The sequence below is a fragment of the Triticum urartu genome, chromosome 1A (assembly GCF_056163025.1).
Source record: "Triticum urartu cultivar PI428250 chromosome 1A, HENAU_Tu73, whole genome shotgun sequence".
In the NCBI taxonomy this organism is placed as follows: domain Eukaryota; kingdom Viridiplantae; phylum Streptophyta; class Magnoliopsida; order Poales; family Poaceae; genus Triticum; species Triticum urartu.
The window spans coordinates 585732094-585804182 of record NC_141873.1 but is presented as its reverse complement, the minus strand read 5'-3'; the positions used below and the strand labels follow the sequence as shown (position 1 = coordinate 585804182).

The 72089-nt window shown below is 45.4% G+C and overlaps 1 protein-coding gene across 1 annotated transcript; it reads left to right on the top strand.

Moving 5' to 3' along the window:
• Positions 1 to 39612: 39612 nt before the first annotated feature.
• Positions 39613 to 45516, top strand: LOC147993131 (uncharacterized). The gene is made up of 2 exons (XM_087542353.1): positions 39613 to 41203; positions 45058 to 45516. Exons 1-2 carry the CDS (start codon positions 40630 to 40632, stop codon positions 45195 to 45197), a joined length of 714 nt encoding a protein of 237 aa, XP_087398479.1. The 5' UTR covers positions 39613 to 40629; the 3' UTR covers positions 45198 to 45516.
• Positions 45517 to 72089: the final 26573 nt, after the last annotated feature.

Genomic DNA, 72089 nt, shown 5'->3' with positions numbered 1-72089 from the left:
GCACACTGAACTATCGAGTAGTCATCAGCTTTGCTCTGCCAGACGTTCATAACATCTGGTGTTGCTCCAGCAGCACGCCTGGCACCCAGCGGTGCATCCAGGACGTAATTCTTCTGAGCAGCAATGAGGATAATCCTCAAGTTACGGACCCAGTCCGTGTAATTGCTACCATCATCTTTCAACTTTGCTTTCTCAAGGAACGCATTAAAATTCAATGGAACAACAGCATGAGCCATCTATCTACAATCAACATAAACAAGCAAGATACTATCAGGGACTAAGTTCATGATAAATTTAAGTTCAATTAATCATATTACTAAAGAACTCCCACTTAGATAGACATCCCTCTAATCTTCTAAGTGATTACGTGATCCAAATCAACTAAACCATAACCGATCATCACGTGAGATGGAGTAGTTTTCAATGGTGAACATCGTTTATGTTGATCATATCTACTATATGATTCACGCTCGACCTTTCGGTCTCCGTGTTCCGAGGCCATATCTGCATATGCTAGGCTCGTCAAGTTTAACCTGAGTATTCTGCTTGTGCAAAATTGGCTTGCACCCGTTGTAGATGGACGTAGAGCTTATCACACCCGATCATCACGTGGTGTCTGGGCACGACGATCTTTGACAACGGTGCATACTCAGGGAGAACACTTCTTGATAATTTAGCGAGAGATCATCTTATAATGCTACCGTCAATCAAAGCAAGATAAGATGCATAAAAAGATAAACATCACATGCAATCAATATAAGTGATATGATATGGCCATCATCATCTTGTGCTTGTGATCTCCATCTCCGAAGCACCGTCTTGATCACCATCGTCACCGGCGCGACACCTTGATCTCCATTGTAGCATCGTTGTCGTCTCGCCAATCTTATGCTTCCACGACTATCACTACCGTTTAGTAATAAAGTAAAGCATTACATCGCGATTGCATTGCATACAATAAAGCGACAACCATATGGCTCCTGCCAGTTGCCGATAACCCGGTTACAAAACATGATCATCTCATACAATAAAATTCAGCATCATGCCTTGACCATATCACATCACAACATGCCCTGCAAAAACAAGTTAGACGTCCTCTACTTTGTTGTTGCAAGTTTTACGTGGCTGCTACGGGCTTAAGTAAGAACCAATCTCACCTACGCATCAAAACCACAACGATAGTTTGTCAAATAGACTCCGTTTTAACCTTCGCAAGGACCGGGCGTAGCCACACTCGGTTCAACTAAAGTTGGAGAGACAGTCGCCCGCAAGCCATCTATGTGCAAAGCACGTCGAGGGAACCGGTCTCGCGTAAGCGTACGCGTAAGGTTGGTCCGGGTCGTCTCGTCCAACAATACCGCCGAACCAAAGTATGACATGCTGGTAGGCAGTATGACATGTATCGTCCACAACTCACTTGTGTTCTACTCGTGCATATAACATCAACATAAATAACCTAGGCTCGGATGCCACTGTTGGGTTTCGTAGTAATTTCAAAAATTTCCTACGCACACGCAAGATCATGTGATGCATAGCAACGAGAGGGGAGAGTGTTGTCTACGTACCCAACGCAGACCGACTGCGGAAGCGCTGACACGACGTAGAGGAAGTAGTCGTACGTCTTCACGATCCAACCGATCAAGCACCGAAACTACGGCACCTCCGAGTTCGAGCACACGTTCAGCTCGATGACGATCCCCGGACTCCGTTCCAGCAAAGTGTCGGGGAAGAGTTCCGTCAGCACGACGGCGTGGTGACGATCTTGATGAACTACAGCAGCAGGGCTTCGCCTAAACTCCGCTATAGTATTATCGAGGAATATGGTGGCAGGGGGCACCGCACACGGCTAAGGAATAGATCACGCGGATCAACTTGTGTCTTTCTGGGGTGCCTCTGCCTCAGTATATAAAGGAGCCAAGGGGGAGGGGGGCGCCGGCCAAGGATGAGGGCGCAGGAGGAGTCCTACTCCTTCCGGGAGTAGGACTCCCCCCCAATCCTATTCCAACTAGGATTCCCAAGGGGGGAAAGAGAGAGAGGGGGGCCGGCCACCTTCTCCTAGTCCTAATAGGACTAGGGGAGGGGGAAGGTGCGCAGCCACCTTGGGCTGCCCCTTTCTCCCGGTAACCCGGTAAAATCCCGATTTCACCCGGAACACTTCCGATGTCCAAACATAGGCTTCCAATATATCAATCTTTACGTCTCGACCATTTCGAGACTCCTCTTCATGTCCGTGATCACATCCGGGACTCCGAACAACCTTCGGTACATCAAAATGCATAAACTCATAATATAACTGTCATTATAACGTTAAGCGTGCGGACCCTACGGGTTCGAGAACAATGTAGACATGACCGAGACACGTCTCCGGTCAATAACCAATAGCGGGACCTGGATGTCCATATTGGCTCCTACATATTCTACGAAGATCTTTATCGGTCAGACCGCATAACAACATACGTTGTTCTATTTGTCATCGGTATGTTACTTGCCTGAGATTCGATCATCGGTATCCAATACCTAGTTCAATCTCGTTACCGGCAAGTCTCTTTACTCGTTCTGTAATACAACATCTCACAACTAACATATTAGTTGTAATGCTTGCATGGCTTATGTGATGTGTATCACCGAGAGGGCCCAGAGATACCTCTCCGACAATCGGAGTGACAAATCCTAATCTCGAAATACGCCAACCCAACATCTACCTTTGGAGACACCTGTAATGCTCCTTTATAATCACCCAGTTACGTTGTGACATTTGGTAGCACCCAAAGTGTTCCTCCGGCAAACGGTAGTTGCATAATCTCATAGTCATAGGAACATGTATAAGTCATGAAGAAAGCAATAGCAACATACTAAACGATCGGGTGCTAAGCTAATGAAATGTGTCATGTCAATCAGATCATTCAATTAATGATGTGACCTCGTTAATCAAATAACAACTCATTGTTCATGGTCAGGAAACATAACCATCTTTGATTACCAAGCTAGTCAAGTAGAGGCATACTAGTGACACTTTGTTTGTCTATGTATTCACACATGTATTATGTTTCCGGTTAATACAATTCTAGCATGAATAATAAACATTTATCATGATTACAAGGAAATAAATAATAACTTTATTATTGCCTCTAGGGCATATTTCCTTCATGTTTATCCTACTGAACCCGGCGCAACTTTTCACTGCCGGCCGATTCCTGAAGGATATGCTAGGGTGATGGTGGATGAGATAACGGAGGGATTTGAGGACCTCCAGCTTGACCACCCTACCGGTGAAGGGGAGACTTGGCTGGGGTCTGCTCTGAAGACTCCATGCCTATGGCGGAAGGAGCTCATCAACCTTCCGAACTGGACGCCTCCGCCTCCTCCTCCTCCTCCGGCGAGTCAGGGCACTCCGACTCCTCCACCGACTCCTCCTCTGGTGAGTGACGATCAGGGCCCTCGGCCGGCTCCTTCTCCGGCGCGTGGCGGCACTCCGCCTCCTTCTCCGCCTGCGCCGACGCGCCCGAGCAGCCAGCCTCCTCCTTCTCCGCCTCGTCAGCAAGGGCGGAAGAGACCTGCCGCCGCTCCAGCTGCTCCGGCGCGTCGTAGTCCTTCTCCTCCGCCTCTTAAGCAAGTAAAGAAGACAACCGCTCCGTCTGCTCGGTCGGCGTCTAGCAGTACAACCAGAGGCGGGAGGACATACAGATTCGGTCCTTCTCTGAAGACTCCAGAGAAGTTACCATACGAGAGGACCCAGGAGGAGAACGCTGAGATCGCGCGAGAAGAAGTGAGGAAATTCTTTGAAGGGGTGAAAGCAAAGAAACATCCACCTCCGGAGGAGAAGGTAGATCGGGTGAAAGTGAAGCGCACTCTGGCTGCCCTGACAAAACCATCGAAGTCTGATCCGCCGAAAGGAAACTATGACCGCATTATTGGAAAGGAATTTGCCGAAGCAGAGCGGTCGGGAAGTACTGTCAGTGATCAAAGGCTGAAAGAACGACGAGCTGGGAAACAAATTGCCCAGCTCGGCGAACAAGCGAAGCAATCGTGCCCCCCGCTCAAGGTGCCTAGCCACAACGTCGCTAATGATCCGAGGATGGTGCCCGGTTATAGCAATCTTGCAGATTACCTGCCCGACGAAGTACATTATGAACCCATGGACATGCAGATACAAAGATACGAGTACGGGAAGCCTCTCGTCAAAGATGAAAGATCTCTATCAACGATGATGCGAAGATTGCATGATTGGTACTTGAAAATCTGTAGAGACTCTGGGGGAGGAGTACTTTGTATGTGAAAGTTCAAAAGGAGCATGACCTCATTGGAATTGATCTGTTGCCTGTTCCATTTGAGGAGTTCTATCAGTTTTTCAATCAATTGGCCCTCGATAAAACAACGGTCGCCTGCTACTGTCTGTAAGTAGTACTACTTCTGTCATTAAGTTTCTCTATATAGCTTAGCTCTTTCATTGCATGTATTTATAATCATCCTCACTATATTATGCAGATTGAAGATCGTCGAATTGAAGAAAAGACAAGTCGGTGATATTGGGTTCATTAACACATATCTCATAGATGCAACTCAGGTTAAATTTCATGCCGCAGAGACCGAGGCCAGCATGCTACAATCGTTGATAATAAATCAAAACAAAGATATAATACTCTTTCCTTACAACTTCAAGTGAGTGTTACTGTCTTGTGCGTATTCGGTTTCCCTTATATATTAGTCAAGGTTATAGTAATGTAATTGATGAGTTATGCATGCGTGTGCAGTTTCCACTATATTCTCCTACATATTAAGCTTCAGCAGGGACTAGTAACCGTCTTAGACTCAAGACGAAAAGATCCCAAGGACTATGCAGACATGACTCAAATACTCGAGAAGTAAGTTAAATCGATCATTATCCACCATATCAGCATCTTTGTTCATTTCCTGATATATCAAGTAATTGTTTTCTTTGTCCGGCAGGGTTTGGAGAAAATTCACCAGAAAAGCTCCGGGACTGCCGAAGGAGCTACAATTTAGACACCCGAAAGTAAGTACTTGCTATAGTAGCATTTTAAGCGCATCTACTAGTCATTCAAGCGCTAGTTTCATCAATACCATTTGGCATTATTGCTTATCAGTTTGATTAACCTCTATTTCTTGTAAAGTGGTTGTGGCAGGAACAAGGGAATGATTTCTGTGGATACTGAAGGAAATATGCCCTAGAGGCAATAATAAAGTTATTATTTATTTCCTTATTTCATGATAAATGTTTATTATTCGTGCTAGAATTGTATTAACCGGAAACATAATACATGTGTGAATACATAGACAAACAGAGTGTCACTAGTATGCCTCTACTTGACTAGCTCGTTAATCAACGATGGTTATGTTTCCTAACCATAGACAAAGAGTTGTTATTTGATTAACGAGGTCACATCATTAGTTGAATGATCTGATTGACATGACCCATTCCATTAGCTTAGCACCCGATCCTTTAGTATGTTGCTATTGATTCCTTCATGACTTATACATGTTCCTATGACTATGAGATTATGCAACTCCCGTTTGCCGGAGGAACACTTTGGGTGCTACCAAACGTCACAACGTAACTGGGTGATTATAAAGGAGCATTACAGGTGTCTCCAAAGGTAGATGTTGGGTTGGCGTATTTTGATATTAGGATTTGTCACTCCGATTGTCGGAGAGGTATCTCTGGGCCCTCTCGGTAATGCACGTCACATAAGCCTTGCAAGCATTGCAACTAATAAGTTAGTTGCGAGATGATGTATTACGGAACGAGTAAAGAGACTTGCCGGTAACGAGATTGAACTAGGTATTGGATACTGACGATCGAATCTCGGGCAAGTAACATGCCGATGACAAAGGGAACAATGTATGTTGTTATGCGGTCTGACCGATAAAGATCTTCGTAGAATATGTAGGAGCCAATATGGGCATCCAGGTCCCGCTATTGGTTATTGACCGGAGACATGTCTCGGTCATGTCTACATTGTTCTCGAATCGTAGGGTCCGCACGCTCAAGGTTTCGATGACAGTTATATTATGAGTTTATGAGTTTTGATGTACCGAAGGAGTTCGGAGTCCCAGATGAGATCGGGGACATGACGAGGAGTATCGAAATGGTCGAGACGTAAAAATCGATATATTGGACGACTATATTCGGACATCGGAAAGGTTCCGAGTGATCCGAGTATTTTTCGGAGTACCGGAGAGTTACGGGAATTCGCTGGGAGAAGTATTGGGCCTTGATGGGCTTTAGTGGGAAGAGGAGAAAAGGCCTGCTGCGCCCCCCCCCTCTAGTCCGAATTGGACTAGGGAAAAGGGGGCCGGCCACCTTTCCTACTCCTCCACTTCCTTCTCCCTTCCTCCCCTCTTGGTGGACTCCTACTAGGACTTGGAGTCCTAGTAGGGACTCCACATCCTGGCCGCGCCTAGCCTTGGCCGGCCTCCTCCTCCTCCATCCTTTATATACAGGGGCAGGGGGCACCCCATAGACACACAAGTTGATCCTCGTGATCGTTCCTTAGCCGTGTGCGGTGCCCCCCTCCACCATATTCCACCTCGGTCATATTGTTGCAGTGCTTAGGCGAAGCCTGCGACGGTAGAACATCAAGATCGTCACCACGCCGTCGTGCTGACGGAACTCCTCCCCGACGCTTTGCTGGATCGGAGCCCGGGGATCGTCATCGAGCTGTACGTGTGCTAAGAACTCGGAGGTGCCGGAGTAACGGTACTTGGATCGGTCGGATCGGGAAGACGTACGACTACTTCCTCTACGTTGCGTCAACGCTTCCGCAGTCGGTCTGCGTGGGTACGTAGACAACACTCTCCCCTCTCGTTGCTATGCATCACCATGATCTTGCGTGTGCGTAGGAAATTTTTGAAATTACCACGTTCCCCAACAGTGGTATCAGAGCCTTGTTTTTTATGGTTTGATGTTGTATGCACGAGTAGAACACAAGTGAGTTGTGGGCGATATAAGTCATACTGCCTACCAGCATGTCATACTTTGGTTCGGCGGTATTGTTGGATGAAGCGGCCCGGACCGACACTACGCGTACGCTTACGCGAGATCGGTTCTCCCGACGTGCTTTGCACAAAGGTGGCTAGCGGGTGACAGTTTCTCCAACTTTAGTTGAACCGAGTGTGGCTACGCCCGGTCCTTGCGAAGGTTAAAACGGAGTCTATTTGACAAACTATCGTTGTGGTTTTGATGCGTAGGTAAGATTGGTTCTTGCTTAAGCCCGTAGCAGCCATGTAAAACATGCAACAACAAAGTAGAGGACGTCTAACTTGTTTTTGCAGGGCATGTTGTGATGTGATATGGTCAAAACGTGATGAGATATAAGTTGTTGTATGAGATGATCATGTTTTGTTATCAGCAACTGGCAAAAGCCTTATAGTTGTCTCTATATTGCATAAGATGCAAGCGCCAAATAATTGCTTTACTTTATCGCTATGCGATAGCAATAGTTGCAAGAGCAATAGTTGGCGAGACGACCATGTGACGACACATTGATATAGATCAAGATGATGGAGATCATGGTGTCATGCCGGTGATGATAGAGATCATGACAGTACTTTGGAGATGGAGATCAAAGGCGCAAGATGATGATGGCCATATCATGTCACATATTTTGATTGCATATGATGTTTATCTTTTATACATCTTATTTTTCTTAGTTTGACGGTAGCATTTTAAGATGATCTCTCACTAATTATCAAGAAGTGTTCTCCCTGAGTATGCACCGTTGCCAAAGTTCGTCGTGCCCAGACACCACGTGATGATCGGGTGTGATAAGCTCCACGTCCATCTACAACGGGTGCAAGCCAGTTTTGCACACGCGGAATACTCAGGTTAAACTTGACGAGCCTAGCATATGCAGATATGGCCTCGGAACACGGAGACCGAAAGGTCGAGCGTGAATCATATAGTAGATATGATCAACATAGTGATGTTCACCAATGAAACTACTCCATCTCACGTGATGATCGGACATGGATTAGTTGATTTGGATCACGTGATCACTTAGAGGATTAGAGGGATGTCTATCTAAGTGGGAGTTCTTAAGTAATATGATTAATTGAACTTTAATTTATCATGAACTTAGTCCCGGTAGTATTAGCATATCTATGTTGTAGATCAATAGCTCGCGTTGTTTCTTTCATATGCTTATTTTGATATGTTCCTAGAGAAAATTGTGTTGAAAGATGTTAGTAGCAAAGATGCGGATTGGATCCGGGATCTGAGGTTTATCCTCATTGCTGCACAGAAGAATTATGTCCTTGATGCACCGCTAGGTGACAGACCTATTGCAGGAGCAGATGCAGACGTTATGAACATTTGGCTAGCTCAATATGATGACTACTTGATAGTTTAAGTGCACCATGCTTAACGGCTTAGAATCGGGACTTCAAAGACGTTGTGAATGTCATGGACCATATAAGATGTTCCAGGAGTTGAATTTAATATTTCAAGCAAATACCCGAGTTGAGAGATATGAAATCTCCAACAAGTTCTATAGCTAAAAGATGGAGGAGAATCGCTCAACTAGTGAGCATGTGCTCAGATTGTCTGGGTACTACAATCGCTTGAATCAAGTGGGAGTTAATCTTCCAGATAAGATAGTGATTGACAGAATTCTCTAGTCACCATCACCAAGTTAGTAGAACTTCGTGATGAACTATAATATGCAAGGGATAACGGAAACAACTCCCAAGCTCTTCGTGATGCTGAAATCAACGAAGGTAGAAATCAAGAAAAACATCAAGTGTTGATGGTTGACAAGATCACTAGTTTCAAGAAAAGGGCAGAGGGAAGAAGGGGAACTTCAAGAAGAACAGCAAGCAAGTTGCTGCTCAAGTGAAGAAGCCCAAGTCTGGTCCTAAGCCTGAGACTAAGTGTTTCTACTGCAAAGGGACTGGTCACTGGAAGCGGAACTACCTCAAGTGATTGGTAGATAAGAAGGATGGCAAAGTGAACATAAGTATATTTGATATACATGTTATTTATGTGTACTTTACTAGTGTTTATAGCAACCCCTCAGTGTTTGATACTAGTTCAGTTGCTAAGATTAGTAACTCGAAACGGGAGTTGCAGAATAAACAGAGACTAGTTAAGGGTGAAGTGACGATGTGTGTTGGAAGTGGTTCCAAGATTGATATGATCATCATCGCACACTCCCTATACTTTCGGAATTAGTGTTGAACCTGAATAAGTGTTATTTGGTGTTTGCGTTAAGCATGAATATGATTTGATCATGTTTATTGTGATACGGTTATTCATTTAAGTAAGAGAATAAATTGTTGTTCTGTTTACATGAATAAAACCTTATATGGTTACACACCCAATGGAAATAGTTCATTGGATCTCGATCGTAGTGATACACATAATCATAATATTGAAACCAAAAGATGCAAAGTTAATAATGATAGTGCAACTTATTTGTAGCACTGCTGTTTAGGTCATATTGGTGTAAAGCGCATGAAGAAACTCCATGCTAATGGGATTTTGGAATCACTTGATTATGAATCACTTGATGCTTGCGAACCATGCCTCTTGGGCAAGATGACTAAAACGCTGTTCTCCGGAACAATGAAGCAAGCAACAGATTTGTTGGAAATCATACATACTGATGTATGTGGTCCGATGAATATTAAGGCTTGCAGCAGGTATCATTATTTTCCGACCTTCACGGATGATTTGAGCAGATATGGGGATATCTACTTGATGAAACATAAGTCTGAAACATTTGAAAAGTTTAAAGAATTTCAGAGTGAAGTGGAAAATCATCGTGACAAGAAAATAAAAGTTTCTACGATATGATCGCAGAGGTAAAATATTTGAGTTACGAGTTTGGTCTTCAATTAAAACAATGTGGAATAGTTTCACAAACTCATGCCACATGGAACACCACAGCATAATGGTGTGTCCGAACGTCATAATCGTACTTTATTGGATATAGTGCAATCTATGATGTCTCTTACCGATCTACCACTATCGTTTTGGGGTTATGCATTAGAGACAGCTGCATTCACGTTAAATAGGGCACCATCTAAATCCCTTGAGACGACACCGTGTGAACTATGGTTTGGCAAGAAACCTAAGCTGTCGTTTCTTAAAGTTTGGGGTTGCGATGCTTATATGAAAAAGTTTCATCCTGATAAGCTCAAACTCAAATCGGAGAAGTGCGTCTTCATAGGATATCCAAAGGAAACTATTGGATACACCTTCTATCACAGATCCGAAGGCAAGACTTTTGTTGCTAAATTCGGAAACTTTCTGGAGAAGGAGTTTCTCTCGAAAGAAGTGAGTGGGAGGAAAGTAGAACTTGATGAGGCAACTGTACCTGCTCCCTTATTGGAAAGTAGTACATCACAGAAAACTGTTTCTGTGACACGTACACCAGTTAGTGAGGAAGCTAATGATGATGATCATGAAACTTCAGAACAAGATACTACTGAACCTCGTAGATCAACCAGAGTAAGATCCGCGCCAGAGTGGTACGGTAATCCTTTTCTGGAAGTCATGCTACTAGATCATGATGAACCTACGAACTATGAGGAAGAGATGATGAGCCCAGATTCCGCGAAATGGTTTGAGGCCATGAAATCTGAGATATGATCCATGTATGAGAAAAAAGTATGGACTTTGATGGATTTGCCCGATGATCGGCAAGCCATAGAAAATAAATGGATCTTCAAGAGGAAGACGGACGCTGATAGTAGTGTTACTATCTACAAAGCTAGAATTGTTGCAAAAGGTTTTCGACAAGTTCAAGGTGTTGACTACGATGAGAGTTTCTCACTCGTATCTATGCTTAAGTCTGTCCGAATCATGTTAACAATTGCCGCGTTTTATGAAATCTGGCAAATGGATAAACAAAACTGCATTCCTTAATGGATTTACTAAAGAAGAGTTGTATACGATGCAACTAGAAGGTTTTGTCGATCCTAAAGTTGTTAACTAAATATGCAAGCTCCAGCGATCCATCTATGGACTGGTGCAAGAATCTCGGAGTTGGAATATACGCTTTGATAAGTTGATCAAAGCATATAGTTTTATACAGACTTGCGGTGAAGCCTGTATTTACAAGAAAGTGAGTGGGAGCACTACAACATTTCTGATAAGTATATGTGAATGACATATTGTTGATCGGAAATAATGTAGAATTATTCTGCAAAGCATAAAGGAGTGTTTGAAATGAGTTTTTCAAAGAAAGACTTTGGTGAAGCTGCTTACATATTGAGCTTCAAGATCTATAGAGATAGATCAAGACGCTTGATAAGTTTTTTCAATGAGTACATACCTTGACAAGATTTTGAAGTAGTTCAAAATAGAGCAGTCAAAGAAAGAGTTCTTGCCTGTATTACAAGGTGTGAAGTTGAGTAAGACTCAAAGCCCGACCATGGCAGAAGATAGAAAGAGAATGAAAGTCATTCCCTATGCCTCAGTCATAGGTTCTATAAAGTATGCCATGCTGTATACCAGATCTATTGTATGCCCTACCACTGAGTTTGGCAAGGGAGTACGATAGTGATCTAGGAGTAGATCACTGGACAGCGGTCAAAATTATCCTTAGTGGAATAAGGATATGTTTCTCGATTATGGAAGTGAAAAAGGTTCGTCGTAAAGGGTTACGCCGATGCAAGTTTGACACTAATCTAGATGACTCTCAGTCTCGGTCTAGATACATATTGAAAGTGGGAGCAATTAGCTAGAGTAGCTTCATGCAGAGCATTTTTGACATAGAAATTTGCAAAATACATGCGGATCTGAATGTGGCAGACCCGTTGACTAAGATTCTCTCACAAGCAAAACATGATCACACCTTAGTACTCCTTGGGTGTTGATCACATAGCGATGTGAACTAGATTACTGAATCTAGTAAACCCTTTGGGTGTTGGTCACATGGCGATGTGAACTATGGGTGTTAATCACATGATGATGTGAACTATCGATGTTAATCACATGGTGATGTGATCTAGATTATTGACTCTAGTGCAAGTGGGAGACTGAAGGAAATATGCCCTAGAGGCAATGATAAAGTTATTATTTATTTCCTTATTTCATGATAAATGTTTATTATTCATGCTAGAATTGTATTAACCGGAAACATAATACATGTGTGAATACATAGACAAACAGAGTGTCACTAGTATGCCTCTACTTGACTAGCTCGTTAATCAAAGATGGTTACGTTTCCTAACCATAGACAAAGAGTTGTTATTTGATTAACGAGGTCACATCATTAGTTGAATGATCTGATTGACATGACCCATTCAATTAGCTTAGCGCCCGATCGTTTAGTATGTTGCTATTGCTTCCTTCATGACTTATACATGTTCCTATGACTATGAGATTATGCAACTCCCGTTTGCCGGAGGAACACTTTGGGTGCTACCAAACGTCACAACGTAACTGGGTGATTATAAAGGAGCATTACAGGTGTCTCCAAAGGTAGATGTTGGGTTGGCGTATTTCGATATTAGGATTTGTCACTCCGATTGTCGGAGAGGTATCTCTGGGCCCTCTCGGTAATGCACGTCACATAAGCCTTGCAAGCATTGCAACTAATAAGTTAGTTGCGAGATGATGTATTACGGAACGAGTAAAGAGACTTGCCGGTAACGAGATTGAACTAGGTATTGGATACCGACGATCGAATCTCGGGCAAGTAACATACCGATGACAAAGGGAACAACGTATGTTGTTATGCCGTCTGACCGATAAAGATCTTCGTAGAATATGTAGGAGCCAATATGGGCATCCAGGTCCCGCTATTGGTTATTGACCGGAGACGTGTCTCGGTCATGTCTACATTGTTCTCGAACCGTAGGGTCCGCACGCTTAAGGTTTCGATGACAGTTATATTATGAGTTTATGAGTTTTGATGTACCGAAGGAGTTCGGAGTCCCAGCTGAGATCGGGGACATGATGAGGAGTCTCGAAATGGTCGAGACGTAAAAATCGATATATTGGACGACTATATTCGGACATCGGAAAGGTTCCGAGTGATCCGAGTATTTTTCGGAGTACCGGAGAGTTACGGGAATTCGCTGGGAGAAGTATTGGGCCTTGATGGGCTTTAGTGGGAAGAGGAGAAAAGGCCTGCTGCGCCCCCCCTCCCCTCTAGTCCGAATTGGACTAGGGAAAAGGGGGCCGGCCACCTTTCCTACTCCTCCACTTCCTTCTCCCTTCCTCCCCTCTTGGTGGACTCCTACTAGGACTTGGAGTCCTAGTAGGGACTCCACATCCTGGCCGCGCCTAGCCTTGGCCGGCCTCCTCCTCCTCCATCCTTTATATACAGGGGCAGGGGGCACCCCATAGACACACAAGTTGATCCTCGTGATTGTTCCTTAGCCGTGTGCGGTGCCCCCCTCCACCATATTCCACCTCGGTCATATTGTTGCAGTGCTTAGGCGAAGCCCTGCGACGGTAGAACATCAAGATCGTCACCACGCCGTCGTGCTGACGGAACTCCTCCCCGACGCTTTGCTGGATCGGAGCCCGGGGATCGTCATCGAGCTGTACGTGTGCTAAGAACTCGGAGGTGCCGGAGTAACGGTACTTGGATCGGTCTGATCGGGAAGACGTACGACTACTTCCTCTATGTTGCATCAACGCTTCCGCAGTCGGTCTGCGTGGGTACGTAGACAACACTCTCCCCTCTCGTTGCTATGCATCACCATGATCTTGCGTGTGCGTAGGAAATTTTTGAAATTACCACGTTCCCCAACAGATACTGCGTTTGCGAGTCCATCCGCCACACGACCTGTGAGCGGGGCTACACTGACGAACAGTATGAAGTACGCAAATAACGACATTCACAATTTTATTTTATTACCATCATTTGTGTTGAGTTTCATTCATTCATATATATATGTATTGACCCCCTTCTTTAAATTAGATGTTTCGGAAGCGGGATGAACTCCTAGCACCAGCTCGCATGCGAGCAATTCAAGAGGAATTGGCGGCATTCTTTCTTGACCACGTGATCCCTGAAGACGGAGAATTCTATGTTGACCCTGAGTCCGTATGATTATATTTGTAAGAGATAATTATTGTATATATGTAGCCGGTAGTGTTAGATAGATATACGAGAACTTGTTGTTCGACCAATCTCTCAGAGAAATAGAGGTGGTCGATATCACTTCTCTCTGTATGCATATATGTTCATCACGATCTTCTGTTTCCTTCGTTTGCTTATTAGCTAGCCAGCGTGTCTAGTCCTCTCTATACGTATGTATAGTACGTAGCGTCCACCAAGCACGGACATAAGAGAGGACACTTCTCTCTATTAATTATAGCTAGCTAACACAATATATGAAACACCTAAATTAACCACCCAAAACCCCCAACCCCCCCCCCTTTCAAAAAAAACAAAAACCCCAGCCACAGAAATGCTGACGCGTGGATGCCTATTGGTCCCGGTTGGTGCCACCAACCGGGACCAAAGGGTCTCCTGACTGGGCTCTGCGCACTGCCCACGTGGAGGCCCATCAGTCCTGGTTCTGGAGTGAACCGGGACTAAAGGGTCGGAGCATTAGTACCGACACTTTAGTCCCGGTTCAGGAACCGGGACTAAAGGCCCTTACGAACCGGGACTATAGGCCCTTTTTCTACTAGTGTTCATTTGTTGGCTCGCTCCGAATCAAGCCTGGTTGAGTTTCTTATCGACGGCGGTCACCGAGTGCAACCTTAGCTTTGCTGGACTGCCCACTACCGCGCGTCCCCGGCAAAACAGCAGCATCACCATCAGTCGTACCTCTCAAGAATGAAAAAACTTTTGTTTGGAACGAAGGCTCAAGAAAGCCCGGCTTTGAATTAACAAATCCATCAACCGGCCAGGGATTACACAAGGACACCAATACAACCAACACGGAACAAAAAGAAAAAGCTACGGCCAATATAAAGTGTTGCCCAGCAGCTTACAAGCACCAAAGACTACAAGCCCTACACAAGAATCATAAATAAGCTCTAGCTTGTTGTCGACGGAGTCCTCCGAGTGAACTTGTCCCAGAAGAGCGAACAGAGAGGAACATCAGACGGCACCAGTGCCCAACGACAAAGGACCGCGCCCTCATCTACCCAGGAAGGTGGATACCGAAATCGTGCCACTGTTCTCCACATCCGGAGGGGACCGCTGCCCCTCGCCTTGGCTCGAAAGGCACCGGACCGCCAGAAGATGGAATTGCTCACCTAGAGCAAAGAACGGACACAGTTCCGGCCACCAAGGGAGATACTCAGCCCGACCTGTCGCTGCATGAAGGAAACCGAGGGTATCCACACTGACTCTCTGATACAAGAACGAAGAGGAAAACTGCACAAGGGAGCTATCACTGAACAAACATACATCGAAAAGAGATGGAGCACCACAATTGGAATTAGCTCAGGCCTGCAGAAATCAGCCATGTTCGTGTTACAGCATCGAGAAGTTGCTAGTGAGGACCCCTATCCCCTCCTTGCCCAAGGCAATGACGCCAATCAAGTAGAAGCTGACCGGCAACCGAACAAATCAAGGAATGCCGAGCTGCACTAATTCAGAAACAAAGCACCATGTTCCATCTCCCTTGTCGAAGACGCAGCCACCATGATGCCCCACTTCATGCTCTCACCTTGCCCAAGACGGCACTTTCAAGAAGGAGGCGACGCACGCCGCACCGTTGCCATCCAGTCTATGCAAGACAATGGATTTCTCCCGGAAAAGAGGCGGGAGGGAGAGGAACCGAACCTCGATGATGCCCCCGTGGAGGGGAACGGCACCGGCCGGTGTCGCCGCCGCCGTGGCCAAAGAACCAGCCCGGTCCATGTTCGCGACTCCTGGCAGTCCACCTTCACCGGCGCCCGCGACCCAAGGCCTCCGACGACCAGATCCGGCATGAAGCAGCGCTGCGGGGTGGGGGGGGGAGGCCGCCTTCAGATCTGGACGCGAGCCAGGAGGACGCACCACCCGCTCCGACCGGCGACAACTCCCGGCATCCCTCACCGCCCACGCGGCCGAGGAGACACAGGGGCAACACCTGCGACGCCGCTCGCTGTAGAAGACGGTGCCGCCTCACCACCTGAGGCCGCCGCCTTGGCGCCCGAAGCCCTCGGCGCGGGAGCAGCCCGATCCTCGCCACCGCCGTCCTTGGTGGCCACGCGGAGCTCGTCGGAGGCCTCCTTAGGCGGCGGCGAGGGGGAAGGAGGAGGGGTGGGAGGACTGGCGGCTAGGGTTTCGTCGCATCCTGAGTCGCCCCAAGCAGAGCGACGCGGGGGCTGGGGGGGGCTCTTTATTCAGAGTTGAGAAATTTATTCTCTACTAGCAGACATGGCACAAGCAGCTAACAAGAAACTGAATATGAAGCTCGTTGCAGTGGTTTACCAGAAGATAATACCATTGCATTACAAATTAGCAAGCTGGCCATGGAGAAACATCGGTTTCATGTGATGATTTGACACTGATTTACACTACATGAGAAATTGGGATTTGCAAAGCCAACTGCAAGTAAACAACAAGCAGAATCAGGTTATAGAACCACTTCTTTCTTTTCTGGAAAATGTATGCATTATATGTATGTAAAAAACTAACGGCAATGTTTCCCTGCCACCATCAAAGAGAAAGATAATTTAGGAACGTATAAACAATCATCTTGCAAAGTCAGTGACCATAATCCAATATATTTACGACACAACCTGGAAACATCTTGTATAGCCAGTGACTACACTATGACAACCAACCACCAATGTGACCTTGTTTCCCTCGAAAAAATAAATTTTCCACGTCAATTTATTTATAATAGAAAAAGTGACAACTTCCATGGTTCTAAAGCTCAAAGTACAAGAAACAAATAGAAAGAAGGGACAACTCCTTGGCGTACAGGTCTTGACTTATAGGTTTATGGCGTCGCCGGCGTACAGGTCGCCTCTTTGGGGCAGCACCCGAGGTGACACGGCCTCTAAGACACCACCTTTCTACGGACACACGTGAGGTAATGTCCTTGTTTAGGTGGAGCGCTGTATACTCAGCGTATTGCCGAGATGAGGCACCAACCACACCGCCCATGGGATGTGAGCGTGCGTTGGTTTTACACTGATGCGGTTCCACCAAAAATATACACCCGTGAGGTGTAGCCTTGCATACCCCAACGAGGCCGCTAGGTCGTCGAGAAGTCCAAACTGAGCAGGAACCATGCTACTTCAACTCAAACTATATCAACGCCGCTATGACTGATGAGACGCGACAGCGAGTCCAGGCGTGGCTAGCACAAAAGTCACGTCTTCAGTTGCGCGTGTACCAACGAGGAAATGGGCTCTCTCGCTGGCCACACACACTAACACCACCATCATGCATGGAGAACACGAAGCAAAGTCAATGAAACGACCACACAGCTTAATCAGGGGTATCTCGCATAGTAACCCACAGGAGTAATTAACTGGAAGCCTTTCGAGGTCCTGAAAACCAGGAGACCACACATCGCAATAGTCAGGCTCGCCGCGCTAGTAGGTCACGAAGCGCATATGCAAATAAATATTGTAATTTTTTTCTGGTGAGACATTAATAAAGTGCATGTTCACCTATATTTATTTGTGTATTTAGTACACTGGCACGCCCATAATATTTTATTTCTTCTGACGCATAGAGATATAATGATATAATAATCATGTTACTTTTATTATTTCTCGTATCAAACAAATATAGGGGTATTTTGTACTAGCTCACTGTATGTTGTGATATGTTCTAAACATGGCCTTTGGGAACTGTGCAATGGTTTTGTACTTTTCTTAGTAACCATTAGATCTTTTAAATTTGCTTGAATGTCTTAATGTTATTGTTTTTGCCAATTAACTCCTTACATGATAGTTTCATGATACATGGCATACATTTTAAACAAGCTTAACTTATACATAGGATAAATAACTGATTGACAATTTGGGTATATTAACATGTGTAAACCAAGGTAATGTTTTTGCATAAAAGATAAAACATACCAAGGTAATCTCCTGCTCTACTACTTCTTTTTTACATCAATCTCCTGCTCTTGTTTCTACTACAGGAAGTTGGCCATCAAAGTGTTGTTCTCTGATTCAAAACTTAACCATGTTTCCCAAGACAACTGCGAGCCCACCACATCATTTGCAGTGCAATGGGTAAGGAGAAAGTGCTGCTGTGTATCCATATACTGCCAAGCCATTATATAGTATTGCAAGAGCTACCAACTATGTTGCCTTTTGGAATATTGACAGACTGATAAATCTGAAACAAGAAGATGTCGTTCGGTTTATAAGCTGCTAAGTTTCCCTTATTAATGGTTATCGTACCTGGTAGAAATGGGTCGGGCATGTTCTGGATATAATGATAAAATAGGTTCTACGATGGAGAGCCGACATAGGTAACAGGACGAAGATATGTAGTAGGAAATAGCACAATACAGTTTAAATCGGCATTTGCGTCGTATTGTTCTCTAACGACGCATGGGTCATTTCATAAGATTTACCCTTTTCCCAGATGGAGCATAGTACTTATGAATTATATCTCCATAGCTCCAACTACATTCGCCTTGAACATTAGGAGACAATCATCTGCTAAAAGAAGGCGGTTTACCGGTGGGGCTGTAACTTACTGCTCTCCAGTGAGATCAGCTAGTATCGCACAACTATTTTTTTAGAAAAGGAGGACCCCCGGCCTTTGCATCTGGGCAATGCATGCGGCCATTTTATTAACATATTTGCTATTTCACATCTAGATATGAAATAGTTATCTCACATGTAAGTTATAAACCGTAGGATACATTGTTCAAGATTCGTGTTTTTGTAACGCGCGCTCGCGCAGCGGCGTGGTTGACATGAGATTCGTACCGGACAGTGAGTGTTTCCTGCAGCCATGTGCCTGGGCCATTTTGTCGTTTTCACCTTTTGTCTGTTAGTTTGACTAGTATTGTTCGCTGCAGCAGCTGCACTTGTGAGTGCCTTTGCCTTTTACTTTTTTTTCTCCGCATCTCTATCTTTGTGTATAGATACATTGTGTATACATTTCCTATGTTTTATTTTTTCACGGCCCTTGACCCCTCAGGCATGGGCTGCAGTCACAATTGTTTTTATTTTCTTTTTTGCTTCTTTTTTTCATTTATTTGTTTCAAATTTGTAAACTTTTAAAATTCATGTTTTTATTTTCTCTTTTTTACTTTTTATTTTTTGAAATTCAAGATTTTTTTCCATTGTTGTTTGTTGAGTGTCCACCACCCAATAGAGGGGGTTGCTTTTTTCTTTATTCGAGTTGCAAGTCTATATTTAACATGCAACTAGGGTCCGGCCTTCTTTTGTTACAGTTGTGATCCTACACTTGACTTGCGACTGAGCTTCGACATTTTTTTTGTATCAGTTGCAAGTTCATCATTGACTCGCAACTACGGCCTAATTTTTTTTTTTGTGTTAGTTGCAAGTCCATCGTCGACTCGCAACTTAGCCTCAATTTTTTTTGTACTAGTTGCAAGTCCACCCATTGACTCGCAACTGGGGCCCGAACTTTTTTTTCTCGGTTGCAAGTTCACCCGCGACTCCCAACTGAGCCCAACATTTTTTTATCCTAATTGCAAGTCCACCCTCCACTCGCAACTGGGGCGCGATATTTTTTTCTCACTTGCAAGTCCACCCTTGACTCGCAGCTGGGCTCCGCCCTTTTATTTTGTCCCAGTTGCAAGCCCATTATCGACTCGCAACTGAAGCTAATATTTTGTGTCCTAGTTGCATGTCCACCCTTGACTCGCAACTGAGCCCAACATGTTTTTTCTTAGTTGCAAGTTCACCCTCGACTTGCAACTGGGGCGCGATCTTTTTTTGTCCCAGTCGCAAGTCCACCCTTTACTCGCAGCTTGGCCCCGCCCTTTTTTTGTCCCAGCTACATGTCCACCCTCAACTCGCAACTGGGCCCAACTGTTTGTCCTAGTTGCAATTCCACCCTTGACTTGCAACTGAGGCGCGATCTTTTTTTGCTCCAGTTGCAAGTCCATCCTTGACTCGCAGCTGGGTCTCAACCTCTTTTTGTCCCAGTTGCAAGTCCATTATCGACTCGCAACTGGCGCCCAATCTTTCTTTTTTCAGTTGCAAGTCCACACTCGACTCACAACTGGGGCCCGACCTTTTTTTGTCCCAATTGCAATCCCACCCACAGCCCACAACTAAAGACCGACCTTGTTTTTGTCTCAGTTGCAAGTTCATCATCAACTCGCAACTCCATCATTACTTTTTGTGTCTCAATTGTAAGTCAACTCTCGACTCATAATTTGGAGTCCGACCTTTTTTTGTCTGAGCAGCGACATAATGAGCGCGTTACTTTTCATGTGTGACTAACAAAAAAAACAACAAGAAAATTTGTTCTTGAAGAAATTGTTCGAATACCAAAATGTGTTCATATTTTTCAAAAAATGATCGGAATTACAAAGTTTATTCACATTTGAAAAACACCTTTTGTAATTTTAAAATTGTTTGTTTTTCAAAAATATTCGGCATTCAAAATTATTTATAATTTGCAAAGATGGTTTCAGAAAATATCAAGAATGTCTTCTAATCTCGCTATGTACTATGTCCTTATTGAAGTTTCCCGCTTCCTAATCAACACTAGTTATTCGTTGTAGTGGTAGGAGCCGGTGTTCCCTACACTGCTGGCATTGTGAGTTCGATATGTGGGACAGGCAGTGTTATTTTTTTCACGCTCAAGTCAGCCGGCCCAGTCGCATGACAACGGCTGTGCAACTCCCTAGATAAAAAAAGAAGAAGAAGAGAACGACATGGTGTGCTGGACATGCCCTGATTTGTGCTTATGTCACAATTTAGATGTGAGATACTATCTCACATCTAGATGAGATATAGTCACACCCTTCTATTAATTATTCTCACAAGATCTTACAAAGTCATACAACAGTAAGACTAAAGCCACCGTCTAATCAACAACTGTCGCTACTCCTATCCAATTGATGAAGGGGCGCTGATAGCCTGAGCCTAATACCAAATAGACATCGCAGCCAAACCTAAACATCTAAGACCTGAGGTCCCAATCAGGACGCCTGCCGGGTATGGGGCACCTACTAGTCCGGCGCACTCCTCAACCAGGACGCCTGCCGGGTATGAGGCCGCCGCAACCACCTGCCACAAATCCATCTTCAGAGTTGTACTGTTGCATCTACCATGCCAGGTCTCTCTGCCATCGACGCCACCACGACGCCAGCCAGCGTCGTCCTCCTACGCGAGTCCATCCTCGCACATCGAACTCCGAGTCTGCACTGCGCCACGCCGTCGAGATCCGTCGCCATCAATGTGTAGGATGAAGCACCCCTCCACCAAAGATGTCGCCTGTTGGTCCCGCGAAGCTGAGTGCACCTCCAAGAATGCCGCCCCCAAGGGGGTAATGACACATGCTTGCCACCAACATCCGATTAGCTAATCTAGGGTTTCCCGCGGAGGTATTGAGTGGAGTTGGGAGCTTCACCTCGATGATGCCTTCATGAAGGAAACAATGATAGGGGCATCGTCATCATCGGCTCCGGCCATCGACCGTAAACTAGGTTTTCACCCAGATCCGTCCCAAGAAATCCACCTGACAACATGTGCACCGTCTCGGCCGCCTTCAAAGCCCCAGATCCAGCCGCCTAGATCCGGCGACCAACCGCAACAAGAGTGCCAACATAGGAGCCCTGGCGCACCGGCCACTGCCTGAGTGTGCCACCACTGGAGCCTAGGAGGAGGGCTCCCACCCTGCCTCGCCAAGCCGAAACAGCCGCCGAGATGGATCCCGCGCGCTCGTCACCGTCTTTGATCCGAACCAATCCATAGTAGATCGCCGTCACAGATCCGCCTTGGACAGGGACTGCACCACGCCATGCCGCCGCGGGAGAAACGTGCAACTAATAAACTTAAAAAATGCCGAAATGTGCTGCTCTTCATTGAGATCAAGTCAGTTCTCATTGCTTCAATATAGCCCAACTGCCAGCTAAACAAAACAACAAACAACCTATGTACTCCTACTGTCAAGAAATACTTGTCGGAGAGAAGGAGAATGACACAAGCCGGCCCATATAAGTCATGTCACAACCTGAGATGAGTCGTCAAACGCATCCCAAAAAACGATTGACCCACAAAATGAAAAACATGAACAATAAAATACATTTAACTCTGCATGCCTAACATCAGTCAGCCCTAGGCAAGCCCGACCTCGAAGTTTCATAAAAAAATACATGAGGAATATTTTTTATTGCAATTGTCTTCTCCTAAATGCTGAAAGATGGTGGACTGTGTGCTGGGTTTGTGGTTCGTGAATGGCAGGTATGGTTTTCTCCTTCGATGTCTTAGTCGTAAGGGGGTGCCAGATCTGGAGTTCGATGATGTGTTCGGGGTCTGATTTCGTCAGATCTGCTTCGGTCTGATTTGTTCAACGGTAATGGTTTCGTCTTTGGGGAGCCAAGTTGAAGGTCTGCAAAGCTGCATATCAACGGTGGAGCCACGTCGAGCTCGGGTGTGGAGGTGATCCGTTAATTTTTTTTCCTTTGGTGACTGCTGAGGTGGTGCCAGAGGCAGGTGACGGACGTCGGTGTCAAGCTCAAAGTTTTCTTCAATCTTGTTTATAATTTTATTTCTTGGCTGGTGTTCCTTTGTGCAAAGACTAGTATTCTGCTATCTTTTCGGTTTTGCCAGGTCGATATGTACGTGACATGTACTACGATCCTTATGATTTGAATGTCAGTGCGTTCCTACATGCCATAATGCATATAAAAAACAAATGACTAAGATGGTCTTCAAGGTTGAAACTCATTTATCCTAATACGCACGGGCGTATTCAGACATCAAACGGGATAACGGGCTCCCTAAAATTCAACCCGCATGGACAGTCTCCCCCCCCCCCACAACACACACAAATCCAGATCATATGTGGGGGGCAAATCAGGTTGTGTGGACAATTTGCCATATAATCTCCAACACGCGGACCCAACACAAAAACCCCACCCATGATGCACCATTCCCTTTTCTTGCTGGACAATCATCTCCCCGCCCGGTTTCCCGTTGTAGCATGCATGCATGTGTACGTTGCAGATAGAATCCCTTCTCTCATGAGTAGTAATAAGCCGCATCAATCTCCTATCCTTCTTTGGCTTCATGGATGAAATAACGGAGCGGTAGTAGGGACGCTCTGCTATGGAGATTGGGAAGAGAGAGGAGTAATGGCCAGTAGGTGGTAATAAGTGGCTGGGGGTAGAGGCGGCAGTGGTCGGCTGGGGGTCCTGGTAGCAATTAGAGCAAGTACAATAGGTCTACTCAGCCGGCTATAAGCATTACCACGTCACCAAAAATCACTGCTGGAGGAGAGAGAGGGAAAGAAAAAGGAGGGAGCGGGCGCTCCAGCTACAACCCGCTGCATCGCGAGAAACAAGAAAAGCAACAACATGCAGCGGTGTGAGCACGCGTTCCTTTCCCTTCCACCAATCAAGATTGTATACCTGCCTCTCTTTACATGCAGACATTAAATAGTACTAGCTAGCATACAGCCAAACTATTGTATTAGTAGGCTTTTATACATGCTTTATATGATGTGGCAATGACATATAGCCAGCAGCAGGCTTTGTTATTAACCATGCTCTTAGCGAGAGATCGGAGAATAAGGAAGAGAGAAAGAGAGAGTTAATTTCAGGTGCAAGACTTTGAATACAGGTGCAAGGAAACTGCAAGAATCTTTTCCCAATGGTTCTCTGATTTCACAAGAGTACAAGGTCTAAAGTTAGGGTTTAGGGTTTAGGGCCAACAACCATTGCCAGTAACCCATAGGTAACATGCAACAAGCTATGTAATGTATGCCCACACTAAGTAATACGGTTTCACTTCAAAAATATAATAACATTACACCACGTCACACAAGAGTGAGTTGCAAAAAACATCGACATTGAAGGCTAGAGTTGCAGAAACCACACTTCAACAATTTTGTGCCAAAAACCACTAATTCTGATGCATTTTTTTGCAAAAAACACTCTAGTTGGCGGCTTTGGCCCATTTGGCGACGATTGTGATAGGTGGGTCCCATATTCGCTGACGTTGCATACGGTTCAGCATAGATTGTCACAGCCCTAGAATAATGCTTGTAATTAGTGGCATTGCATCCATGCATCATGTCTAAATTTATTTGAATTTGAAATAGGGAATGTTGAAACTCTAGAACTAAATGAATTCAACTAGGTTCAAATAAACAATATTTTCAATAAACCCAAAATGCCCTTTGAAAATGTTCATGATTTTTGATAAAGGTGAAAACCTCTACCAAAAATGATGTTTTTAGGCCATTTTGGATTTTTGAATAACCCATATTGTATTTGAATTGGGGCATTTAAATACTAGTAATATTTTTAAATGCTCCAACAATTCTGAAAATAGTTAAGGGCCTCTGTAATAATTCATTTAATGCCCAAAATTATTTTCAGGATTTATTAAAATGATTTGGGCTATAAACTAAATCAAAACGAAATAACATAAATACAAAACAGAGAGAGAGAGAGAGAAAGGAAACTATCCTCGCAGCAGCCCACTTACCTGTTTCGGCCCAGCCAGCAGACAGCCCAGCACAACCGCTAGGAGCTTCTTCAAGCTCCTGCCAGTAGGAGCTGCTGCGTGCCCGCATCACAGCCGGCCATGGCCATGTCTCCCCGCCACCTCCTGCTTCCTCTCCCCCGTCCTCGACCGAGCGCCTGGAGACGCCCGAGCCCCCTGGTTCTCTCCCCTCCTCTGGTTCTCTCCCCCTCGCTGTTCCCCAACCCACCGAACCGCGCAGCCGCCACCGACGAGCTCCACCACGGCCACAACCACTCCCTCGCTGCATCTCCGCATCCCCGAGCTCCGCCATGACCCTGTGGAGCAACACAACCGACACACGTGACAAGAAGAGGCCCTAGTCGACCGGAGCATCGTCGCCTTCACCTCCGGTGCCCAGAGATCGACTCCGTCGATTCGCCTCGTCCAGAGCGTCCCCGAGGCCGCTGACCTGCCCTGCCGCATCCCTGTGAGCTCCTGCTCCTTCCCCCTTGATCATGCCCTCTGTTTCTGTGCCCTAGCTGCCTCTCCCACCATGGCCGCACGCTTCTCGCCGCCGACCATGAGGTCGCCGTGGCTAGAGCTCACGCGCGACGCGTCCGAGAACACTCCTGAGCTCAGCATACTCCCAGGAACCCGTGGATCCCCTCAGCTGCTCTCGCTGTGACCCATAGCACCGCGTCCATCAAACCCGTGCTTCGGCCGCCGCCAAACCTCAAAGCCGGCGTAGTTTCCGGCCACACTAGCTCCAACCAGTGACACTGCTAGATGCGGCGCACCCCCACGAGTCGGACAAGCCCAGCCGCGCGTGAAACCATCGCCGGACGGCGATTTCCGCAGATCTCCGCCGCCATTTTCGGTCACCGGCGGCTAAACGCCGGCGAGCTGACGTGGCTAAGTCATTAGCCGCTAACAGCCCCACTAATTAACCCTAGAGGCACTGACAGCCGGGCCCACCGTATAACAAAACATGGTTTAGTATTTGTTTAGATTAAACTAACCCCGCTGGTCCCACAGGTCAGTTTGACCTGGCCACGTCACCTGTTGACCTGACCCACCTGTCAGTGACAATAAACAACACTGGGTCACTGACCAGTGGACCCCACTGGTCAGGTTTGACCAAGAGCGGCCCAGTTGAACTACTGACACCAGGCTTACGTCATGCTGACCTCATAATCATTTTCTGGCGATTTTATATTTCAGAAATGAATTATAAAATCCAGAAAATTGTTTAAACTTCTAAAAATCATAGAAAATAAACCGTAACTCCAAATGAAATAATTTATATATGAAAAATGATCAGAAAAATCCAATCTTTCCATCTGTACCATTTTCATGCATGTTAACCTCATTGTTTAGGATGAAACATGATTAGGACAAATTTGAAAATAGACTTGGGAGTTGGAATTTGATCTAGCTTTGAATTCCGCTTCAATCATAATGACTTTCTATTGCATTAGCCAAATCAAAGCATATTGCCATGTCATGACCATGCATCATGTTGTTGCATTGCATTGATTGTGTTCTTTCTCTGTTTGCCGGTATTTGTCCCCTCTCGACAGACGTGTTCCGACGATGAGTTCGATGACACCGATGAAGAATTATACTATCTTCAGAAGTGCCAGGCAAGCAAAACCCCCTTGTTCATTCCGATACAATCCCACTCTCTCGCTCTTGCTCTCTTTTACTGCATTAGGACAACAATGTTTCAGCTGTTACCTGCTACGGTAGTTGAACCCCTTTCCTCTGCATGACCTGTCATTGCCATAGTAAATAGATGAAACCCACTAGCATGAGTAGGAGTTGTTTGAGCCCTGATGTGCCTACTCATTCATGCTTGTTTGTCATGCCTGCTATTGCTTAGAGTTGAGTCAGGTCTGATTCATCGGGGATGGATTGGAAACTGGTGAACATGTCCTACTGTTGAGAGCTAAGTGTGTGAACACGATTTGGTAAAGGTAGTAGTGAGAGGCCATGTAGTAGTACATGGTGGGTTATCTCATTACAGCCGTCCTCAGGAACTGAGTTCTGTGTTTGTGATCCATGAACAATTACTACCACACATTGGGTTCCGGTAACTCGACCCCTCTCGGCTTATTAACCAACTCGATCTCTTTCCAGGAGTTGCAACTAGTTTCTGGTGTTTGTAGGTAGTGTTAGTAGTCTACCAAGTGGCACCCGGTACAGGTGGGCTTGGGACAGACTAGGCACCGTGGCCGGGTAGACCAAGCGCCGCCCGTTTGGTGGGCTTGGAACCCGGTACACATCATTTGGGGCCGTGAGCGACACCCCGGCCGGATCTCCTTGCGTATGGAACCCGAATAGGCGATAAACCTGGACTAGAGACTTGTGTGGTTAGTCAGGTCGTGGCCGACTCCCTCGCCAGGCTTCCGCTTGAATGTTGCCGAGATACACGACGTGTACATGGTGGTAAGTGGCGAGAGTGTGCGTGAAGAAATACACCCCTGAAGGGTTAACATCATCTACTCGAATAGCCGTGTCCGCGGTAATGGACTTCTGGGTTGCCTATAACAGTTCATAGACAAGTGAAAGTGGATACTCTAAAATGCGCAAGATAAGCGTGAGTGCTATGGATGGCCTTCTCGTAGGGAGACGGGAGCGGATCCATAGTGGTGTATTGGTATGGTGAATATGTGGACTCGTGTGCGCCACCTCAAAAGAGTTACTTGCAGTCGTAGTTCAGGATAGCCACTGAGTCAAAGCTGGCTTGCTGCAATTAAACTCCACCACCCCTTTGTTGATACCGATGCATATGTAGATAGTTCTGATGTAAGTCTTGCTGGGTACATTTGTACTCAGATTTGCTTATTTTATGCTTTGCAGGGAAATTTCAGTCTCGCTAGTAGTTCCGCGTGGACTTCGACGTTTAGCTTGTTACCTCAGCTACGATCTTGTGCCCTCGGCAGGATCTGGTAGATAGTTAGGCTTCTCAGCCTTTTTCATTTGTAGATGTCTGTACTCAGACATGTTAAGCTTCCGCATGTGCTTTGACTTGTATGCTCTGAATGTGAGGTCATGAGACCCATGTTTTTAATATCTGGCTCTTCGGAGCATAATGAATAAATACTTTGAGTCGCAGAGTTATGTTGTGATGCCATGTTGTATTTACACATATCGACCATATTGTGTGTATGATTGAAATGCTTGGTATGTGTGGGATCCGACAATCTAGTTGTTTATCCTTGGCAGCCTCTCTTATGGGGAAATGTAGTCTAGTGCTTCCATGAGCCATAGTAGTCCGCTACAGCCCGGTTCACCGGAGTCCTGCTAGCCCAGCACTACTGCTCAGGACACTTGACTGGCCGGCATGTGTTTCACTTTGTTCCTGTGTCTGTCCCTTCGGGGAAATGTCATGCGGTGACATCCGGAGTCCTGCCTAGCCTGCTGCAGCCCGGGTTACCGCAGTCCTGTTAGCCCAATGCTACAGCCCGGATTCGCATGCTGCTGACCAACATGCTCGAAGTTGATTCATGTATGCCTGTCCCCATGGGTTAGTGCCGCTTTGGGTTCACGACTAGCCATGTTGGCCCGGGTTCTCTGCCATATGGATGCTAGCGACACTATCATATACGTGAGCCAAAAGGAGCAAACGGTCCCGGTTCATGGTAAGGCGACACCCGTGGGAATACCGTGCGTGAGGCCGCAAAGTGATATGAGGTGTTACCGGCTAGATCGATGTGACTTGGAATCGGGGTCCTGACAGCTTTGGTATCAGAGCCTGACTGCCTGTAGGATTACCAAGCCAAACTGGTTGAAGTCGTGTCTAGAAATGCTTTAGTTATATAAGGGAATTGATTGTGGAAGGGAACGTAGGGCCCTTTTTACTCCTTTACCCCATGTCCTTCTGATCTGAGTCATCCTCTTCTCTTCTACGGGGATTAAGAACTAGGCCTTCTCATCTATCTATCAGGATGACGTGTTACTAATCCATAGACTCATAGGATTGATAGTTTTAAGCCCCAGTTCAGTTTCCACTACTTCTGTATGTTGATAGTTGGTCTCGGAACCTTGATATTGTGATGTTGAGTGGTTATGCCACCATTTTTTTGCAGGATGTCTCAAATCTTTTGAGCATTTACAGCCGTTATGCTGTCCGAGTCATCCCAGGTCCCTAAATAGTCTGATGCATTTGCAAATCCTTTCTTTTCGTTCCCGATGTCCTTTTGGTCAGAATAAGCACACTAATCAGTGAGTTGAGTTACTCTGTTCCCTCGACATATATGTTGGAGCTATTATTATGACCCTAGGTCTCTTAGAGGATCACCTAGTAATCTAGCCATGTTTTGTGTTCCCAGTGTGATGATTCTGGCCACCATTCTCGAAAGCATCCCGTGATGCCATTTAGTAGTAGGTATTCTACTCCTGGGTTTTCGAACCTGAGATTCACCCTACCTACCTCATGTTGATAGTGTTGCTAGTTCCTTTAGGATATTAGTAACCTTTGCATTAGTCCTCGAGGTCCGTGGTATTTCCTTCTTCCAAATACTATGAACCACTTATGGCAGAAGTTTGTTGGATCAAAAGATCACAACAGGAGGACTCTCGATGAGTTCCCCATTCTATATTGTGACTCTGCCAATCCTACCTCTCTGCATGGGTTATCCGGAAGAAACCTGTTGAACTTGATTCGACATACTAATCTATGCATCCACAACTCAGAAAGTTATATGTTCCTTTGAGTTGTCCCTCTTTAGTTGTTTTCTAACCCTCGTCTATCAATTGATAGTCAGGAGTAGTTGTGCATTCGTGTTATCGATGCTTAATATTCTCGTGGTCCGTCGAGCCGTTCTATATCAGAATGACTAGGAGAAACAAACTCCAGTACCTCATCCATATCTAGTATTGGGTCAAAGCAGTTGTATTCCGCAGATCAAAATGCCAATCCAGCTTTTGATTCTGTTCTACCCTGAAGTATTGCCCTCTTTATGTCAGGAATATTATAGGAATTACACAACCTCCTATGAACTCTTGATACAGTGATACTTCTCGCCATCATCGTTCATTGCTCGGTCTCCATGCTATTGTAACCGGAATACGACGAGTGAATCGTGATGTGTGAAATAAATACTCCTAGCAACCCTTTGCTTGGTAGTTAATGGACATTAATATCATTCTTAGCGTGCTGGTTATTGAATCATCACCCTAAGGTTGATCGTGCTACCTAGTCCTTATTTCCTGGTGCATTCTTCGATCAATGAGTTAGGATTTTGCCAAACCCTTGCTCTATTGATCATATCGACTTGCCCTGAAAAGCAAGATTGTTCTCGAGCTTAGTAACATATCGGTGGTTCGTGATGTTCCGAATATCTTCTCGGAAGTATTACCTGGTTGTCACCTGACCGCTATGTTGAGTTCGTGATCATGTTGGTTTTCCTCCAACCACCCATTCTCCAAGAATCTGTGTTGGATACCCCTGAGCTAGTTGGTTAAGCTTAACAACAACTTGGAGAGTTGGAAGATAAAAGCTTGTCCGACCACGCTCATCCCTAAGGGATATCGTTTTGTGTGTGTGTGTGTGTGTTGAACAAAGATGATATCTCCATCGATTGGTCCTCGTGATCAGTTGTTGGATCTATTGCCTTGTCAAAACTATGACTTGAGTATGGGCTATCGTCGAGTCAAATCAGAACCAACGATGTTCGTAATGTTGTCTTACTCGTGGTTGATCCCTCGAGCATATACCGTTACATATTTTGGTCTCGCCAATGCTATCACCGTGTTCACATGATGGTGGAAGTCCAGTGATATGGAAATTCCGATGAGTTGCTATTGAGGCCATCAGTAGCATCTTGTCTCCCCCATGATTCATGTTAAACATTAAGCTAGTGTTGGAAACTTTGTAAACAATGTCTTCATGTTCCGTTCATGAAGCATATGCTTGGATGAAAGTAGCGACTTCCTCTAAGTTCACGTGCAATCGATGCAAGTTGCCGCCGTGAATTCGAGAAATCTTGTTTTCGCTTCATCTGGAATCATCCCAAGTCAGTCATGCTTGTGCGAAGTATTCTATGGTCTGATAGACTGATCATCTTCATTCCATATGTATTCCCTAGCACACCAAGCCACTGATTGATTTGTTCGAGAAAAAGGAGTTGCTGTGCGAATACTAGTTCATGCACAAGATTCCAATATCCTCGAAGATGGTTCCCCACCTGAACTCGGTAGTGTTTTATTATAAGACTACTACGTGATCATGCTTGTCTGGGACAGTGTGTTCACATGTATGTAGAAGAACCAGCTCATGTTTTGGAGCTTGCTATCGTAGTCCATTTCCCGAGAATCTCGCAACGTCATCTCGTCGGTTTGTGTTGCAAATTTTCCTCTCCAGACATGCTGTCTGAAATATCCCGTTACCAACCAGATCAGAATCTCGGGCAGATATGATGGTTGGGTCATTCCCAGTATTTGCATTTTATTCCTAGCTTGCACCCGTCATTGTGTCAGTCTGCCATGGGTCCCTTCCATTTCCGATGATAAGCGGAAATCATCCATCGGGTTGTCTTCAACAAGGTAGTCCACATCATCCATTCGAACTCCGCCAAACATTCGAACTCCAGTATTTATTCAATAGGCTCCGAGGAGCGAGATATTACAAACATGGGTCTCATGACCCAACATTTAGAGCATACAAGTCAAAGCACATGCGGAAGCTTAACATGTCTGAGTACAGACATCTACAAATGAAAAAGGCTGAGAAGCCTGACTAACTACCAGATCCTGCCGAGGGCACAAGATCGTAGCTGAGGTATCAAGCTAAATGTCGAAGTCCACACGGAACTACTAGCGAGACTGACGTCTCTCTACAAAACATAAAATAGGCAAACGTGAGTACAAATGTACCCAGCAAGACTTACATCAGAACTAGCTACATATGCATCAGTATCAACAAAGGGGGTGGTGGAGTTTAACTACAGCAAGCTAGCTTTGACTCGGTGGCTATCCTGAACTACGACTACAAGTAACTCTTTTGAGGTGGCGCACACGAGTCCACATATTCACCATATCAATACACCACTATGGATCCGCTCCCGTCTCCCTACGATAAGGCCATCCATAGCACTCACACTTATCTTGTGAGTTTTAGAGTATCCACTTTCACTTGTCTATGAACTGTTATAGGCAACCCAGAAGTCCTTTACCGCGGGCACGGCTATTCGAATAGATCATTTATAACCCTGCAGGGGTGTACTTCTTCACACATGTTTCCACCACTTAGCGTCTGCACACGACATGTGCTCGGCAGACTTCAAGCGAAAGCCGACGTGGGTGTAGACCACGACCTAACTAACCACACAAGTCTCTATTCCAGGTTTATCGCCTATTCGGGTTCCATCCGTAAGGAGATCCGGCCGGGGTGTCCTCAACGGCCCCAAACGATGTGTGCAGGGTTCCCAAGACACCAAACGGGCGAATCGGTACGCCGGGCCATGTTCCTACCACAACACAGCCCACCCCTATGGTCAGCGTTGCGTGCGGCCCCAGCAACTACAAACACCAGAAACTACTTGCAACTCCTGGACAGAGGACGAGAGGGGTCAGTAAGTCGAGCTGGGTCATATTTCAGGGCCCAAAGTGTGGTAGTAACTGTTTCATGGATCACAAACACAGAACTCAGTTCCTGAGGACGGCTTCAATGAGACAACCCACCATGTACTCCTACATGGCCTCTCACCACTACCTTTACCAAATCGTGTTTACACACTTAGCTCACACACGGTAGGACATGTTTACACACCTCCAATTCATCCCCGATGAATCGGACCTGACTCAACTCTAAGCAGTAGCAGGCATGACAAACAAGCATGAATGAGTAGGCACATCAGGGCTCAATCAACTCCTACTCATGCTAGTGGGTTTCATCTATTTACTGTGGCAATGACAGGTCATGCAGAGGAAATGGGTTCAACTACCGCAGCATGGAACAAATGAATCGTTGTTGTCCTAATGCAGTAAAGTAGAGCAGCAGCGAGAGAGTGGGATTGTATCAGAATGAACAAGGGGGTTTTGCTTGCCTGGCACTTCTGAAGATAGTATATCTCTTCATCGGTGTCATCGAACTCATCGTCGGAACCACGTCTACTGAGAGGGGACAAATACCGGCAACAGAGAAGAAACACAATCAATGCAATGCAACAATATGATGCATGATCATGACATGGCAATATGCTGTGGTTTGAGCTAACGCAACTAGTAACTAGATTAAATGAAGTTGGTTCGAACCAAAGATTCAAATTCAACTACATATGTGATTATTCAAATGCCATTTATTTTATTTGTCCTAAACAGAAGATGTAAGTTGTTCTAACATGCATGAGAAAGGTACAGATGGATAGATTAGATTTTTCTGATCATTTTTCATATATAATTTGTTTGATTTGGAGTTACGGTTGAAGTACTATGCATTTTTGAAGTTTTGGTTATTTTCTGCAATTTTTTGAATTATTTTAAATCCAGAAAATCAATACTGCGTCAGCATGACATCATGCTGGCATCACCAGGTCAACGGCGCCAGCCCAGGTCAAACCTGACCAGTGGGTTCCACCTGTCAGCGACACAGTGGGGCCCGGCTGTCAGTGCCTCTAGGGTTAATTAGTGGGGCTGTTAGCGGCTAATGACTTAGCCACGTCAGCCCGCCGGCGTTTAGCCACCGGTGACCGAAAACGGCGGCGGAGATCTGCGGAAATCGCCGTCCGGCGATGGTTTGACGCGCGGCTGGGCTTGTCCGACTCGTGGGGGTGCACCGCATCTAGTAGTGTCACTGGTTGGAGCTAGTGTGGCCGGAAACTATGCCAGCGTCGAGGTTTGGCGGCGGCCGAAGCACGGGTTTGATGGCCGCGGTGCTATGGGTCACAGCGAGAGCAGCCGAGGGGATCCACGGGTTCTTGGGAGCATGCTGAGCTCAGGAGTGTTCTCGGACGCGTCGCACGTGAGCTCTAGCCACGGTGACCTCATAATCATTTTCTGGCGATTTTATATTTCAGAAATGAATTATAAAATCCAGAAATTTGTTTAAACTTCTAAAAATCATAGAAAATAAACCGTAACTCCAAATGAAATAATTTATATATGAAAAATGACCAGAAAAATCCAGTCTTTCCATGTGTACCATTTTCATGCATGTTTGAGCAAGTTAACCTCACTATTTAGGATGAAACATGATTAGGACAAATTTGAAAATAGACTTGGAGTTGGAATTAGATCTAGCTTTGAATTCCGCTTCAATCATAATGACTTTCTGTTGCATTATCCAAATCGAAGCATATTGCCATGTCATGATCATGCATCATGTTATTGCATTGCATTGATTGTGTTCTTTCTATGTTTGCCGGTATTTGTCCCCTCTCGATAGACGTGTTCCGACGATGAGTTCGATGACACCGATGAAGAGTTATACTATCTTCAGAAGTGCTAGGCAAGCAAAACCCCCTTGTTCATTCCGATACAATCCCACTCTCTCGCTCCTGCTCTCTTTTACTGCATTAGGACAACAACGATTCAATGTTACATGCTGCGACAGCTGATCCCCTTTCCTCTGCATGACCTGTCATTGCCACAGTAAATAGATGAAACCCACTAGCATGAGTAGGAGTTGTTTGAGCCATGATGTGCCTACTCATTCATGCTTTTTGTCATGCCTGCTACTGCTTAGAGTTGAGTCGGGTCTGATTCATTGGGAATGAATTGGAATGTGGTGAACATGTCCTACTGTTGAGAGCTAAGTGTGTGAACACGATTTGGTAAAGGTAGCGGTGAGAGGCCATGTAGGAGTACATGGTGGGTTGTCTCATTGAAACCGTCCTCAGGAACTGAGTTCTGTGTTTGTCATCCATGAACAGTTACTACCACACATTGGGCTCCGGACGCTCCAAGCTTTCTTGACTTATTAATCAACTTGATCTTTGTCCAGGAGTTGCAACTAGTTTCTGGTGTTTGTAGGTAGTGTTAGTAGTCTACCAAGTGGCACCCGGTACAGGTGGGCTTGGGACAGACTAGCCACAGTGGCACGGTGTACCAAGTGGCACCCGGTTGGTGGGCTTGGGAACCCTGCTCACATCGTTTGGGGCCGTGAGCGACACCCCGGCCGGATCTCCTTGCGGATGGAACCCGAATAGGCGATAAACCTAGACTAAAGACTTGTGTGGTTAGTCAGGTCGTGGCCGACTCCCTCGCCAGGCTTCCGCTTGAAGTTTGCCGAGATACACGACATGTACATGGTGGTAAGTGGCGAGAGCGTGTGTGAAGAAGTACACCCCTGCAGGGTTAACATCATCTATTCGAATAGCCGTGTCCGCAGTAAGGGACTTCTGGGTTGCCTATAATAGTTCATAGACAAGTGAAAGTGGATACTCCAAAATGCGCAAGATAAGCGTGAGTGCTATGGATGGCCTTCTCGTAGGGAGACGGGAGCGGATCCATAGTGGTGTATTGGTATGGCGAATATGTGGACTCGTGTGCGCACCTCAAAAGAGTTGCTTGCAGTCGTAGTTCAGGTGAGGCACAGAGTCAAAGCTGGCTTGCTGCAGTTAAACTCCACCACCCCCCTTGTTGATACCTGATGCATATGTAGCTAGTTCTGATGTAAGTCTTGTTGGGTACATTTATACTCACGTTTGCCTATTTTATGTTTTTGCAGAGAGATGCCAGGCTCGCTAGTAGTTCCGCGTGGACTTCGATGTTTAGCTTGTTACCTCAGCTACGATCTTGTGCCCTCGGCAGGATCTGGTAGATAGTCAGGTTTCTCAGCCTTTTTCATTTGTAGATGTCTGTACTCAGACATGTTAAGTTTCCGCATGTGCTTTGACTTGTATGCTCTGAATGTTGGGTCATGAGACCCATGTTTGTAATATCTCGCTCCTCGGAGCCTAATAAGTAAATACTCTGAGTCGTAGAGTCTTGTTGTGATGCCATGTTGTATTTGCACATATCGAGCATATTTTGTGTATGATTAAAATGTTTGGTATGTGTGGGATCCGACAACCTAGTTGTTTATCCTTGGTAGCCTCTCTTATGGGGAAATGTAGTCTTGTGCTTCCATGAGCCATAGTAGTCCGCTACATCCCAGTTCACCGGAGTCCTGCTAGCCCAGCACTACTGCTTAGGACACTTGATTGGCCGGTATGTGTTTCACTTCGTTCCTGTGTCTGTCCCTTCGGGGAAATGTCACGCCGTGACATCCGGAGTCCTGCCTAGCCTGCTACAGCCCGGGTTACCAGAGTCCTGTTATCCCAGTGCTACAGCCCGGATTCACACGCTGCTGACCGACATACTCGAAGTTGATTCATGTATGCCTGTCTCCATGGGTTAGTGCCGCTTTGGGTTCACGACTAGCCATGTCGGCCCCGGTTCTCTGTCATATGGATACTAGCGACACTATCATATACGTGAGCCAAAAGGCGCAAACGGTCCCGGGCCATGGTAAGGCGACACCCGTGGGAATACCGTGCGTGAGGCCGCAAAGTGATATGTGGTATTACAGGCTAGATCGGTGTGACTTAGAATCGGGGTCCTGACAGCTTTGGTAGATGTTAGACAATGGTTAGTTATGAATTTACACAACGGTCCTTCATTCATAATAAAAAACACAATCAGCCCCCAGCTCACCCATCTCGCTAGGGAGGCACCCGAACGCCCGCCGCCCCCGCACGCACTCCCCGCTGGCCCCGCACGCACTCCCCACGGGCACTCATCTTGCGGCATGGCCGTGGCAGAGATAGTACGAGAAAGATGGCTGGTGGCGGAGACAGTATGCGCCAGCCGAAAAGGGAGCTCGCCTGATCCATCGGCGGAGACAGTGCTCACTAGCGGCATAGCCATGGCGGAGCTTGGTGCAGGTGGAAAGCAGCCCGAGCCGTCGACCACCTCCATCTTCCCCAACCAGCGCCGCTCCACCCTGCCTTCTTTCGCCGCGGACGAGCTGCAGGACGAGGCGATGGCCAGAGCAACGGGTTGCCACAGCTCGTTTTCCTAGCTGGATTCTTCCGGATCCAGTGAGTGAGAGGGAGAGGAGGCCAGAGCTAGAACTGCGCCTTGCTGGCCTCCCAGGCAGGCATGTCCTCGCCAATGTCGGGCCGGAGAAGTGGAGGCCACCGCGCCCGCCAGATGTGGCCGGATCCGATGCAACGGTGGCGGTCGATGTGGCGAGGGAACCACGGCGGCGCACGGATGATAGGGGAGTGGCGGCAGCCCGGGGAGGGCAGGGGCTGTGGCATGCGCAGGCCTACCGACGGCGGGGCTTGCCGGGGCGGCGAGGCGCTCAGCACGTACGGCGGCACGAGGGGAGGAGAGTTTGTGCTTTTTTATCTCTTTGACCCAGGGGAGTTGGCTGTTTGTTTCCTAAAGGAGTTTTTCGCAAGAAAAATACGTCTAACGCCATCTAGTCCAAACCGTTACGCCACGTCAATAAAAGTGGGCTCCACATGTCATAATCATCCTTAAAACGGCCAAAGCTACCAACTAGTGTTTTTTTCTTCAAAACATTAGCCTCAGAATTAGTGGTTTTTGGCTTAAATATGTAGAAGTGTGGTTTCTGCAACCGTAACCTTCAATGTCGATGTTTTCTGTAATTCACTCTTCACACAAAGTCATCAAAGATAGCATGGTGCTAGCTAACCAAACTCTGCAGTTGTCATAATTCAACTGAGCCATCTTTGGTTCTCAGTCTTTGAATGTTGTCTTCATTGATTTCTGGCCCTAACCCTAACATCCTGCCGGCGCCAGTGATACCAAGCAGGAAAGCACCACCATAAACGTAAAGTGTCACCTTGCAAGCCAAATCTAACACACCCCGAGCCCTTTGTGAGTACACCTGCAAGCGGCTGCAAGTAGAGGGGTAGGTCAAATGAGATCATATATATGTATATATCAACTTCTGTCAAACAAACAAACAGGACATTAAAGAAGGAGATCAAGTGATTTTGTATCCTACATAAGGTCAAATGGTCTTTTTTGAGTGGCTTGTGCTGAAAGATGCTGCTCGTTAGCCTTAGACAATGCATCATACAGCTCGTCCTCCTTCTGCAGAATCTGGCGTCTAGAGTATGCACGAGCATGCTGGATTGGTACACATGCATAGATAACGATCAATATACTTAATTTGCATAGTCGATCATTAAGTAAGTACTGATTGTAATTGGTAAATAGTTAAGAAGGATCATGTCCAGTCTGTCAATAAAGTGAGGTTCAAAATATACAGAATGCATCCCCATAGTTACTGTATATAGATGGAGCTAATGTATAATGTATGTTTGGTTTGGTTTTTAAGTAAGGGCCTTGTTCAGTGGATTATCTGAAATCAGTTTATATGGCTGGATCGATTTCGATAGTAGATTGATCGACTAACAGTGTCCGTGATTCGTAAATAATGCTTAGTAAATAAATAACTGACCTGTATACGAAGTGCATCAATTGCGTTCAAGATATCAAAACCACAGCAACATCTATCTTATTCGTTTAATGGTTTGCTAAAGGGATGAGTAAAACGACATGCTCAAATCAACCAGGAAAATAAGTTTCTTAATGATATGATTTGCAGGCAGTCATGTGTTACAAACAGCAGTATGTAAAGATGTACAGATTCAGGTCAGATTAAACAAGTACGACCATGATAAGTAAGTAAGTTTCCTCTTGTTTCTGGCTAATACAAGAGGCATATGCAAGTTGCTTTTCCGATTGCACAGAATTCAATACCTCGCTCGAGAGCTGGCGGGAGCGCATGAACCTGCTTGGCATGACTGCCGCCTGCGTTCGCTGGAGCAGAGAACCACCGAGCCATCGTGGCTCCTCCATGACCGCAGCGTGTGTCCGCTGGAGCAGCGAGCCACCGAGCCTTCTCGCCGCTCATCGAAGCGCCGCCGCCATGGATCTTCGCTGGCCTTGCTTGATTTCACCAGCAGCTAGATTGATTCACGAGAACGGTGTATGTGTGTTGGGATTCGCCTACAAGATCAATCACGTCAAGGAACCACGAACACACGCACTAGATTTCTCTCCTTTTTTTTCTCTCAAGATTTTATAATCTCACGCAAGGTTGTGTATGTACATATACATGAACAACCGACAAAACAACCTAATCCTACTCTTACTACTAAGACGTAGCAGACTCGAACTCGCACGCATATGCTATACCACCTAAGCTAGCTAAGGACGTACCAGTTCTATTGACTTGTAGATTATTTCCAAACCGTGTACAACTACCACCTAAGATGACACCTAGTGACCTGTTGGGTGGTGAAAAGAGGAGATGCAAGGATGGCACACGCGTCGTGCTCACGCGACACACAGGGCGACGCGCCCGACGAGAGATGGCGCGTATCCTACGCCGCCGATCTGCAGAAGCGCTCGCTCACATTCTATGACGGCGAGCTGATTCTCCGGCGAGATGCTCTCCGTCTCATCCTGATTGATGACCGTGGAGTCACGGTAGATGCGCGATTTCTTCGCGCAGGGGAGTACATAAACATTGGCGACACCATCTCGCTGCCATGCCATTTTGCGAGGATTCGGGAGTGATTTCCGGCGACGTGCGCGTCCCCAGCGGGCGCTACGCATGGCACGTCTCGAGGTGCGGTGCACGGGAGGCGTACGGAGATCCAGGCTGGTGCGGACTGGGTTGGGGCGGCCCCGTGGACGCGTGGGAGCTTCTCCATGGCCGCCTGACCGCCATGCGGGGCCCAGCACCGAACCGGGCGTGGAGCCTTCTAGAGCGGGGGAGGCGAGGGGAGCCGCTTCACTTTCCCCACCTACCTCCACTACGCGAGACGCGCATCTCGCTCCTCTCTTCAAGCATCTATGGGAGCGTTCTAGGGTTTGCTTCCCCAATCCATCCCCTCCTGATTCCTTCGGCTGGTGGCGGGGCAAGGCCGGCGGCGACGACCGCTCCTTCGCCCAAGTTGTTGCGGCGGAGCGGGCGGGGGGTGCGCCGCGCGCCACGATGGGAGATCGTGGGGGGGGGGATCTGGAGGATGGCACGACAACACAGCGCGGGGAGGGTTCGGCGGTGGGCGAAAGGCTCCGCTGCCAAACCAGTCTCGACACATTGTATGGCAGCGGCCAGATCCGCCGCCGGCGACGTCGGGAGACTCGAGATCTGGTGGTGGTGAAGTTGGGGACAGATGGGAAGCTGCTGCACGTGCCATGAGCGGCGCGACCAAGGAGAAGACGGCGGGCACCAAGGAGCCGCCTCCGCCTCCAGCACCTGGGCAGGCGGCGACCAAGAGCAACGCCGAGATCTGCATCAACTGCTCCCTCCCAGGTCATTTCGCTCCTCGTTGCCCTACTATCCACTGCGAAAAATGCAACAAATTAGGTCATATGGCTCAGCTTTGCCAAGTTCTGAGGCCTTGGGAATGCATTCCATTCATGTGTGGTTTTCAGTCGCCTGGTCAGGGATTCTTCTATATACCTGATATGTGTGCCGCTAAGCATAGTGTTGAGAAAACTAATAATGTGGTGATTACTATAGTTGAGGGTGATGCTACTGTGAAAGATATTGAGCAGGAATTCAATGCTATATTTGCCAAAAAACCTGGGAAAAAGAAATGGCGCTGTACGGCCCGCTCTATTGGCCCTGCTCAATATGTGATGTGATTCCCTAATGCTAGTGAAGTAGAGAGAGCATGCTGTTATGGGAAACGCTTGCCTCTGAAAGAGGGGAATATTGTTGTCTGTATTACTCCTTGGACTGCCTCGATTGGAGCTAAAGGCATCATGGAAAAAGCATGGGTTAGGGTGCGCAACATTCCCATAGAAGAAAGATGCACTCAACATATAGCTTATGCTGGGGCTCTAGTGGGAATTACATTAGAAGTTGAAGAATCGACTGTTCATAAACTTGAATATGCTAGAATACTTCTTGGTTGTAGAGATGTTGAGAAAATTCCTCCTTCAGCTGAAGGGATGCTGGGAGAACAATATTATGACTTCTTCTATGAAGTTGAAAAAGTTGTGACTATGGGTGCTGAGAAAAGCCAATCTTATACTGCTGTGGATAGCAGTGCATCTCCTTCCTTTCTCAAGAAAGCGAGGATGGACTCATATCCTGCTTCTTCCATGGGGCAGGGGAAACAAGTGCATCCATGGCTGGTAATTTCTCCTCTCAGAATTATGATAAGGGGATGCAGAGGCTTCCTGCAGTAGCTGAGAGTGAAGAAGAAGAGGAAAGTGAAGAAGGTAACAACACTGAACTGCTGATTAAGACTATGGCCAGAGAACATGCAGCTGAAAAAATGTCTTATTGTGGCTCTCAATCTGGTAAAATATCGTGTGAGAATGTCTTTGAGGATCTGGATGTCGAAGAGATGACTGAATCTCCCAGTAATGAGATCAGTATACATAAAGGTGCTTGGGGGATGATTACTCCTGTTCCACCCTCACCTTTGTTTGTCTGTCATGATGTGAATACTTATGGGAATGCATTTCCTCCCTTGTCAGACTATGTGGTTTGGCCTTCCCTGCCTCATATTGTGCCTCTTGAGGAGGGATCCATGGAAGGATGTGAAAACTGTAGTGTCTATATAGTTGAATCTCCCTCTGGATCACCAATTCATGACAGCATGAGTCAAGACGAGGATGTCCCACGCAGACAGAAGCAGAAGCTTGAGAAGGTGGGAGATGTGGCTGCCAACAGAATGAGGAAGCGTAATTTGGAAGGTATGAATATGCCCAATTCAAAAAATTAATTCTCTGCTTTATCTGATTCTGCCATTATATTGCGTGCATCTTTGATGGGAGTGCAAATCCCCGATGATGACTTTGCTACTGTTGATATCTTGCGTGATTTAGAACTCTCTAGAAATTTGTTGCATGACAAAAATATTGATACTAATTCACAAAAAATAATCGTCAATGATGGGTTGGGTAATGATGTGCCCCTCTCTTTAACATGGGATGATGATAGCAGAGATATTGAGGAACCATTTATCCTGGTTCAATCTAAAAAAAGAAAAAGAAAAATCAACGCAGGAAATCCATGGTGGTTTTATCTCCTAATAAGTCCAGTAGACCTGTGACTAGAAGTCAACAGAAAAATGGGGTGGGTAGGGCTGCTATGGAACCTGGCAGACCTACCAGAGTGAGAGATAAACCCGAATGATATAAATGAAAGGGTTTTTTTTGGAATTGTAGGGGGTGGGTAAAAAGGGTATATCCACCTGCCTCATTGACATGATAAATGCCAATGAATTAGATTTTATTGGGCTTCAGGAGACTATGAAGAAGTCTTATAATCCTGCCTTTTTTAGACAAATTGACCCGAATCATAAATTTCATTGGGAATGGAATCCTTCTAGGGGGAAATCTGGTGGCATTCTTTGTGGTCTTAATAAGGAAAAAATTGATATCCTTATGACCAAGTGTGGTAAATGCACCCTACAATTGAACTTGTTCGATAAGAACAAAAATTGTAGATGGGCCTTGATGACTGTATATGGTGCTGCACATGATGAGCAGAAACCTGAGTTCATTGCTGAACTGTCATCCATGTGTCATAGCATTAATATTCCTTATCTAGTCGGGGAAGATTTTAACATCATTCGACATAGTGGGGAGAAAAACAAAAAAACATCTATGTCCCACTTCTCGGTGGTGTTTAGTTCTGTTATACACTTGCTTGGGTTGAGAGAGATTCATATGACTGGTGGTTGTTATACCTGGTCCAATAAACAAGAAAACCCAACTTTGGAAAAACTGGATAGAGTTCTCATGTCTCTTGATTGGGAGGATTTATACCCTCTCGCTTCTGTTCATAAACTGGTCAAGGAAATATCAGATCACAATCCTTTGTTGGTGGATAGTGGGAGAGCTTCCTCAAGAACACCAGGTAACATGTGTTTTAAGTTTGATAATGCCTGGCTCAATAATCCAGACTTCCTTCCTCTGGTTGCTGAGATTTGGTCTAAGCTCGAACTGCAGGAGCTTGAAAAACTGGAGGAGGCTGATGGTTTATGCGGGGAAGCATACACTAGGAAGTTGGAAATTCTAGTAGAGCTTAATAAGATGTATGTTGAAGAAGAACTTCAGTGGCATCAATTTTCTAATGAGATTCCATAAAGTAGCTAATGGTCGTCGTAGGAAAAACTCCATGATCTCCCTGCAGTGTGGGTCCACTATTATTGAAGGTACTAAAAACCTACTTGCCCATGCTACTGAGTACTATAAAGCCTTGTTTGGACCAGCTCCTGGAAATATTTGTCAGATAGATGCAAATTTGTTGTCTCAGGAAGAGATGATTACCCCTGATGATAATGAGGACTTGACTCGACCTTTCTCTTTGGAAGAGATCAAAAAAGATTTATTTGACATGAAATCTAACCGTGCCCCTGGCCCAAACGATATTCCTGTTGAATTTTATCAACACTGCTGGGAGGTAGTAGCCCGTGATCTCCTATGCCTGTTTGAGTGGTTTCATGAAGGCAAGTTAGATGTGCAACGACTTAACTATGGCATCATAACTTTGTTTCCTAAGTCGACTGATGCTAACAGAATCCAGTAGTATAGGCCCATTTGTCTATTACGTTGCCCATACAAACTACTCACCAAAGCCATGGATATTAGAGCTAGCAAATATGCTCATAAGTTGTTTAGTATTCAACAGAATGCTTTTATTAAGGGGAGACACATAGTAGATGGAATCCTATCACTACATGAGGTTCTGCATTATACTCACTTCAAAAAGCAAGTGGGAGTGGTTCTTAAACTTGATTTCGAGAAAGCATATGACAAAGTCAATTGGGACTTTTTGCTTGATTGTCATAGGAAGCGTGGGTTTAGTTCTAAGTGGTGCGGATGGGTCTCTCAAATCCTAATAAATGGCATGGTTAGTGTCAGGATCAATAATGAGGTGGGACCATACATTCAAAGCGCTAAGGGGGTGAGACAGGGGGATCCTCACTCCCCTTTCTTGTTTAATACTGCGGCTGATTGCCTAACCAAAATGGTACTCGCAGCTCAAAAGAATGGTATCATTAAAGGGTTAGCTGCTGATCTTATTGAGAATGGTGTTGGCATCCTGCAATACGCGGATGACACGGTGCTTTGTTTTGAACATGATGTTGACAAAGCTGTAAATATCAAACTCTTGCTTTATCTCTTCGAACTTATGTCTGGGCTTAAGATCAATTTTGAGAAGAGTGAGATATTTAGTATCGGGGGGGGGGGGGGGGGATAATGATACTGATTTGGTTTATGCCAACATGTTTGGTTGTCAAGTGGGCATACTTCCTATGAAATATCTGGGAGTCCCTGTTACTTATTCTGCCCTCAAGAACGCGGATCTAGATTTCCTTGACGGTAAAATGATCAAAAAGCTTGATGCCTGGGTAGCTTATGCGGCATCTTCTGGAGCCAGACTGACTTTGTTAGGGTCCAATTTGGATGGAATTCCCTCTTTCCTTATGTCAATGTTCCTCTTCAATAAAACTTTTATTGAGAAGTTGGATAAACATCGCAGACGTTTCTTTTGGAGGAGAAAAAAAATAAGAAACGTGGGTACCATATGGTTAAGTGGACGAGGATTTGTCGACCGAAAAAAATTGGGGGGATAGGGATTAAAGATCTTCATAAACAAAATATTGCCCTGCTCGTTAAGTGGTGGTGGAAATTAGAAACGAGTGATGGGCTATGGCAGCGTATAGTAAGAGCTAGATACTTCAAGAGCAAAACCGTGGCTAACATTCGGAGCCGCTTTTTGGACTCCCCCTGCTGGAAAGCGATTATGAAGGTCAAGGATTCATATATGGCGGGTAGAAAAATTAAGATCGAAAGTGGAAACCTTGCTAGGGTCTGGTATGACCCTTGGGTTGAGAATATTGCGTTGAAAGACCGCTTTCCTGATCTATTTAGTATATGTCAGGAACAGGAATGCACTGTTGCATCCTGGGCGGCAAGCAATTATGATCTTGGCTTTAGACGTAGACTGGTTGGGGTGTTGGGCGAGCAGTGGGCTTGGATGGTTATGGAAGCTAAAACACTGTCGTTGAACGATTCCCCAGATAAGATTCTATGGGCCTTTGGCAGTAAAGGGAAATTTACTACTAAATCCTTATATGAATGGTTGGAAAGGAATTTATCAGGTCCTAACTATAAGATGGTGTGGAAAGGACCTATCCCGCTGAAAATTAAAATCTTCCTTTGGCAGCTGTTTCAGAGTGCAGTTCTTACTCGTGATAACATGCGTATTAGGAACTGGCCTAGAAATCCCATGTGCTCCTTCTGTACTGACGTTGAAACAACAAATCATTTGTTCTTTACCTGCTCGCTTGCTCGTTCGGTGTGGGGAGTGTTGGGCATGACGGCTGGGGCATCCTGTTGTCCTCATTCTCTTTGGCAAAGCTTCGCTTGGCTTTATAAGTTTTTTCCGGGCGGGAAACATTTCTACATGATGATTATTGATGCAATATTCTATGGGGTTTGGACCCTCCGCAATAAAGTTACATTTGATAATCATGTTGTTCGTTCTCCTCTGGAGGCTGTTTTCACTGCCTGCTCGTTTATGTTGTATTGGGCAGGTTTGCTAAAGGAAGAAGAAAAGGTGAAGCTCCAAGCTGGACTGAAGAGGTTGGCTCACGCGGCTGCTGCGCTGGCGGACAGATCTCTTCCTCGAGGCAGGCCCCTCTTAGGAGACAGAGATGGGATCCAGATTGGTTAGATGTGTTCAGCGCTCGGTCCTTTTGCTTGCCGTTTCCCACTGGGGTTTGATGCCCGCTGGATTTATATCTCCTGATAGTGGTTCGTTTAGTCGCAGAAGTTTACCAACGTGTCTCATCCTGGGACTTTTGTTTTTCGTTGGGCTGTGGCTTGTGAGTGTCATCAGGTTTTCGCCCCATGGCGGATGGTCCGTTTCAGGATCATCCTGCGGTGGGTTTCCTGATGATGCGCCAACTCGCTCCCCCCCTTTCAGTCTCATTAGTGCTCAAGGCTTTATCTTTCATTCTGTTAGATGTAGTGGTTTGACTCTAAAAACTTGGATACAGACTGATGTATTTCCGTTGATTGCGAAATTAATGGAAAGGGATTAAGAGCCCGGTTGGAAAAAACTACCACCTAACCTTAGGTAATTATACTTTCCACCGTGACAATAGGGCAGCGAAGATACCTTCGGATATGCTTTTTTTTCTGGAAGAACGGGGCAGTTGGCACTTGGCACTTGGCACTGGGCATACATCGATCCGAAATCTAAAACATCAATCAAGAAAAAAAAGGTAATATGTTTCGCTTCATTACCACAAGAACAACAGTCGCTGGACATGGTGGTTGCGTGGGCGAAGTCGACATCGGCTGCTCCTGGCCTCCGCCCCACGCTGGACTCGCAACATAGCCACATAGGTACCACCGGCTTCACGCAGTCGATGTGGGACGCCGAAGTATCGCTCAGGCCAGAGGCTGAGACGGACCGGCGAAACGGAGGACGCGGCGACGACCCCCACTGCGACGGCTCACAACCACGTCGCGGCCGTGCTGTTCCTGCACCCACTCAGCAGAGGCACACATCAAGACCCATCAAAAAGGAAAAGAAAAACTCAATTTGGCAAAGGGAGAGCGGCGCAGTCCGGCGCTGCGACCTTATCATGTGCGCTCGCCTTCACCTTGGCCAATGCTGCCTGGTCCTCGGGGAAGACGATCGCCCATCGGGGTGTCCAGTGTGGTGGCCTCTTCGCTTGTATCATCAATTCATCAGCAGCAGTGACTCGGCCATGCAGGCTTCTCATCGAGGCACATGATGGAGAAGAGACTTTCTGGACGGCGAGGGAGGAGGCGATGTACCGGGGTGAGAAGTGTCGCTAGATGACGAAGGTACTTCACCGGCTGGGTGGTAACATACTGCTATCTACTGAGGTCGACTAATATTGCCCAAATAATAAACGGAAAAATGCAGAAACGTACTGCTCTCCATTGAGATCAAATCACCTCTCTTTGTTTCAATACGGCCCAACTGCCAGCTAAACAAAATATCTTTTTTTAGGAACATTGGCAGGGGCTCTGCCTTTTCATTAAGTTAGGGGCGAGGGATGCAAATACAATGAGGGCAAAAGAAGAAACAGGGGAGTCCGTTTGCTAGGCATTGACGGCTGTACAGGGAGAATAAGGACTACATCTTTACATCTCTCGCGCCTCCAGAAGGAGGCTAGTGCTCTTTCTAATAGATCGAGAAGTCTGCAGCGCCGAAACCGTATGCTGCTGGAAGATACAGCCATTGCGTGCCTTCCAAATGTGCCAAGCAGTATAGGCCGCAGAGCCCATATCCATGCGACACAGATTGCTCCACCAGCCTAGAATCGAGGTCTTGGATATGGCAGCTCTAGGTGCAGGCTGAAAGTTACTGGCAGAGCGCATCCATATCTCTTTGGCGAAGGGACACAACAAGAACAGGTGAGTGGCGCATTCCAGCGATTGATCACAAAGCGGGCAGGCAGAATGGTTTGGCCAACCCCTGGCACTGAGCCGATCAGAGGTCCACAGTCTATTTTGCAGCAGCAACCAAATGAAGAATCTGACCTTGGGCTCGATCTTGAGTCACCAGACTTGATTCAAAACGGGAATTTGGATACGGCCGAGGAATTGCACTGCATAGGCGGAGGAGGCGGAGTACTGACCGTCTGCCATAAGATTCCAACATATGCCATCCGCGCGGTCCGAGAGCTGAATGTTGGAGAGCAGGTTCCATAGGGAGAGAAATTGGAGTAGCAGCTCAGTTGAGTTGATTCGATGGAGGCCTCTGATCCATCTGCCATTGTGCAGGGCGTCTTTGACCAAGAGGTTTTTCCTGAAGGCCAACCTGTAGAGCTCGGGGAAGGAGTCTTTTGCCGCGGAGCCCATCAACCACCGGTCAGACCAAAATTTTGTGGCGGCGCCGTCAGCCAGCGTGATCGTGGTGCAGGCCGAGAAGAGCTGAAGATCGTCATGGCCACAGGGGGTCTCCGATCCACACCAAGGGCGATTGGGAGAAGTCCTGGCAAACCAAGGCCACCGCAGTCGGAGGGAGCGACTGTAGGCTTTCAGGTCTTTAGGAGCGCAGATTCGTTTTCAGTTCACCAAGCACTTTCCCCCATGGCATTCATCATCCCCACTCCAGAAGAAATTCCTCCTTAGTTTATCCAGCTTCTTGATGAACCAACAATCCGGAGCAAAGATGGTGAGGAGGTATGTTGCCAGAGCAGTCAGAACAGTGTTCACCAGGATCAGCCTACCCGACCGATCCATCAACTTCCCTTTCCAGGGAGCCAACCTGGTGGCAGCTTTGTCGAGGACAGGTTGCAACTCAACTCTTCGCGGCTTGCGCACACTTAGCGGGAGTCCGAGGTATTTGCAAGGGAAAGGTTCGATAGATCCCCAAAAATCTCGCAGGGTGTCAATCAAGTCAATGTTGTTACAGTGAACTGGGTAGGCAACGCATTTAGCAGGGTTGCATTTCAGACCAGAGGCTTCACCGAAGAGGAAGAGAATGCCTTGGAGAGCAGAGATTTCTGCCTGCACCGAGTTGATGAAGACAGCGGCGTCATCCACATATAGGCTTGTCCTGAGCCTAGCATTTGGCACAGGAAGCAGGGACAAGACAGCAGCCTCCGTAGCAAGAGAGAGAAGCCGATGAAGGGGCTCCATGGCAAGAATGAACAGCATCGGAGAGAGCGGATCCCCTTGCCTAAGCCCTTGCTTGTGGGTGAAAGGCGAGCCCGGACACCCATTCAGCATCACCCGGGAGGTAGATGACGCAAGAAGGATAGAAATTAAGTCTCGCCAACGCTGCCCAAAGCCGAAAGCAGTTAGCACCTCCAGAAGGTAGCCCCAGTGAATGGAGTCAAAAGCTTTACCAATGTCCAACTTCAAGAAAAGGAGATCGAGCTTGCGGCAGTGGGCTCTTCTGATGACATTCTGAACATAAAGGAAATTGTCCTGGATCGTTAAGGAAATATGCCCTAGAGGCAATAATAAAGTTATTATTTATTTCCTTGTAATCATGATAAATGTTTATTATTCATGCTAGAATTGTATTAACCGGAAACATAATAAATGTGTGAATACATAGACAAACAAAGTGTCACTAGTATGCCTCTACTTGACTAGCTCGGTAATCAAAGATGGTTATGTTTCCTGACCATGAACAATGAGTTGTTATTTGATTAACGAGGTCACATCATTAGTTGAATGATCTGATTGACATGACCCATTTCATTAGCTTAGCACCCGATCGTTTAGTATGTTGCTATTGCTTTCTTCATGACTTATACATGTTCCTATGACTATGAGATTATGCAACTCCCGTTTGCCGGAGGAACACTTTGGGTTCTACCAAACGTCACAAAGTAACTGGGTGATTATAAAGGAGCATTACAGGTGTCTCCAAAGGTAGATGTTGGGTTGGCGTATTTCGAGATTAGGATTTGTCACTCCGATTGTCGGAGAGGTATCTCTGGGCCCTCTCGGTGATACACATCACATAAGCCTTGCAAGCATTACAACTAATATGTTAGTTGTGAGATGTTGTATTACGGAATGAGTAAAGAGACTTGCCGGTAACGAGATTGAACTAGGTATTGGATACCGACGATCGAATCTCGGGCAAGTAACATACCGATGACAAAGAGAACAACGTATGTTGTTATGCGGTCTGACCGATAAAGATCTTCGTAGAATATGTAGGAGCCAATATGGACATCCAGGTCCCGCTATTGGTTATTGACCGGAGACGTGTCTCGGTCATGTCTACATTGTTCTCGAACCCGTAGGGTCCGCACGCTTAAGGTTACGATGACAGTTATATTATGAGTTTATGCATTTTGATGTACCGAAGGTTGTTCGGAGTCCCGGATGTGATCACGGACATGACGAGGAGTCTTGAAATGGTCGAGACGTAAAGATTGATATATTGGAAGCCTATGTTTGGACATCGGAAGTGTTCCGGGTGAAATCGGGATTTTACCGGGTTACCGGGAGGTTACCGGAACCCCCCGGGAGCCATATGGGCCTTCATGGGCCTTAGTGGAAAGGAGAAAGGGGAAGCCCAAGGTGGCTGCGCACCTTCCCCCTCCCCTAGTCCTATTAGGACTAGGAGAAGGTGGCCGGCCCCCCTCTCTCTCTTTCCCCCCTTGGGAATCCTAGTTGGAATAGGATTGGGGGGGAGTCCTACTCCCGGAAGGAGTAGGACTCCTCCTGCGCCCTCCTCCTTGGCTGGCGCCCCCCTCCCCCTTGGCTCCTTTATATACTGAGGCAGAGGCACCCCAGAAAGACACAAGTTGATCCACGTGATCTATTCCTTAGCCGTGTGCGGTGCCCCCTGCCACCATATTCCTCGATAATACTGTAGCGGAGTTTAGGCGAAGCCCTGCTGCTGTAGTTCATCAAGATCGTCACCACGCCGTCGTGCTGACGGAACTCTTCCCCGACACTTTGCTGGATCGGAGTCCGGGGATCGTCATCGAGCTGAACGTGTGCTCGAACTCGTAGGTGCCGTAGTTTCGGTGCTTGATCGGTTGGATCGTGAAGACGTACGACTACTTCCTCTACGTCGTGTCAGCGCTTCCGCAGTCAGTCTGCGTTGGGTACGTAGACAACACTCTCCCCTCTCGTTGCTATGCATCACATGATCTTGCGTGTGCGTAGGAAATTTTTGAAATTACTACGAAACCCAACAGTGGCATCCGAGCCTAGGTTATTTATGTTGATGTTATATGCACGAGTAGAACACAAGTGAGTTGTGGACGATACAAGTCATACTGCCTACCAGCATGTCATACTTTGGTTCGGCGGTATTGTTGGACGAGACGACCCGGACCAACCTTACGCGTACGCTTACGCGAGACCGGTTCCCTCGACGTGCTTTGCACATAGATGGCTTGCGGGCGACTGTCTCTCCAACTTTAGTTGAACCGAGTGTGGCTACGCCCGGTCCTTGCGAAGGTTAAAACGGAGTCTATTTGACAAACTATTGTTGTGGTTTTGATGCGTAAGTGAGATTGGTTCTTACTTAAGCCCGTAGCAGCCACGTAAAACTTGCAACAACAAAGTAGAGGACGTCTAACTTGTTTTTGCAGGGCATGTTGTGATGTGATATGGTCAAGGCATGATGCTGAATTTTATTGTATGAGATGATCATGTTTTGTAACCGAGTTATCGGCAACTGGCAGGAGCCATATGGTTGTCGCTTTATTGTATGCAATGCAATCGCGATGTAATGCTTTACTTTATTACTAAACGGTAGTGATAGTCATGGAAGCTTAAGATTGGCGAGACGAAAACGATGCTACGATGGAGATCAAGGTGTCGCGCCGGTGACGATGGTGATCATGATGGTGCTTCGGAGATGGAGATCACAAGCACAAGATGATGATGGCCATATCATATCACTTATATTGATTGCATGTGATGTTTATCTTTTTATGCATCTTATCTTGCTTTGATTGACGGTAGCATTATAAGATGATCTCTCACTAAATTATCAAGAAGTGTTCTCCCTGAGTATGCACCGTTGCCAAAGTTCGTCATGCCCAGACACCACGTGATGATCGGGTGTGATAAGCTCTACGTCCATCTACAATGGGTGCAAGCCAGTTTTGCACAAGCAGAATACTCAGGTTAAACTTGACGAGCCTAGCATATGCAGATATGGCCTCGGAACACGGAGACCGAAAGGTCGAGCATGAATCATATAGTAGATATGATCAACATAAACGATGTTCACCATTGAAAACTACTCCATCTCACGTGATGATCGGTTATGGTTTAGTTGATTTGGATAACGTAATCACTTAGAAGATTAGAGGGATGTCTATCTAAGTGGGAGTTCTTTAGTAATATGATTAATTGAACTTAAATTTATCATGAACTTAGTCCCTGATAGTATCTTGCTTGTTTATGTTGATTGTAGATAGATGGCTCGTGCTGTTGTTCCGTTGAATTTTAATGCGTTCCTTGAGAAAGCAAAGTTGAAAGATGATGGTAGCAATTACACGGACTGGGTCCATAACTTGAGGATTATCCTCATTGCTGCTCAGAAGAATTACGTCCTGGAAGCACCGCTGGGTGCTAGGCCTGCTGCTGGAGCAACACCAGATGTTATGAACGTCTGGCAGAGCAAAGCTGATGACTACTCGATAGTTCAGTGTGCCATGCTTTACGGCTTAGAATCGGGACTTCAACGACGTTTTGAACATCATGGAGCATATGAGATGTTCCAGGAGTTGAAGTTAATATTTCAAGCAAATTCCCGGATTGAGAGATATGAAGTCTCCAATAAGTTCTATAGCTGTAAGATGGAGGAGAACAGTTCTGTGAGTGAGCATATACTCAAGATGTCTGGGTATAATAATCACTTGATTCAATTGGGAGTTAATCTTTCGGATGACTGCGTCATTGACAGAATTCTCCAATCACTGCCACCAAGCTACAAGAGCTTCGTGATGAACTATAATATGCAAGGGATGAACAAGACTATTCCCGAGCTCTTCGCAATGCTGAAAGTTGCGGAGGTAGAAATCAAGAAGGAGCATCAAGTGTTGATGGTTAACAAGACCACTAGTTTCAAGAAAAAGGGCAAAGGGAAGAAGAAGGGGAACTTCAAGAAGAACGGCAAGCAAGTTGCTGCTCAGGAGAAGAAACCCAAGTCTGGACCTAAGCCTGAAACTGAGTGCTTCTACTGCAGGCAGACTGGTCACTGGAAGCGGAACTGCCCCAAGTATTTGGCGGATAAGAAGGATGGCAAGGTGAACAAAGGTATATGTGATATACATGTTATTGATGTGTACCTTACTAGAGCTCGCAGTAGCACCTGGGTATTTGATACTGGTTCTGTTGCTAATATTTGCAACTCGAAACAGGGACTACGGAATAAGCGGGCACTGGCAAAGGACGAGGTGACGATGCGCGTGGGAAACGGTTCCAAAGTCGATGTGATCGCGGTCGGCACGCTACCTCTACATCTACCTTCGGGATTAATATTAGACCTAAATAATTGTTATTTGGTGCCAGCGTTGAGCATGAACATTATATCTGGATCTTGTTTAATGCGAGATGGTTATTCATTTAAATCAGAGAATAATGTTTGTTCTCTTTATATGAGTAATATCTTTTATGGTCATGCACCCTTGAAGAGTGGTCTATTTTTATTGAATCTCGATAGTAGTAATACACATATTCATAATGTTGAAGCCAAAAGATGAAGAGTTGATAATGAAAGTGCAACCTATTTGTGGCATTGTCATTTAGGACATATCGGTGTAAAGCGCATGAACAAACTCCATACTGATGGACTTTTGGAATCACTTGATTATGAATCACTTGGTACTTGCGAACCGTGACTCATGGGCAAGATGACTAAAACACCGTTCTCCGGTACTATGGAGAGAGCAACAGATTTGTTCGAAATCATACATACCGATGTATGTGGTCCGATGAATATTGAGGCTCGTGGCGGATATCGTTATTTTCTCACCTTCACAGATGATTTTAGCAGATATGGATATATCTACTTAATGAAACATAAGTCTGAAACATTTGAAAAGTTCAAAGAATTTCAGAGTGAAGTTGAAAATCATCGTAACAGGAAAATAAAGTTTCCACGATCTGATCGTGGAGGAGAATATTTGAGTTATGAGTTTGGTGTACATTTGAAAAACTGTGGAATAGTTTCGCAACTCACGCCACCCGGAACACCATAGCGTAATGGTGTGTCCGAACGTCGTAATCGTACTTTACTAGATATGGTGCGATCTATGATGTCTCTTACTGATTTACCGCTATCGTTTTGGGGTTATGCTCTAGAGACGGCTGCATTCACATTAAATAGGGCACCATCAAAATCCGTTGAGACGACGCCTTATGAACTGTGGTTTGGCAAGAAACCAAAGTTGTCGTTTCTTAATGTTTGGGGCTGCGATGCTTATGTGAAAAAGCTTCAACCTGATAAGCTCGAACCCAAATCGGAGAAATGTGTCTTCATAGGATACCCAAATGAAACTGTTGGGTACACCTTCTATCACAGATCCGAAGGCAAGACATTCGTTGCTAAGAATGGATCCTTTCTAGAGAAGGAGTTTCTCTCGAAAGAAGTGAGTGGGAGGAAAGTAGAACTTGACGAGGTAACTGTACCTGCTCCCTTACTGGAAAGTAGTTCATCACAGAAAACTGTTTCAGTGACACCTACACCAGTTAGTGAGGAAGCCAATGATAATGATCATGAAACTTCAGATCAAGATACTACTGAACCTCGTAGATCAACCAGAGTAAGATCCGCACCAGAGTGGTACGGTAATCCTGTTCTGGAAGTCATGCTACTAGATCATGATGAACCTATGAACTATGAAGAAGCGATGGTGAGCCCAGATTCCGCAAAGTGTCTTGAAGCCATGAAATCTGAGATGGGATCCATGTATGAGAACAAAGTATGGACTTTGGTTGACTTGCCCGATGATCGGCAAGCAATTGAGAATAAATGGATCTTTAAGAAGAAGACTGACGCTGATGGTAATGTTACTGTCTACAAAGCTCGACTTGTCGCAAAAGGTTTTCGGCAAGTTCAAGGGATTGACTACGATGAGACCTTCTCACCCGTAGCGATGCTTAAGTCCGTCCGAATCATGTTAGCGATTGCCGCATTTTATGATTATGAAATTTGGCAGATGGATGTCAAAACTGCATTCCTGAATGGATTTCTGGAAGAAGAGTTGTATATGATACAACCGGAAGGTTTTGTCGATCCAAAGGGATCTAACAAAGTGTGCAAGCTCCGGCGATCCATTTATGGACTGGTGCAAGCCTCTCGGAGTTGGAATAAACGTTTTGATAGTGTGATCAAAGCATTTGGTTTTATACAGACTTTCGGAGAAGCCTGTATTTACAAGAAAGTGAGGGGGAGCTCTGTAGCATTTCTGATATTATATGTGGATGACATATTGCTGATTGGAAATGATATAGAATTTCTGGATAGCATAAAGGGATACTTGAATAAAAGTTTTTCAATGAAAGACCTCGGTGAAGCTGCTTACTTATTAGGCATTAAGATCTATAGAGATAGATCAAGATGCTTAATTGGACTTTCACAAAGCACATACCTTGACAAAATTTTGAAAAAGTTCAAAATGGATCAAGCAAAGAAAGGGTTCTTGCCTGTATTACAAGGTGTGAAGTTGAGTAAGACTCAATGCCCGACCACTGCAGAAGATAGAGAGAATATGAAAGATGTTCCCTATGCATCAGCCATAGGATCTATCATGTATGCAATGCTGTGTACCAGACCTGATGTGTGCCTTGCTATAAGTTTAGCAGGGAGGTACCAAAGTAATCCAGGAGTGGATCACTGGACAGCGGTCAAGAACATCCTGAAATACTTGAAAAGGACTAAGGATATGTTTCTCGTATATGGAGGTGACAAAGAGCTCACCGTAAAAGGTTACGTTGATGCAAGCTTTGACACTGATCCGGACGATTCTAAATCGCAAACCAGATACGTGGTTACATTAAACGGTGGAGCTGTCAGTTGGTGCAGTTCTAAACAAAGCGTCGTAGCGGGATATACATGTGAAGCGGAGTACATAGCTGCTTCGGAAGCAGCGAAAGAAGGAGTCTGGATGAAGGAGTTCATATCCGATCTAGGTGTCATACCTAATGCATCGGGTCCAATGTAAATCTTTTGTGACAATACTGGTGCAATTGCCTTGGCAAAGGAATCCAGATTTCACAAAAGGACCAAACACATCAAGAGACGCTTCAACTCCATCCGAGATCTAGTCCAGGTGGGAGACATAGAGATTTGCAAGATACATACGGATCTGAATATTGCAGACCCGTTGACTAAGCCTCTTCCGCGAGCAAAACATGATCAGCACCAAGGCTCCATGGGTGTTAGAATCATTACTAAGTAATCTAGATTATTGACTCTAGTGCAAGTGGGAGACAGAAGGAAATATGCCCTAGAGGCAATAATAAAGTTATTATTTATTTCCTTGTAATCATGATAAATGTTTATTATTCATGCTAGAATTGTATTAACCGGAAACATAATACATGTGTGAATACATAGACAAACAAAGTGTCACTAGTATGCCTCTACTTGACTAGCTCGGTAATCAAAGATGGTTATGTTTCCTGACCATGAACAATGCGTTGTTATTTGATTAACGAGGTCACATCATTAGTTGAATGATCTGATTGACATGACCCATTTCATTAGCTTAGCACCCGATCGTTTAGTATGTTGCTATTGCTTTCTTCATGACTTATACATGTTCCTATGACTATGAGATTATGCAACTCCCGTTTGCCGGAGGAACACTTTGGGTGCTACCAAACGTCACAACGTAACTGGGTGATTATAAAGGAGCATTACAGGTGTCTCCAAAGCTAGATGTAGGGTTGGCGTATTTCGAGATTAGGATTTGTCACTCCGATTGTCGGAGAGGTATCTCTGAGCCCTCTCGGTGATACACATCACATAAGCCTTGCAAGCATTACAACTAATATGTTAGTTGTGAGATGTTGTATTACGGTACGAGTAAAGAGACTTGCCGGTAACGAGATTGAACTAGGTATTGGATACCGACGATCGAATCTCGGGCAAGTAACATACCGATGACAAAGAGAACAACGTATGTTGTTATGCGGTCTGACCGATAAAGATCTTCGTAGAATATGTAGGAGCCAATATGGACATCCAGGTCCCGCTATTGGTTATTAACCGGAGACGTGTCTCAGTCATGTCTACATTGTTCTCGAACCCGAAGGGTCCGGACGCTTAAGGTTACGATGACAGTTATATTATGAGTTTATGCATTTTGATGTACCGAAGGTTGTTCGGAGTCCCGGATGTGATCACGGACATGACGAGGAGTCTCGAAATGGTCGAGACGTAAAGATTGATATATTGGAAGCCTATGTTTGGACATCGGAAGTGTTCCGGGTGAAATCGGGATTTTACCGGGTTACCGGGAGGTTACCGGAACCCCCCGGGAGCCATATGGGCCTTCATGGGCCTTAGTGGAAAGGAGAAAGGGGCAGCCCAAGGTGGCTGCGCACCTTCCCCCTCCCCTAGTCCTATTAGGACTAGGAGAAGGTGGCCGGCCCCCCTCTCTCTCTTTCCCCCCTTGGGAATCCTAGTTGGAATAGGATTGGGGGGGAGTCCTACTCCCGGAAGGAGTAGGACTCCTCCTGCGCCCTCCTCCTTGGCCGGCGCCCCCCTCCCCCTTGGCTCCTTTATATACTGAGGCAGAGGCACCCCAGAAAGACACAAGTTGATCCACGTGATCTATTCCTTAGCCATGTGCGGTGCCCCCTGCCACCATATTCCTCGATAATACTGTAGCGGAGTTTAGGCGAAGCCCTGCTGCTGTAGTTCATCAAGATCGTCACCACGCCGTCGTGCTGACGGAACTCTTCCCCGACACTTTGCTGGATCGGAGTCCGGGGATCGTCATCGAGCTGAACGTGTGCTCGAACTCGGAGGTGCCGTAGTTTCGGTGCTTGATCGGTTGGATCGTGAAGACGTACGACTACTTCCTCTACGTCGTGTCAGCGCTTCCGCAGTCGGTCTGCGTTGGGTACGTAGACAACACTCTCCCCTCTCGTTGCTATGCATCACATGATCTTGCGTGTGCGTAGGAATTTTTTTGAAATTACTACGAAACCCAACAGTGGTATCAGAGCCAGGTTATTTATGTGGATGTTATATGCATGAGTAGAACACAAGTGAGTTGTGGACGATACAAGTCATACTGCCTACCAGCATGTCATACTTTGGTTCGGCGGTATTGTTGGACGAGACGACCCGGACCAACCTTACGCGTACGCTTACGCGAGACCGGTTCCCTCGACGTGCTTTGCACATAGATGGCTTGCGGGCGACTGTCTCTCCAACTTTAGTTGAACCAAGTATGGCTACGCCCGGTCCTTGCGAAGGTTAAAACGGAGTCTATTTGACAAACTATCGTTGTGGTTTTGATGCGTAGGTGAGATTGGTTCTTACTTAAGCCCGTAGCAGCCACGTAAAACTTGCAACAACAAAGTAGAGGACGTCTAACTTGTTTTTGCAGGGCATGTTGTGATGTGATATGGTCAAGGCATGATGCTGAATTTTATTGTATGAGATGATCATGTTTTGTAACCGAGTTATCGGCAACTGGCAGGAGCCATATGGTTGTCGCTTTATTGTATGCAATGCAATCGCGATGTAATGCTTTACTTTATTACTAAACGGTAGTGATAGTTGTGGAAGCATAAGATTGGCGAGACGACAACGATGCTACGATGGAGATCAAGGTGTCGCGCCGGTGACGATGGTGATCATGACGGTGCTTCGGAGATGGAGATCACAAGCACAAGATGATGATGGCCATATCATATCACTTATATTGATTGCATGTCATGTTTATCTTTTATGCATCTTATCTTGCTTTGATTGACGGTAGCATTATAAGATGATCTCTCACTAAATTATCAAGAAGTGTTCTCCCTGAGTATGCACCGTTGCCAAAGTTCGTCGTGCCCAGACACCACGTGATGATCGGGCGTGATAAGCTCTACGTCCATCTACAACGGGTGCAAGCCAGTTTTGCACACGCAGAATACTCGGGTTAAACTTGACGAACCAAGCATATACAGATATGGCCTCGGAACACGGAGACCGAAAGGTCGAGCGTGAATCATATAGTAGATATGATCAACATAAACGATGTTCACCATTGAAAACTACTCCATCTCACGTGATGAACGGACATGGTTTAGTTGATTTGGATCACGTAATCACTTAGAAGATTAGAGGGATGTCTATCTAAGTGGGAGTTCTTTAGTAATATGATTAATTGAACTTAAATTTATCATGAACTTAGTCCCTGATAGTATCTTACTTGTTTATGTTGATTGTCGATAGATGGCTCGTGCTGTTGTTCCATTGAATTTTAATGCGTTCCTTGAGAAAGCAAAGTTGAAAGATGATGGTAGCAATTACACGGACTAGGTCCGTAACTTGAGGATTATCCTCATTGCTGCTCAGAAGAATTACGTCCTGGAAGCACCGCTGGGTGCCAGGCGTGCTGCTGGAGCAACACCAGATGTTATGAACGTCTGGCAGAGCAAAGCTGATGACTACTCGATAGTTCAGTGTGCCATGCTTTACGGCTTAGAATCGGGACTTCAACGACGTTTTGAACGTCATGGAGCATATGAGATGTTCCAGGAGTTGAAGTTAATATTTCAAGCAAATGCCCGGATTGAGAGATATGAAGTCTCCAATAAGTTCTATAGCTGTAAGATGGAGGAGAACAGTTCTGTCAGTGAGCATATACTCAAGATGTCTGGGTATAATAATCACTTGATTCAATTGGGAGTTAATCTTCCGGATGATTGCGTCATTGACAGAATTCTCCAATCACTGCCACCAAGCTACAAGAGCTTCGTGATGAACTATAATATGCAAGGGATGAACAAGACTATTCCCGAGCTCTTCGCAATGCTGAAAGTTGCGGAGGTAGAAATCAAGAAGGAGCATCAAGTGTTGATGGTTAACAAGACCACTAGTTTCAAGAAAAAGGGCAAAGGGAAGAAGAAGGGGAACTTCAAGAAGAACGGCAAGCAAGTTGCTGCTCAGGAGAAGAAACCCAAGTCTGGACCTAAGCCTGAAACTGAGTGCTTCTACTGCAGGCAGACTGGTCACTGGAAGCGGAACTGCCCCAAGTATTTGGCGGATAAGAAGGATGGCAAGGTGAACAAAGGTATATGTGATATACATGTTATTGATGTGTACCTTACTAGAGCTCGCAGTAGCACCTGGGTATTTGATACTGGTTCTGTTGCTAATATTTGCAACTCGAAACAGGGACTACGGAATAAGCGGGCACTGGCAAAGGACGAGGTGACGATGCGCGTGGGAAACGGTTCCAAAGTCGATGTGATCGCGGTCGGCACGCTACCTCTACATCTACCTTCGGGATTAATATTAGACCTAAATAATTGTTATTTGGTGCCAGCGTTGAGCATGAACATTATATCTGGATCTTGTTTAATGCGAGACGGTTATTCATTTAAATCAGAGAATAATGTTTGTTCTCTTTATATGAGTAATATCTTTTATGGTCATGCACCCTTGAAGAGTGGTCTATTTTTATTGAATCTCGATAGTAGTAATACACATATTCATAATGTTGAAGCCAAAAGATGAAGAGTTGATAATGAAAGTGCAACCTATTTGTGGCATTGTCATTTAGGACATATCGGTGTAAAGCGCATGAACAAACTCCATACTGATGGACTTTTGGAATCACTTGATTATGAATCACTTGGTACTTGCGAACCGTGACTCATGGGCAAGATGACTAAAACACCGTTCTCCGGTACTATGGAGAGAGCAACAGATTTGTTCGAAATCATACATACCGATGTATGTGGTCCGATGAATATTGAGGCTCGTGGCGGATATCGTTATTTTCTCACCTTCACAGATGATTTTAGCAGATATGGATATATCTACTTAATGAAACATAAGTCTGAAACATTTGAAAAGTTCAAAGAATTTCAGAGTGAAGTTGAAAATCATCGTAACAGGAAAATAAAGTTTCCACGATCTGATCGTGGAGGAGAATATTTGAGTTATGAGTTTGGTGTACATTTGAAAAACTGTGGAATAGTTTCGCAACTCACGCCACCCGGAACACCATAGCGTAATGGTGTGTCCGAACGTCGTAATCGTACTTTACTAGATATGGTGCGATCTATGATGTCTCTTACTGATTTACCGCTATCGTTTTGGGGTTATGCTCTAGAGACGGCTGCATTCACATTAAATAGGGCACCATCAAAATCCGTTGAGACGACGCCTTATGAACTGTGGTTTGGCAAGAAACCAAAGTTGTCGTTTCTTAATGTTTGGGGCTGCGATGCTTATGTGAAAAAGCTTCAACCTGATAAGCTCGAACCCAAATCGGAGAAATGTGTCTTCATAGGATACCCAAAGGAAACTGTTGGGTACACCTTCTATCACAGATCCGAAGGCAAGACATTCGTTGCTAAGAATGGATCCTTTCTAGAGAAGGAGTTTCTCTCGAAAGAAGTGAGTGGGAGGAAAGTAGAACTTGACGAGGTAACTGTACCTGCTCCCTTACTGGAAAGTAGTTCATCACAGAAAACTGTTTCAGTGACACCTACACCAGTTAGTGAGGAAGCCAATGATAATGATCATGAAACTTCAGATCAAGATACTACTGAACCTCGTAGATCAACCAGAGTAAGATCCGCACCAGAGTGGTACGGTAATCCTGTTCTGGAAGTCATGCTACTAGATCATGATGAACCTATGAACTATGAAGAAGCGATGGTGAGCCCAGATTCCGCAAAGTGGCTTGAAGCCATGAAATCTGAGATGGGATCCATGTATGAGAACAAAGTATGGACTTTGGTTGACTTGCCCGATGATCGGCAAGCAATTGAGAATAAATGGATCTTTAAGAAGAAGACTGACGCTGATGGTAATGTTACTGTCTACAAAGCTCGACTTGTCACAAAAGGTTTTCGGCAAGTTCAAGGGATTGACTACGATGAGACCTTCTCACCCGTAGCGATGCTTAAGTCCGTCCGAATCATGTTAGCGATTGCCGCATTTTATGATTATGAAATTTGGCAGATGGATGTCAAAACTGCATTCCTGAATGGATTTCTGGAAGAAGAGTTGTATATGATACAACCGGAAGGTTTTGTCGATCCAAAGGGAGCTAACAAAGTGTGCAAGCTCCAGCGATCCATTTATGGACTGGTGCAAGCCTCTCGGAGTTGGAATAAACATTTTGATAGTGTGATCAAAGCATTTGGTTTTATACAGACTTTCGGAGAAGCCTGTATTTACAAGAAACTGAGTGGGAGCTCTTTAGCATTTCTGATATTATATGTGGATGACATATTGCTGATTGGAAATGATATAGAATTTCTGGATAGCATAAAGGGATACTTGAATAAAAGTTTTTCAATGAAAGACCTTGGTGAAGCTGCTTACATATTAGGCATTAAGATCTATAGAGATAGATCAAGACGCTTAATTGGACTTTCACAAAGCACATACCTTGACAAAATTTTGAAAAAGTTCAAAATGGATCAAGCAAAGAAAGGGTTCTTGCCTGTGTTACAAGGTGTGAAGTTGAGTAAGACTCAATGCCCGACCACTGCAGAAGATAGAGAGAATATGAAAGATGTTCCCTATGCATCAGCCATAGGATCTATCATGTATGCAATGCTGTGTACCATACCTGATGTGTGCCTTGCTATAAGTTTAGCAGGGAGGTACCAAAGTAATCCAGGAGTGGATCACTGGACAGCGGTCAAGAACATCCTGAAATACCTGAAAAGGACTAAGCATATGTTTCTCGTATATGGAGGTGACAAAGAGCTCACCATAAATGGTTACGTTGATGCAAGCTTTGACACTGATCCGGAGGATTCTAAATCGCAAACCGGATACGTGTTTACATTAAACGGTGGAGCTGTCAGTTGGTGCAGTTCTAAACAAAGCGTCGTAGCGGGATCTACATGTGAAGCGGAGTACATAGCTGCTTCGGAAGCCGCGAAAGAAGGAGTCTGGATGAAGGAGTTCATATCCGATCTAGGTGTCATACCTAATGCATCGAGTCCAATGAAAATCTTTTGTGACAATACTGGTGCAATTGCCTTGGCAAAGGAATCCAGATTTCACAAAAGGACCAAACACATCAAGAGACGCTTCAACTCCATCCGGGATCTAGTCCAGGTGGGAGACATAGAGATTTGCAAGATACATACGGATCTGAATGTTGCAGACCCGTTGACTAAGCGTCTTCCACGAGCAAAACATGATCAGCACCAAGGCTCCATGGGTGTTAGAATCATTATAGTGTAATCTAGATTATTGACTCTAGTGCAAGTGGGAGACTGAAGGAAATATGCCCTAGAGGCAATAATAAAGTTATTATTTATTTCCTTATAATCATGATAAATGTTTATTATTCATGCTAGAATTGTATTAACCGGAAACATAATACATGTGTGAATACATAGACAAACAAAGTGTCACTAGTATGCCTCTACTTGACTAGCTCGTTAATCAAAGATGGTTATGTTTCCTGACCATGAACAATGAGTTGTTATTTGATTAACGAGGTCACATCATTAGTTGAATGATCTGATTGACATGACCCATTCCATTAGCTTAGCACCCGATCATTTAGTATGTTGCTATTGCTTTCTTCATGACTTATACGTGTTCCTATGACTATGAGATTATGCAACTCCCGTTTGCCGGAGGAACACTTTGGGTGCTACCAAACGTCACAACGTAACTGGGTGATTATAAAGGAGCATTACAGGTGTCTACAAAGGTAGATGTTGGGTTGGCGTATTTCGAGATTAGGATTTGTCACTCCGATTGTCGGAGAGGTATCTCTGGGCCCTCTCGGTAATACACATCACATAAGCCTTGCAAGTATTACAACTAATATGTTAGTTGTGAGATGATGTATTACGGAACGAGTAAAGAGACTTGCCGGTAATGAGATTGAACTAGGTATTGGATACCGACGATCGAATCTCGGGCAAGTAACATACCGATGACAAAGGGAACAACGTATGTTGTTATGCGGTCTGACCGATAAAGATCTTCGTAGAATATGTAGGCGCCAATATGGGCATCCAGGTCCCGCTATTGGTTATTGACCGGAGACGTGTCTCGGTCATGTCTACATTGTTCTCGAACCCGTAGGGTCCGCACGCTTAAGGTTACGATGACAGTTATATTATGAGTTTATACATTTTGATGTACCGAAGGTTGTTCGGAGTCCCGGATGTGATCACGGACATGACGAGGAGTCTCTGAATGGTCGAGACGTAAAGATTGATATATTGGAAGCCTATATTTGGATATCGGAAGTGTTCCGGGTGAAATCGGGATTTTACCGGGTTATCGGGAGGTTACCGGAACCCCCCGGGAGCCATATGGGCCTTCATGGGCCTTAGTGGAAAGGAGAAAGGGGCAGTCCAAGGTGGCTGCGCACCTCCCCCCTCCCCTAGTCCTATTAGGACTAGGAGAAGGTGGCCGGCCCCCCTCTCTCTATTTCCCCCCTTGGGAATCCTAGTTGGAATAGGATTGGGGGGGGAGTCCTACTCCCGGAAGGAGTAGGACTCCTCCTGCGCCCTCCTCCTTGGCCGGCGCCCCCCTCCCCCTTGGCTCCATTATATACTGAGGCAGAGGCACCCCAGAAACACACAAGTTGATCCACGTGATCTATTCCTTAGCCGTGTGCGGTGCCCCCTGCCATCATATACCTCTATAATACTATAGCGGAGTTTAGGCGAAGCCCTGCTGCTGTAGTTCATCAAGATCGTCACCACGCCGTCGTGCTGACGGAACTCTTCCCTGACACTTTGCTGGATCGGAGTCCGGGGATCGTCATCGAGCTGAACGTGTGCTCGAACTCGGAGGTGCCGTAGTTTCGGTGCTTGATCGGTTGGATCGTGAAGACGTACGACTACTTCCTCTACGTCGTGTCAGCGCTTCCGCAGTCGGTCTGCATTGGGTACGTAGACAACACTCTCCCCTCTCGTTGCTATGCATCACATGATCTTGCGTGTGCGTAGGAAATTTTTTGAAATTACTACGAAACCCAACATATGCAACTCCCGTTTGTCGGAGGAACACTTTGTGTGCTACCAAACGTCACAACGTAACTGGGTGATTATAAAGGAGCTCTACAGGTGTCTCCAAAGGTACATGTTGGGTTGGCGTATTTCGAGATTAGGATTTATCACTCTGAATGTCGGAGAGGTATCTCTGGGCCCTCTCGGTAATGCACATCACTTAAGCCTTGCAAGCATTGCAACTAATGAGTTAGTTGCAGGAGGATGTATTACGGAACGAGTAAAGAGACTTGCCGGTAACGAGATTGAACTAGGTATTAGATACCGACGATCGAATCTCGGGCAAGTAACATACCGATGACAAAGGGAACAACGTATGTTGTTATGCGGTCTGACCGATAAAGATCTTCGTAGAATATGTAGGAGCCAATATGAGCATCCAGGTCCCGCTATTGGTTATTGACCGGAGACGTGTCTCGGTCATGTCTACATTGTTCTCGAACCGTAGGGTCCGCACGCTTAAGGTTTCGATGACAGTTATATTATGAGTTTATGTGTTTTGATGTACCGAAGGAGTTCGGAGTCCCGGATGAGTTCGGGTACATGACGAGGAGTCTTGAAATGGTCGAGGCATAAAGATCGATATATTGGACGACTATATTCGGACATCGGAAAGGTTCCGAGTGGTTTGGATATTTTTCGGAGTACCGGAGAGTTACGGGAATTCGCCGGGAGAAGTATTGGGCCTTATTGGGCCATACGGGAAAGAGAGAGGGGCTGCCTAGGGCAGTCCGCGCGCCCCCCCAAGGCCTAGTCCGAATTGGACTAGGGGGAGGGGCTGCGCCCCCTCCTTCCTTCCCTTCTCCCTTCCCCTTCATTGTCTCCTACTCCTAATACTTGGAAAGACTCCTGGTTGGACTAGGAAAGGGGGAATCCTACTCCGGGTGGGAGTAGGACTCCCCTAGGGCGCGCCATAGAGAGGGCCGGCCCTCCCCTCCTCTACTCCTTTATATACGGGGGCAGTGGGCACCCCATAGACACACAAGTTGATCTTCGTGATCGTTCCTTAGCCGTGTGTGGTGCCCCCCTCCACCATATTCCACCTCGGTCATATTGTTGCAGTGCTTAGGCGAAGCCCTGCGACGGTAGAACATCAAGATCGTCACCATGCCCTCGTGCTGACGGAACTCCTCCCCGACGCTTTGCCGGATCGGAGCCCGGGGATCGTCATCGAGCTGAACGTGTGCCAAGAACTCGGAGGTGCCGAACTAACGGTGCTTGGATCGGTCGGATCGGGAAGACGTATGACTACTTCCTCTACGTTGCGTCAACGCTTCCGCTTCGGTCTACGAGGGTACGTAGACAACACTCTCCCATCTCGTTGCTATGCATCACCATGATCTTGTGTGTGCGTAGGAAAATTTTTAAATTACTACGTTCCCCAACAGTGGCATCCGAGCCTAGGTTTTTATGGTTTGATGTTATATGCATGAGTAGAACACAAGTGAGTTGTGGGCGATATAAGTCATACTGCTTACCAGCATGTCATACATTGGTTCGGCGGTATTGTTGGATGAGGCGGCCCGGACCGACATTACGCGTACGCTTACGCGAGACTGGTTCTACCACCGTGCTTTGCACACAGGTGGCTGGCGGGTGTCAGTTTCTCCAACTTTAGTTGAACCGAGTGTGGCTACGCCCGGTCCTTGCGAAGGTTAAAACAGCACCAACTTGACAAACTATCGTTGTGGTTTTGATGCGTAGGTAAGATTGGTTCTTGCTAAGCCCATAACAGCCACGTAAAACATGCAACAACAAAGTAGAGGACGTCTAACTTGTTTTTGCAGGGCATGTTGTGATGTGATATGGTCAAGACGTGATGAGATATAAGTTGTTGTATGAGATGATCATGTTTTGTTGAAGTTATCGGCAACTGGCAAAAGCCTTATGGTTATCTCTCTATTGCATAAGATGCAAGCGCCAAATAATTGCTTTACTTTATCGCTATGCGATAGCAATAGTTGCAAAAGTAATTGTTGGTGAGACAACCATGTGACGACACATTGATATAGATCAAGATGATGGAGATCATGGTGTCATGCCGGTGACGGTAGAGATCATGACAGTACTTTGGAGATGGAGATCAAAGGCGCAAGATGATGATGGCCATATCATGTCACATATTTTGATTGCATATGATGTTTATCTTTTTATACATCTTATTTTGCTTAGTTTGGCGGTAGCATTTTAAGATGATCTCTCACTAATTATCAAGAAGTGTTCTCCCTGAGTATGAACCGTTGCGAAAGTTCTTCGTGCTGAGACACCAAGTGATGATCGGGTGTGATAGGCTCTACGTTCAAATACAACGGGTGCAAAACAGTTGCACACGCGGAATACTCAAGTTATACTTGACGAGCCAAGCATATACAGATATGGCCTCGGAACACGGAGACCGAAAGGTCGAGCGTGAATCATATAGTAGATATGATCAACATAGTGATGTTCACCAATGAAACTGCTCCATCTCACGTGATGATCGGACATGGTTTAGTTTATTTGGATCACGTGATCACTTAGAGGATTAGAGGGATGTCTATCTAAGTGGGAGTTCTTAAGTAATATGATTAATTGAACTTAAATTTATCATGAACTTAGTCCTGTTAGTATTTTGCAAATTATGTTGTAGATCAATAGCTCGCGTTGTTGCTTCCCTGTGTTTATTTTGATATGTTCCTAGAGGAAATTGTGTTGAAAAATGTTAGTAGCAATGATGCGGATTGGATCCGTGATCTGAGGTTTATCCTCATTGCTGCACAGAAGAATTATGTCCTTGATGCACCGCTAGGTGACGGACCTATTGCAGGAGCAGATGCAGACATTATGAACGTTTGGCTAGCTCAATATGATGACTACTTGATAGTTTAGTGCACCATGCTTAACAGCTTAGAATCGGGACTTGAAAGACGTTTTGAACGTCATGGACCATATGAGATGTTCCAGGAGTTGAAGTTAATATTTCAAGCAAATACCCGAGTTGAGAGATATGAAGTCTCCAACAAGTTCTATAGCTAAAAGATGGAGGAGAATCGCTCAACTAGTGAGCATGTGCTCAGATTGTCTGGGTACTACAATCGCTTGAATCAAGTGGGAGTTAATCTTCCAGATCAAATAGTGATTGACAGAATTCTCTAGTCACCATCACCAAGTTAGTAGAACTTCATGATGAACTATAATATGCAAGGGATGACAAAAGTAATTCCCAAGCTCTTCGTGATGCTGAAATCGACGAAGGTAGAAATCAAGAAAAACATCAAGTGTTGATGGTTAACAAGACCACTAGTTTCAAGAAAAGGGCAAAGGGAAGAAGGGGAACTTCAAGAAGAACGGCAATCAAGTTGCTGCTCAAGTGAAGAAGCCCAAGTCTGGTCCTAAGCCTGAGACTAAGTGCTTCTACTGCAAAGGGACTGGTCACTAGAAGCGGAACTACCCCAAGTGATTGGCGGATAAGAAGGATGGCAAAGGGAACATAAGTATATTTGATATACATCTTATTGATGTGTACATTACTAGTGTTTATAGCAACCCCTCAGTATTTGATACTAGTTCAGTTGCTAAGATTAGTAACTCGAAACGGGAGTTGCGGAATAAACAGATACTAGTTAAGGGTGAAGTGACGATATGTGTTGGAAGTGGTTCCAAGATTGATATGATCATCATCGCACACTCCCCTATACTTTCGAGATTAGTGTTGAACCTAAATAAGTGTTATTTGGTTTTTGCGTTCAGCATGAATATGATTTGATCATGTTTATTGCAATACGGTTATTCATTAAAGTCAGAGAATAATTGTTGTTCTGTTTACATGAATAAAACCTTCGATGGTCATACACCCAATGAAACAAGTTCGTTGGATCTCGATCGTAGTGATACACATATTCATAATATTGAAACCAAAAGATGCAAAGTTAATAATGATAGTGCAACTTATTTGTGGCACTGCCGTTTAAGTCATATTGGTGTAAAGCGCATGAAGAAACCACATGCTGATGGGCTTTTGGAATCACTTGATTATGAATCACTTGATGCTTGCGAACCATGCCTTATGGGCAAGATGACTAAAACGCCGTTCTCCGGAACAATGAAGCAAGCAACAGATTTGTTGGAAATCATACATACTGATGTATGTGGTCCGATGAATATTAAGGCTAGCAGCAGGTATCATTATTTTCTGAACTTCACAGATGATTTGAGCAGATATGGGGATATCTACTTGATGAAACATAAGTTTGAAACATTTGAACAGTTCAAAGAATTTCAGAGTGAAGTGGAAAATCATCGTGACAAGAAAATAAAAGTTTCTACGATATGATCGCAGAGGTAAAATATTTGAGTTACGAGTTTGGCCTTCAATTAAAACAATGTGAAATAGTTTCACTACTCATGCCACCTGGAACACCATAGTGTAATGGTGTGTTCGAACGTCATAATCGTACTTTATTAGATATAGTGCGATCTATGATGTCTCTTACCGATCTACCACTATCGTTTTGGGGTTATGCATTAGAGACAGCTGCATTCACGTTAAATAGGGCACCATCTAAATCCGTTGAGACGACACCGTGTGAACTATGGTTTGGCAAGAAACCTAAGCTGTCGTTTCTTAAAGTTTGGAGTTGCGATGCTTATGTGAAAAAGTTTCATCTCGATAAGCTGAAACTCAAATCAGAGAAATATGTCTTCATAGGATACCCAAAGGAGATAGTTGGGTACACCTTCTATCACAGATCCGAAGGCAAGACATTCGTTGCTAAGAATGGATCCTTTCTAGAGAAGGAGTTTCTCTCGAAAGAAGTGAGTGGGAGGAAAGTAGAAAACTTGATAAGGTAATTGTACCTTCTCCCTTATTGGAAAATAGTTCATCACAGAAATCTGTTCTTGTGACTACTACACCAATTAGTGAGGAAGCTAATGATGATGATCGTGTAACTTCAGATCAAGTTACTACCGAATCTCGTAGGTAAACCAGAGTGAGATCCGCACCAGAGTGGTACGGTAATCCTATTCTGGAGGTCATGTTACTTGACCATGACGAACCTACGAACTATGAGGAAGCGATGATGAGCCCAGATTCCGATAAATGGCTTGAGGCCATGAAATCTGAGATAGGATCCATGTATGAGAACAAAGTGTGGACTTTGGTGGACTTGCCCGAGGATCGGCAAGCCATTGATAATAAATGGATCTTCAAGAGGAAGACGGACACGGATAGTAGTGTTACAATCTACAAAGCTAGAATTGTCGCAAAAGGTTTTCGACAAGTTCAAGGTGTTGACTACGATGAGAGTTTCTCACTCGTATCTATGCTTAAGTCTGTCCGAATCATGTTAGCAATTGCTGCATTTTATGAAATCTGGCAAATGGATAAACAAAACTGCATTCCTTAATGGATTTATTAAAGAAGAGTTGTATGTGATGAAACAAGATGGTTTTGTCAATCCTAAAGGTGCTAACAAAATATGCAAGCTCCAGCGATCCATTTATGGACTGGTGCAAGCATCTCGGAGTTGGAATATGCGCTTTGATGAGATGATCAAAGCATATAGTTTTATACAGACTTGCGGTGAAGCCTGTATTTACAAGAAAGTGAGTGGGAGCACTACAACATTTCTGATAAGTATATGTGAATGACATATTGTTGATCGGAAATAATGTAGAATTATTCTGCAAAGCATAAAGGAGTGTTTGAAAGGAGTTTTTCAAAGAAAGACCTCGGTGAAGCTGCTTACATATTGAGTATCAAGATCTATAGAGATAGATCAAGACGCTTGATAAGTTTTTTCAATGAGTACATACCTTGACAAGATTTTGAAATAGTTCAAAATGGAACAGTCAAAGAAAAAGTTTCTTGCCTGTGTTACAAGGTGTGAAGTTGAGTAAGACTCAAAGCCCGACCACGGCAGAAGATAGAAAGACAATGAAAGTCATTCCCTATGCCTCAGTCATAGGTTCTATAAAGTATGCCATGCTGTGTACCAGATCTATTATATACTATACACTGTGTTAAAAGAGGGAGTACAATAGTGATCTAGGAGTAGATCAATGGACAGCGGTCAAAATTATCCTTACTGGAATAAGGATATGTTTCTCGATTACGGAGGTGACAAAAGGTTCGTCGTAAAGGGTTACGTCGATGCAAGTTTTGACACTGATCCAGATGACTCTAAGTCTCAATCTGGATACATATTGAAAGTGGGAGCAATTAGCTAGAGTACCTCCATGCAGAGCATTGTTGACATAGAAATTTGCAAAATACATGCGGATCTGAATGTGGCAGGCCCGTTGACTAAACTTCTCTCACAAGCAAAACATGATCACTTTTTGGGTCTTAATCACATAGCGATGTGAACTAGATTATTGAATCTAGTAAACCATTTGGGTGTTAGTCACATGGAAATGTGAACCAATCACATAAAGATGTGAACTATTGATGTTAAATCACATGGCGATGTGATCTAGATTATTGACTCTAGTGCAAGTGGGAGACTGAAGGAAATATGCCCTAGAGGCAATAATAAAGTTATTATTTATTTCCTTATTTCATGATAAATGTTTATTATTCATGCTAAAATTGTATTAACCGGAAACATAATACATGTGTGAATACATAGACAAACAAAGTGTCACTAGTATGCCTCTACTTGACTAGCTCGTTAATCAAAGATGGTTATGTTTCCTAACCATAGACATGTGTTGTCATTTGATTAACGAGATCACATCATTAGGAGAATGATGTGATTGACATGACCCATTCCATTAGCTTAGCATCCGATCGTTTAGTATGTTGCTATTGCTTTCTTCATGACTTATACATGTTCCTATGACTATGAGATTATGCAACTCCCGTTTGCCGGAGGAACACTTTGTGTGCTACCAAACATCACAACGTAACTGGGTGATTATAAAGGAGCTCTACAGGTGTCTCCAAAGGTACATGTTGGGTTGGCGTATTTCGAGATTAGGATTTGTCACTCCGAATGTCGGAGAGGTATCTCTGGGCCCTCTCGGTAATGCACATCACTTAAGCCTTGCAAGCATTGCAACTAATGAGTTAGTTGCGGGATGATGTATTACGAAACGAGTAAAGAGACTTGCCCGTAACGAGATTGAACTAGGTATTGGATACCGACGATCGAATCTCGGGCAAGTAACATACCGATGACAAAGGGAACAACGTATGTTGTTATGCGGTCTGACCGATAAAGATCTTCGTAGAATATGTAGGAGCCAATATGAGCATCCAGGTTCCGCTATTGGTTATTGACCGGAGACGTGTCTCGGCCATGTCCACATTGTTCTCGAACCGTAGGGTCCGCACGCTTAAGGTTTCGATGACAGTTATATTATGAGTTTATGAGTTTTGATGTACCGAAGGAGTTCGGAGTCCCGGATGAGATCGGGGACATGACGAGGAGTCTTGAAATGGTCGAGACGTAAAGATCGATATATTGGACGACTATATTCGGACATCGGAAAGGTTCCGAGTTGTTCGGATATTTTTCGGAGTACCAGAGAGTTACGGGAATTCGCCGGGAGAAGTATTGGGCCTTATTGGGCCATACGGGAAAGAGAGAGGGGCTGCCTAGGGCAGGCCGCGCGCCCCCCAAGGCCTAGTCCGAATTGGACTCGGGGGAGGGGCTGCGCCCCCTCCTTCCTTCCCTTCTCCCTTCCCCTTCCTTGTCTCCTACTCCTAATACTTGGAAGGACTCCTAGTTGGACTAGGAAAGGGGGAATCCTACTCCCGGTGGGAGTAGGACTCCCCTAGGGCGCGCCATAGAGAGGGCCGGCCCTCCCCTCCTCCACTCCTTTATATACGGGGGCAGGGGCACCCCATAGACACACAAGTTGATCTTCGTCATCGTTCCTTAGCCGTGTGCGGTGCCCCCCTCCACCATATTCCACCTCGGTC

Coding starts and splice junctions, on each gene's coding strand:
- LOC147993131 (XM_087542353.1), top strand. CDS start 40,630: ATGGCTGGTAATTTCTCCTCTCAGAATTATGATAAGGGGATGCAGAGG. Junction 41,204..45,057: donor GAGGAAGCGTAATTTGGAAG/GTATGAATATGC, acceptor TGTATTGGGCAG/GTTTGCTAAAGGAAGAAGAA.